Genomic DNA, 67,748 nt, shown 5'->3' on the forward strand with positions numbered 1-67,748 from the left:
TTTCTGTCATGTTAGCCCATCTGAGAGGTATGAGGTGTTTTAATGTGCATTTCTCTAATTAAGAGAGATTTAGAGCATTTTTCATGTGACAGTTGATAACCGATTTCTTCTCAAAACTGCCTATTCATATCCTTTGACCATTTATCACTTGGAGAATGGCTCTTAATTTTTAACAAGTTTCACTCAGTTCCCTCTATATTTGAGATTTTCCACCATCTCTTTAGGGAAAATATTATTCTATTTCATTCATGCACCATAATTTATTCAGTCATTCTCCAGTTATTGGATAAAGCCTTACCTTCTATTCTATTTCTAATTTCTATTCTAGCACAATAAAAATTCTGCTGGAAATATTTTCATACATATAGGTCATTTCTTTTTCTCTTTGCGCTCTTTGGGATCTACTTTTGTTGTTGTTGTTGGATAATTTTTCAGTTGTTTCTAACTCTGTGTGACTCCTGTTGGAGTTTTCTTGGCAAAGACACTGGAGTTATTTACCATTTCCTTCTTCTGCTTATTTTACAGATGAAGAAATAAAGGCAAACAGGTTTAAATGACTTGCCCAGGGTCACAGAGCTAGTAATTGTCTGAGGTCAGGTTTGAAAAAGATATGAAAATTTTAAAAGAAGTATATTAGAAATAAAAAACAATATATTTCACATAATAACCTAGACTAAATCTTTGACAAAAACAAACATTTTTAAGAAGAAATTTACATGATAACTTTATTTTACATTTTTAAAGAATAGCAGGTTGTATATAATAGATTTGCAGTTTCATGTACAATAATGTTATTTTTCTATTCCACTATGCTATGGAAATGTTTATTTTATCTAAGTTTAGAATAAATTTTTTTTAATTTTTAAAAAGTAGTTTTTTTATGTAAAAATTTTGTAATATTTCATTTTTCCCCATTTTTTTCTGTTTTCATCTTTCCTTTTCTTTTCCCCTCAAATGAAGAAGGAATTGGAAACAAATTCCTATGGAAACAAATAAAAGCAACTATTCTTCTCTCAATCCCTCCCCTACAGAAATATTCCTAGAGGCTATTAGGAAATCATATACAACCTTGCAAGAAATGCCTCCTCATAATAAATCAGGGGGTCCTTTGTAAACTTTGGAAGTGTTTTGAAAGCAATTATATTAATCTTTCTATAATAATGATTTATAGTTGTGTACTATTTACCTCAGAATAACCCTGTGAGCTTGCTAATACCAGGGTCCTAAATTTTACATGAAGGAATCCAAGTTCCATAAAGTTTGTCACTTACTCATAATCACACAGCTAGTAAGTGGCAGGATGGAGCTGAAACATGAACCCAGGTCTTCAGACTGTAGTACCAGGGTCTGTCTTTTTTACTACACAACCCTACCTTTGTGGTACAAGGTAGTATGTTATATCCCCTTTCATCCCACCCTTGAAAAGGGCAGAATGGCCTGTGAAATGGTCAAGCGGGTAATCAGATCTCTTGCTGCTTGTTCAAGGAGGACCAACGCCCACTTGAAAATGGGGGTTTGCAACCTGCTGAGATTAGATGGAACTTTATAGATGAAACAACAGCTAAATTGCCAGGATGTGTCCAAGGAGTGGCCAGATGTGATTTTAAAGATGACTACTGCACCCTATTGTTGCCTATCCTTCATTCTCTAAGAGGAGGATCATGACATGACCATGACATGATAAGAGAGATTGAGCAAGGATTAAGAAGGACCTCCTTGGGGCGGCTAGGTGGCACAGTGAATAGGCACTTAATATGTACTAGCCATGTGACCTTGGGCAAGTCACTTAACCCCAATTGCTGTGCCTTCCTCTCTCCAAAAAAGAGAGAGAGACACAGAGAGACAGAGAGAGACAGAGAGAAGGACCTCCTTTACTGACAGAGGAAACTGATGAGCTTTGCAGTTTCCACTGGGCTATTTTTTTTTATTTTGGTAGCACTTGAAATACTCTTGACCGTTAAATGGTAAGTTGTAACTTTAGTCTGTAAAAAGTACACTGGGGCTTGAGAATTTGTAGTAAGGGAGAAGACAGGAAGAGAGAAAGGGAGCTGCTAGAGGATGTGAAAATATGAGGGTCATATGACAAGGCAGCTAAGTCTGAGGAGCAAAGTAGATAGGATCTTGGGCCAGGGTATAATAATTGCATATTTAAAAGATACCTACATATCTGAGATAAATGAGGTCCTTTTTAAAAAAAATCTATTTACCTTTCTTTGCCCCAGCATTTGTGAATGTCAGAAAGCCCTGGTGTGTATATGTGTGCATGTGTATGTGTGTGTTTGTATGTGTTTGTGTGTGTGTGTTATTCTTCTCCCTTGTCTTTTTTTACATTTTTTTTCTGAATTACATGTGAACAAAAATTTTTAACAATCTGGCTTTTTAAGTTCTGTATACCTCCTTTTACACCCTCCCTCCCTCACCTTTTCAAAAAATAGCTTCATTAGCCTTTATACTTGAGAAGTGTCCACATCTACTACAAATGGTGCAACATGTCACAAATCTCGTAGACAAGCAAAATTACCTGTTGTCATTTTTCATGATTGAAGTCTGACCTGGAAGAACTCAGTTGAATAATACGACCTCAAATTTGGCGAAATTCCAGGAAATCTGCTTTCATACCTGGGTTCATGAGTATATATAGTATTTTTGTCATAGCTAAAGCTCATGGATGAAATATCTGTCTTCATTCCTCATTATGAAGAGAAACTTATTTTAAACTAATCAAAACCTAGAAGTATAAGAAAAATTGATCCATTTGCTGAGTTTGGGACAAAATCTCAAATAAATGAAAACTATGTGTCTATTTGATATAGGATATATAGACAGAATGAGTGGTACAGTAGAGAAGTGCTCTGGGCTTATAGTCAGAAAAAGCTGGGCTCTAGTCCCTGTGATGCCACTACTACCTATGATCTTAAGTAAATCACTTTATTTTTCCAGACCTTGAGCTTGTCATCTGAAAAATCAGAAGTCTGTACTAGGTGATTGCTGGGGTTCTCTCCAGCCCTACATATATGAAAATGACTCATTGCTCATTTTACCAGTAATTCTAAACTAAAGGTAGGCTGATTCAATGGGGAGAATACTACAGAGAGAATTTGACATGCCATGAAAAGAAGCAGAATAGTACTTCCTGCAGTGATTCCATTCTATTCCAATGTTGCTAGAATAATGTCATTGGATCATATGTTCAAAGGCAAGAAGGAACGTAAAGACCACTGAGTGTAACCCACTCATTTTACAGATGAAGAAACTGAGGCATAGAGAGATTAAATGATTTTCTCAGTCACATATCTACTGTGTCTGAGATAGTATTTAAACCCAGATCCTCCTGACTCCAAGTCCACCAGTCCATACATTACTCCATGGTGATGATGATGATGATGATGATGATGATGATGATGATGATGATGATGATTGATGATGATTGATGATGATAATGATAATGATAGTAATTATTGGTGATGATAATGATTATGATGATAGTGATGATTAATGATAACAGTGATTTATGATGATAATGATAGTGATGATTGATGAGGATGATGACAATGATGATGATGATGGTTGATGAGGATGATGAAGATGAGGAGGAGGAGGAGGAGGATGTGGTTCAGATTTTTGTGGTGGATAACAGATTGGGTTTGTTATAATTGCCTCACAATTTCCAAAATATAATTCAAGTCAGTTTCCTTATTGTACATAATTCTGGGTCCAATCCATTAACCATCCCTAAGATAGAGATAGTCAGACTGTCTTGAAAATCTGTCAAAGCTGCAATCTGGACAAGGTGTATTTTTAAAATCTTTGTTTTCCAGTATGGGTCACCAGATCACTTTCTTCCACATTGATGTAGATCAGTTTGAGGAGGGTTTACAGGGTTTAGGAGCATGATTCAATATGGCACAGTGGTAGAGACCTGGCCTTAGAGTCATGAAGATCTGGTTTCAAGTCCTGCCTCTCATTCATACTAGTTATGTGACATGTGGCAAGTTAATTAACCTCTTTGTATTTATTTCTTACATATTTATGTAAGTATGTATGTATATATATAAAATACCTAAACATCTCATATAAAATAAATAAATATGGATAAATATATGAAATAAGTATAAGAAGTTTTTACATATAAATTTATTTAGTATATATATATTTGTGTATATACACACATATATGTATACACATACACACATGCATACACAAGATATCTCAAAAGTGTTAGTATAGTTGCAAGCTTTGAGAGCTTAAAACTGCACCAAGATTTTTGGGATATATGTGTGTGTGTGCATTGTATATGTATATATGTGTATATATAATCCCTAAATATATAAAAGTAACAAATATATAATATATTAAATAAGTATAAGAGAGTTTATACATATTTAGCATATACGTATATGTGTATGTGTATACATATACTTACTTGCATACACACAGGGTGTCCCAAAAGTCATAGTGCAGTCATAAGCTTTAAAAGTTTAAAACTGCACTAAGATTTTTATAATATCCTGTATATGTGTATGTATGTATGTATGTATGTACATATATCATGTGATTGCATGTGTGTACATGAATGTATCACTTGATAAATGTAGTATCATTGAGGACAGAAACTATTTCATTTTTATCTTTTTATTCCAGTGCTTGGCATAGAATAGAAGCTTAATAAATGTTTGTTGATTGATATCTAGTAAACATTCTTCACCTAATTGTTTCATTTTTTCCTTGTGGATTTTTAGGTTTATCTCTTTTATCACGTTCTGTACTATTCTCAAACTGGATGTAGTCAAACAAAAGTCGTCTCTAGAATGCTACCAGTGAGAAATAACATGTAAATTACAGTGGTAGAAAAGATATCACCTGGATACCATTTAGTTATCAAACTCAGATAGAAACACGGGCAATTAATTCACATGGAAGGATGTTTATAGGCTCCTATTGACTTAGTTTGGAAATGTCATGTTTTTCATGTTCCATAGTATTTTTTTTTATTTTGTTAAATATTTCCCAATTACATTTTAATCCACTTCCTGTGGTTTGCATGTGGCCAGCAAACTGTGTATTTAACACCTCTGCTCTAGGAAATGTTTGACTGGAAAAGGGATGGGGCTCTTCCCAAAGTGAGAATGAGGGATAACAAGAGAACAGGCTTATTGCTACATTAGTACCCACAGAATGTTGACATATTCAAAATAAAGCCTACATTGTAATGGGAAGATCCTTTCCACCAATGTAGGCCTTCTTCTGTTATCCATCATTCTCACTTAGGGATGGACCCACTTGGTTCTCATAGATTGAGGATAAATTTCTTGACTTAGATTATAGCAGAATGGAGCAAAGACTGTGTTGTTAAATGTTTACCAACAGGCTTTCCAAAAAAACAAGTGAGCACACTTTTTAACATTTGACCTGTATTAACATTTTCTTTTGACTTTCTTAAGTCTAGATAATAAATAAACAACAAATTAAGCCCTGATATATAATGTTTGCTGATTCCTGAAGTGCAAATGCTCACACTGAAAATTTAACAATCAGTTCTCTAGAGCCAGTATGTACAATTCTATACTCCTTTTTCATTATGTGTATAGGGATATGGTTTTAACTTTTGGAATTTTGTAACTTCCAGTGCTATTTTTCTTCCCTCTGAAATATGTAAATGAATTAAATTTTACTTGCTATAGAATACATGCATGCAGACACTTAATAAACCTCCTTCAGACTTAAGTCCTATTCGTGATTTTCTTCAATCCTCGTTGAGTTGCCACACCTAGCTTGCTACATAATTATTCATTTGAAGACACTTTCACAGTCAAATGAATGACCTAATCAAGTGTTTTCTTCATTTCAAAAAATTCTTTGAACTTAGAGACCCCTTTTTCTAATTACTACACTAAGAGACCCTAATTAAAGTCCTTCCTTTCCAACTGCCCATGGATATCCCTTCAGTATCTCAAACTCAATAAATCTAAAGCATAAATCATTATATTCCCCTTGCCCTCCTCTTGACTTCCTCCTTTTGGTTAATAGCACTACCTTTTGACCAATAGCTACCTAGTTCAAAACCTGGTAACCACCTTTGACTCCTCTCCTCACATCCTGTCACTAACCTCTATCCAGCTTATTTCTACAATGTATATCAAATCTATCCTTTAATTTCCATACTCTTAACAGTCCTAGATAAGGCCCTCATTAACTTCCTTTGTGTACTGTTGCCTTGGTAAATTATAAGAGGCAGATCACCAGAAGGTTTGCCACCAAAGATGGTCCCCTCCACCCATCCTTTTTTATATACAGCAGCACATAAAGACAGTCCATTAAGAAAAACTGGCTAATTAAAAACAACTAGAATTTCTAAAGCATTTTTAGGTTTGAAAAGTACTTTGAAAAGTCATTTGATCCTTACAACAACCCTGGGAGGTAGAAAGATGCTATTATTGCCCCATTGTACAGATGAGGCAAACAAGGATAGCAGTTAAGCAAACTGCCTAATGTGAACTCAGAGTATCCTGTCTCCAAGTCTAGGACACTACCCACTGTATCACCTAGCTGCCACGTTGATTTAGAATAATTGTGATCTGTATTAGTGGAGAGAATACCCACACCAATTTTGGTTTGAACCTATCATGAAATCATAAATTTTTCGAAGTATTGAAGAAATGCTATTTCTGATTCAACATTTGTACTTATCGTACTTTAGATAAAAGTTAATAGACTTTGACCCAATGACCTAGCCCTCAAGGAGGTCAAAGACAGATCAAAAGTCCCCTCATGTATCAAAGTAGTCTTTATTATCAGAGAAAAGAATAGAAACAAACCATTGATTGGTGAATGATTGAAGAAACTGCATTATACTAAAAAGATAGAATACTGGGGTGCAAATATAAAGAATTCAGAGAAACATTGGAAGATAGAAACACGTGCAGAGGGAAGTAAGCAGAAGCGGAAATCAAAATACATGATGACTGCTACAATGAACAAAATGGCTGCTTGCTGAAAGGAAGTCATATTTCCAGCAATTCTAATGACCAGTCTTGGTCCCAGAAAACAGATAATATAACACAGTGCCAGGGGCCTACCAGAGCCAGGTCCCAGGCTCACTAAGAGGCAACAGTTACATTTCCATTGCAAATATTTATACCTCAGAAATTGGCAAATGCTATAAATCAAAGTTTGATTTATAACTTTGTTGATTTTTTTAGACTTAAGAAAGCCATAGAGAAAATATTAATACAGGTCAAATGTAAAAGTGTGTCATTCATACATTGTTTATAAATTGATAGAAAAAAGTTAATAATTCAAATGAAACTTAAAAGTATGTCATGCTTTTTGGAAAGGTGTTTGTTAAATATTTTCCATCATACCCTTGCTATGCCTTCATCCTCTCAGGATAAATAGATGGGGGATTATGCATTTAGAATATTATATATATATATATATATATATAAAAATATATATATATATACTGTTTGATATAGAAACTGCACCTTTTTGTTTTTGTTTTTTTTCTTATGCAGAGGGGTGGTGTGTGGCATATATAGAAATGACTGTCATGGATGAATAAATGAGAAAGCATTTATTAAGGATTGACCATATTTAAAAACTATATTACTTCTCTAAGAGCTGGGGATGCAAATAGAAAAATAAGTCAGTCCCTGTTCTCAAGGAGCTCACATTCTAACAGGGAGAGAACATATGCAGGAGATTTCAGCTGTAAATTGGATAGAAAGGCCCTATGGTCTTTAGGGTATAGCAGCAAAGCAGATGGTAATGAATCTTTTTTAATGTCATTTCCATTAATAAAATGATATCAGTGTCTAATGTTGAACCATTTGACAGTGCCAAGGACTTTGTTGGTGAGAACAGAAGGCATTAATAAAAAATATTGGGGTGGGGGAATTAAGGAAAATAGTACATCTGTAAATCATACAATTATTCCTCTGCCTCCAAAACTGGAATGTATTAAAAATTCTCACAGAAAAAGTCATAAGCTATACACATTCTAACTAGTGATAATGTAACATTGAACATAGTTGATCAATAAATGTGTTAATTGAAAATATGCCTCATAATAATCATGTTTTAATTTTTTCTAGACCTTAGGCCAGTGTTAAGTGTTGTTGTTGTTGTGTGTGTTTTTTAATGTGGGAATGATTATATGTGACAATTTGATATAGAGGATAGAGCTAGTCTTTAATTCAGAAAGATCTGAGTTCTAGTCCTGCCTCCTACATATACTGGCTGATGGTGCTGGACTGGTCACTCTCTTAGTACTCTAGGCAAGTCTTAAGTTGCAAAGAAGGTGTTGATCTAAATTGGTAAAGGGAGCTTCTTCACCAGAGAATTATATATGCCAGTGAAATCTCAGCTCCAGTCCCTGGTAAGTCAAATCAATGAGTATTTGTTAAATTCCTATCATGTGTCAGACATTGTCCCCTGTTATCATGTAAATATATTTAATCATTTCATGATGAAAATTTGCCACTATCTCCTCTTCCTGTCACATTTCTTTACTTTAAAAAGTTAACATTTGTAATAAAAAAAATTCCAGAGATGGGGATTGTTTTGTCACTATGTAAAATTATCTCTTTCTAGTAAACCTTCCCTTGTGCAGAGAAAGGAGGGAAACAAGCATTTATTAAGTACCTAATATGTGTCAGGCTCTGTGCTAAGCACATCACGGTCACATGTAATCCACAAAACAACTGTGAGAAGGAAAAAGATGTTGTTATTATTATCCACATTTTACAGCTGAAAAAGCTGACACAGACTTTAAGTGACTTGCCTAGAGTTGACATAGCCAATAACCATCTGAGGCTGTATTGAACTGAAGTCTTCCTAATACAAGTCCAGGGTTCTACCCAACATACTACTTCACTGCCTCTGCCATATAAGATACACACAGTTCTCAGTCTCATCCCCCATATTCTAAGAAACACTTACAAAGAGGAAATTGCATTGTTTGTTTTACACTCTAAAGTGTGTTGTCTTTTATTTCTATGTCCTTAAGGCTACCACGCCATCATACTTTCTACTAAACCCAAGGTTACAGATTCTAAAAATAATGCCAGGGATAGCTAGATAGACAATCTGAATTTCCTCCTTCCAGCTTGAATATTGACCAAGTATATTGACTTTGGTCAGGTCAAGTCAGTTTTTCAAAGACCCAAACTGGATCTTTCCCCCCATCTGTTTGTATAATCCTTATTTCTCCAATATTCAGAGAAGGTGCTACAGAAGAGCAAGTATTACTATTGATCCAGTATTGCATTTACAGGAGGACTCCAGCAAAAGTCACTGAACCTATTAGCCTTGCTTTGTCAGGCATTCATTGCTGGTGATTACCAGAAGTATTTGGTTTGGGTTAGTTATCCTTTTTTTAACTTTTTTTGAAAATTTATTTGCTATTAGTTTACAACATTCAGTTACACAAGTTTTCTAATTCCAAATTTTTCCCCCTCTTCCCCCATGACAGCATGCAATCTGATATAGTTTCTACATATACCTTCACATTAAACTGTAGTCAAGTTGCAAAGAAGAGTAATAACCAATGAGATGAATAACGAGAAAGGAGAAACAAAACAAAACAATATGAAAAAGAGAGAAAGTAAGTAGTTTGCTTCAATCTGCATTCAGACTCCATAGTTCTTTCTCTGAATGTGGATAGTCTTGTCCATCATGAGTCCTTTGGAGTTGTCTTATAACTTTGCATTGCTGAGGAGTTAGTTATTCGTTGAGGGATATAATGACCTAAAAAATATACCCAGAATAGTTGAGTGTCGCATCACAAAAGGAAATCATTCTCTTTTGTTGGATCAATCTTTGATGTAGACAAAGATTGCACTATAAATGGGAATTTAGTTTGTTCCTGTAAGCCAGATTAGGATTTTAAAAGAAGTCCTGACAATGTAAATAACTTTTACGACAACATTTGAAACTAGGCTGAAATCTTATTGGGGTGATAAGCTTACAAACTCCCACTTGTATGATTTCATGATAGTGAAGTCTTTTGAATTACTGCTGTCTCCCTTTGTTTTTGATTACTTGTGAGGAGAAATAGTAGATGAACTCAGCTCTATGGGTTAGAATCCAATGTAAGTCATTTCTATCTCCTGGTAGCCTAACTGGTAGGCAGATTCAAAGCGAACATGAATTTCTAGGGATATATTATAATATATATTATGTGATTAAGTTCCACTAGCTCACCTGCAATGGATTTGTGCTCTCTCTTTCTGATAGAGACCCATGCTTTTTTCCTATAGTAATCTTCCCAAAAGGAGGTTCTGTACATTGGGCACTTAGGCTCTTTTAAAAATGAATGCAAATCTCACTTACACAGCCATCAAATACCACAAACATGATTGCAAAGAGAACAAAACAGAATAAAAATATTGTATTTTCATCCCTCATCAACAGAAAGCTTATATGTAATATACCAGTTTATTAGAGTTTGGTGTGTATTCATTTGGTTGAAAAAAAACATTGTTTTATTTTGTATAGAAAATTGCAGCAATAAAATGAAAGTAAGTCAGCATCTAAATTATGAATAACAGGTCCTCCCTTCCTTTTTTGCTCCTACCATAATATTTTTACATTTTCTAAATAAACTTTTGGACAAGCTAATTAAAATATACTATTAGCTTTGTTCCTAACAGACTATACCTAGTTTCCAAGACCCAGTCTTCCTAAATTAAGAAAGGTTAATCACAAGTAGCTAGCTGGCAACTTGTTGATGAATTACTTGGCCATGATAGACCAAGAGAATACAAAATGGCCCTCAGTCTTACATGTTTTCCTTCTTCTGAAGTGATGTTGGCACAGTAGTAGAAAAGGGGACAGAGGAGGCTAAGAATAACATAGATTTTAGAACATCTATAAACAAATTTAGCTGTTGGTATTCTAAATGTGGGTGACCAGGTGGCATAGCGGATAGGGTGCCAGGCCTGGAGCCAGAAAGACTCATCTTCCTGAATTCAAATCCAGCCTCAGATACTTACTAGCTCTGTGACCTTGGGCAAGTCACTTAATGCTGTTGGCCTCAATTTCCTAATCCATAAAATGAGCTAGAGAAGAAAATGATAAACCACTCCAGTATCTTTGCCAAGAAGACCTCAAATAAAGTTACAAAGAGTAGGACACAATTGAAAAAAGACTGAACAACACTCTGAATGTGAAATTCTTGTCCAGTGAACAACAACTAGTTGAAAATGTTACTAGAGGAACTTAATCTTCTCAATTTTGACATGATTACTATAAATGAAATGAGAGGACCCAAGGTAGTCACAACTAAATAGAATGATGGTTCTCCTTGTAGAGGAAAATTAAGGAGTAGTCAGAGTTTATTTTATCATCACTCATCCAAGGATAACCAAAAAAATATCATTTCAAGGGATACCACTATGACCACATTGGTCATAGGATCATAGGATGGAACCATGAGGTTATCTTGTCCAGTCTCATCATTTTGCAGATAAGCATATTTGAAACCCAGATTGACTTGTGCACAAGTCTGTAAGTGGCAGAGCCAAAATTTGAAATCGGGATCTTCTACTCCAAATTTTAGGCTGTAGTATATAAATGATGAAAAATCTTGGTTTTTTTAGATGAAGAAAAAAGGAATGAATAAAGGAAATTTTTGAAGTTTATTGTCAAAAAAAAAAAAAAAGAGCAAATGGGCAGTTATATAGTGAGAACAAATTATGAGGAAGTTGATTCATTGAAGACCCCCTACTCTCTTCCAATCAGTATCAATCAATTTGATATAATTATAAGCTCTGTATATTTGGTCCCAAAGCTATGAGCTGCAGATAGTATAAGATCACTTGAGTAATCATGGGACGCCGGCTGGAGGCCCTCCATCCTTGCTTTTCCTTGTCTTGGTTATGAAGTCCAAAGTGGCAGAGGAGACTCAACTACATGGAAAATCCCACCAAATTACTTTTGTACCTCTGGACCATTCTCTCTTGCCTAACATGATCAGGTGCTCATCTTGTGACCATATTATGACCACCTAGTCAGTGAAGATATCCCTTGTTTTGCCCAACTTGTGGCCCTGCTGATATATTGTTTTGCTTATTTTAGCCTATATGTCATATGTCAACCAGTTGAATTATTCTGTATCTTATAAATGCTCTGAATGTTTATACATTGGACCCTATAAAATAGAGCCCTGGAAGGAGGAGGCATCTCACATCGTGAAGAGGAAGATCTGAGGTCCACTTCATTGGAGGGGACCATGAGCCCTTTAAGAAAGTGCCATTGGCTCAGAGCTCTGCTTCAATTTCTCTTATTGGAGGTTGGATAATTTTTATCCCAACAATTACAACTGATGAACAGCTCATGTGCTCCTTTGTTATCCATGTAATCATAAAAAGATTGAGAGGAAGCTGCTCATTATGTTAGGTAGATTTGGGAGAGGATATGGTCTAAATTCTCACAGGATAAGAAGGCATTGGTGGCTTGTGACATGCACCATTAGAAGGAGTACTTAAATTAATGAAATTAACAAGTACAGTAAAGTGAGTGATAAGTACTTAGTTTTTTAAATTATTTGTGAAAAATCCTGTCATATTTCTTTAATAGAAATTCTAGCTAGCAGAAGCTGAATAGGATTCTCTCCAACTTTGCCAACTACACCCAACCCCAAATTGAAATCTGTCCACTTTCATGGTTATTGTAATTCAATGCCTTCTTGTCAATAAAGACAAAGAAGATAACAATATGAACCAAGGCAATAGTGTAAATGAAAAGAATAACAATCACAAAACCATTGAAAAGAAATATTACTAAACTACAAAACATAAACCTTGACCCCACAGATGAACTATAAGAAGACACCTCCTCCCACCCATTTACAGGCTGTAGGGTCTACAAGGATATACCATTGTATACATTTTCAGATATTTTTCTTTTTATTTTAAAAATGTATTTAGTCCATGAGATAGCTCCCTGAGAGGAGGAGGAAGAGAGGAAGAAATATAAGAGGATATCTAAGTGTTGGTTTTTTTTTTAAGTTGTCAAAAATTTTTTGTTGCTGTATGTTGCTATTGTTTTGACTAAATTTCATTATCTTGCACGGGATGGAAATGCAAAAACTATTCATGGACCTAAAGTCATTAATTGAGAGCTTTTACTTGGTCTGTTTCTAACCTGGGCCAGTCTGGCCCTCCTTAGGCAACCTGGTGGCTTCCTACTTTTGTGACTCACCCTAATAATACTAATTCAGTTTGAACACCTTATCAGCATAGCCTAATGCAGCTCAGAATTTCCAAACTCAAAAGTCCCACTAGCCTCAGTGTCTCCGGTAGTTAGGATTACAAGTATACATAATAATGTCCGGCGGTAAAAAATGTTTTTTAGAAAAAGGTCTAAAAAGCAATAAATCAGATCATATAAGACTCAAATCACAGATCTATTTGGTTACTGCAATGAATCCAAGTCATATTTCTGGTGCTGTTTGACATATGTGTGTATGTAAATATGACATGTCACATTATTATATAATGAAGATTATATAACTACGCAATATATATGTACATGTATTATCTATGCAATTAGTAAACCCATTCTCTATACAAAATATTATATATATATATATATGTATATATATATATATATATATATGTTTAAGAGGCTGCATAATGTCTTGAATGGATAAATATCCTTGGATTCAAGACCTGGTTTCTAACCTAATTTCTAGCACATACTGAGTCTGTGACCCTGAATGAGTAACTTAACTTTTTAGTGCCCCAGGCTACTTCGCAAGGCTCTAAGTTGTAGAATAGTTGCCAAACATCATTGGTAGAAGTTTCTTTCCTGGGGGTTCTCTGTAGTGATGAAAACATGGTTCTGGACAAAAACAAAAGTATACATAAATATATGTATATGAGGGTATTCGCATTTATTTGCTGTATTACCCCCCATAGCAGTTAAACATAAGTATATAGAGACAAGAGTGTTCTTACTCCCATACACACACACACACACACACACATATACATTGGTAATTGACTTAAGAGATTGCCTTTACAAATGTGTACACATGCATATGTGTGTATGTGTGTGTATATATATATATGTATATATATATGTATATTTGTATTAATGCCAGTGCCATCTTCCCTTTCTACTGTCCTAGAAAGCTGGAACAGATCTGAAGCTTCACTGGCTAACTATGAAGTAGAGGTGGCAGTACAAAGTTTATTTTCTCAGCTCGATGTCACAATTATTTAGTGTGCTGAGCACCATTTTCAATATGCCCTTTAATTTCCTCTAATCCCTACCCCTTGCATGATGTGGAATTCCATTTATTCTATTTGTTCTATTTTAAAAGGGATGAAGTCATTCATGCTGGAAACTATGACCTGATTGAGAGTACTGAAATGCTGCAATGTCTCAGATTCAGCGCTGGCACACGGAGAGGTATAAATTAAACTCTTCTGCAGACATTTGATCTCTTGCTATGAAAAGGGATATTGTGCTTCCTCTGTTTAACAGTATTCTCTGTCCACTGTGAAAAGAAGCCTGTTTGCTTAAATAAGTGTTGCATTTTTTTCCACCCTGAGTGGCATTGCAAATGAAATCACAGCACACACTGCATATAGAACCAAGAGTCTATATTAAATTAATGTGTGTATAGACGTAGATATATATGTGTGTATGTATATCTCAAGAGAAACTACTGTTGAAATAATATATGTTCACTTAATTATGATATGCTGTGAATGATTTCATAATATAAATACTCCAATTACAGCCACCTCTCTAGTTCACCAAATTATTCATTCTACTGAGACAGAGAGATCGTTGGCACAATTGTGAAAATGTGTTGTGTGTGCCCTCCTGCCAATCATCTAGTGGTAATCCATGAACCACCTATACACACAAATATAACATCAACTTTGGTGGCCATCTTTTTGCATATACACAATTTCTGAATTGGGAAAAATCTCTTCTCTATTACAATTGCCCCCACATCTGGAGTCCTTTATTAAGACCATGGTAATTTCCTGAAATCTCTCTTTTAGTAAAAATGTGTAAATATTTTTAAAGGCACTCTCTAAATAATTGGGCCAACCAAGATTATCAATCCTAGGGGAAGAATTGTAAAGGATGATGTTTTTCTTATACCAGGACTTCTTTTTTCTTAATGGGATGTGGAAGGTTTTTTAGTCTACTATGAAATGGAGAAGCCCACATGACAAGAAACACAGACCTTAAGAGATGGGATCAGTTTCTGGTAGTTGGCAAATACATGGTTCCTTTATCCTGAAAGAATATTTTAAAGGAATAAAGAAGCCACTTTCATGGACTAAAAACAAAAAAAAATATTTCTATTCAACAAGTTACCACATTGAACAGCTTAGTTTATTCAGGTAATAGGACAAAAAGACATTTGTTGGGCAAGGTTATTTTTATTACAAACAATAATACAAACATCAAGCAAAAAAGATTGGCTCATTCCCCCTTTTCACATTACCTTCATTCACTTTGTTAAAGGGGGTCTGTGGAATTCCTGGAAATTTTGCCCCAACTCTTTTCCAAGTAATCCCACCCTCAGAAAGGTCCCAGATTGCAGTGATCCATTTGTGGCTAATGTGTTGAGAATATTGTGCCATTCATTTTACTTAATCCTTGGTGAGAGAGAGGTGGTGTGCCACCTGACTGAGGTGAAAACTCAGGCAGTCTCACTAGAAGATTTAGCCCTTCTACATTGAATTAATGATCCAACCCTGGAACTTAGACGGGAACCTTGGGAAATGTGTGGAGCTGCAATGCCAACCTAATAGGTTAGCCAAAGTGTTCATTTTGAAGTCAAGAAGTTAAATAATCCACTCTTGAATTACATACAAGATAGGTCCAAAAAACGTGCTTTTCCAGCATGTAGTAGATATTTCAACACTTGGTGCATCCAGATATTCCCTTCCTTTGGTTGATTTATCCAGAAGCAATATTGCCAGAATGGTGGCTTGTTCATTCAATTGAGACCAAAAGAAAAAAAAAAGCAAAGTTTTCACTGAATTTTAAAGCATATTCAACATTGCTTCAAATGCCTAATACCCACCCTATTATTGACATGCTCTATGCCTGCCCCATTCACACATTCACACATACACACACACACACACACACACACACACACACAGTAGAGAGCCACAGTCAGAGATCCACCTTTTCCTTTACTCAGCCTCAAGGTTACCTTCTCTCAAATACTACAAAGGGGAAAAAAATCAAGTATTTCAATTTTTAAAAATCCTGTAGTAATGTGATTATGTCAAAGCTCTGCCTGAGTGAACATTCACACAATCAAGTTTGCTTTTAGGTCATTCTGCCAACTCTGGTAAATTGAAGCCGCATAGACAACTAACCTGGGAAATTCAAGCTCGTAAAGTCCATGTTGCAAGTGAGAAGAGATTTACTTTGAGACCCGAAGTATATTACTGACAGTATATATATTACTAATATATACATAGGGGCTTGAATTGTCCAGGCTGGTTGTCTACACAGACTGAATTCTGCCACTTTAATAAATCCTGGAAATATTTATGAGCAGTTAAAATGATGAGGCCAGATTATTCATGCCTATATTACTTTGTTGTTAGATGTTTTCCCAAACTGACCACAATGATCTTTGAGCCATCGTGTTGAAAGGAGGCCAACAGTACAAAGATCCTTATTCATTTATGATGGAATATATTTGTTTGGTAAGCAATAAGATTCCTTCTCTGCCTATTACATGTACATTGAAAAAAAAATTAGTTGCACCTTTTTCTCTTAGAGGAACTTAGTAACTATGTTGTTCTGAGATACAAAGGGCCATAGAGCATTGCCCACTGCCTTGTGAATGGGGCCTTTGTTTTCAATGCTGTTTTGGTAGGAAATAGTTGCTATTTAGGTCTCCAAGAGGGAATATAAAACTATGCTCACCTAATCAAACAGACCAGTAAATACAGCAGTTAATCTGACAATTTCAAATTCCTGAGTTGCATTCTGAGAAACAATTGTGCACAAACAATCATTTAAAGTCAGCCGAGTTACTGATCTGGTTTTTGGTTTTGGTTTTGTTTTTTTTTTTTTTTAATTCTTGCAAACTCCCACTTCCAAGTCACATTTCAGCATAGAGTTTTCCTGTTGAACAGAAAACAAAACCAAAAAAAAAAAAATACCACGATGGGAGGAAAAAAAAAGTAACACTATGGCTCAATATACATAATGTCAAAGAACACAAAAAAGGATGGGTGAATCTGTGAAAAAGAAAGATGACCCTATCATAGTTGTATTATATAAAAATGAATTGATCCCAAAGGGTAGCATAGCCACGTGCAGGTCTACAGGGCCTAATGAGCTAGACTGCCAATTGTTCCCTTCTCTTCGTGCTGTTACTTCAAACTAATCTGCTCCGTGGCCAGCCGTGGAGTAAAAAGCAGTGCCTGTTTGTTCAAGTTATTACCAGTTTGACAATGAATGCCTTCAGCAAGTTACCTTGAACGGGTTTAGTCACCACTCAAAGAACAAAGACAAGGGGGCTTGGGGGAGGGAGAGAAGGGAAGTGCCCAGAAAAAAAAAAATCTCCAAGTAGTTCTTAAAGGCAATGTAGACAGATACTTCTAGCCTTAAAGAAACAAAACAAAAAAACAAAAACCCTTTCTTTGAGCTACGGGCTAGAAATTTCACTTTTGTGCTCTATGCATTTCCTACCAATTACAATAGCCCTTAAAACGGTGTCCTTGCAATATATCAGAGGACAGGGCCCGCAGTTTGGATTAAAAGTGCTATCCAAACTATTCTTTTCTTTCTGAAAAAAAAAAAATTCTAATGTTTCTGGTTTTTAAAAGACCCATTGTCACTTCGAGCTGGATGTTTATTTTACTGTCTGCTGCATGGCAGAGGGCATTCCACCTATAAAGAATGATTATATAGCACTGGGAAAATTTGACTACTCTAATCAATGCTAGTTAAAGTGGGGATAAATAAACTTTTATGTACTAGGGCCCCTACGCTTCATGGAAATTATTGTTAATTTATTGAATCAATGATCTTAAAACAATAAATTATAATGTCCTTTGTTTTACTAAGCCCGTCTCACAGTGTATTAAAAAGAAAGGGCTTTAGAAATATTGCAACAAGCAGGGAGGAGGTGACTAACCAAGGCTTTTTTGTGCCCGTTATGCAAGAGATTAGATTGTAAAAGTTAAAAGGGGGAAAAAAAACATCATGAACACGAGTAGACACTAAGAAAAATAATCCTGAATTACTCAAACTGGTTGGGCATAACGGTTGCTCTGTTTCTTTAACTCTGTCACTGCCAGATTTCTTTGGTTTTCCTCCTTCTAGTTGCTTAAACTTTATAGCTTATTGTGATCCTAGAAGTTGCTGATTTTAGCACAGAGGCTGTTGAGACTAGAAAATGACTGCCCAATATGACCTGGATAGTTTTTTTTTTCTCTGAACCTTCAGAAACCACACACCTCCCAGGCACATGTTGAATTTGGGCTGCTGCTGAAATCTGGAATTTCCCTTGAAATTCATCTCAATACCCATATGCACTCTACAGACTCAGGGACCCTTATCTTTGAAACCTTAATTGTTTTTCTCACTTCATCCAATATATTTCATTGATATCAAAGTATCTTTGGGTGCCTATTCATCTTTTTACACAACTGTGCCCAAATGCAAACTCTATAGTTTAAAAAAAATAGAAGAGAAAAAGTACCCATTTGGGATAATATCTGCAGATGAAACATCACAGTAGAAGCAGTGTCCCAGAAGTGCCTAATATCCAAAGCTTTCTATATAGATTAAGCTCGTCTAATGGCTCTGCAGCTACTATATACAATTATCTACTCACTAACAGCTTCCCTTAAAACAGACATAAGGGATCTTTGGAGCCAAGCTCTGCATACCTTAATTATGGCACCAATTTGGGACACTATTTGTTCCAATATTTTTTTTTAAAAAAACCTCCTGGTTTATAAGAACACATCTAATTCTGTATTATTTTTCATGCTTTGTGGATAGAGTTGCATGCAGGCGGTTCAAATGACTCCTTGGTGTGCCGGTGTTGCTACCATATTTTGTTGAGAGTTTTACAGTTTTTGTCGCAAAACTGACCCAGCCCTAGAACAATTACTCTCCAGAGCTAGGCTAATAACAAAAGTCCCCCTTTTATTCACCTCTGTATATGGGGCAATAACAATCGAGCATCGACAAAGGGCTCCTGAAATTCACATTGGAGAAGCTATAGCCTTCAGGAATGTTGTTTCCATTAACTAGCCCTACAAAGTAGTGGGAAATTCTTAGCCTACTATGTCACACTCCAGGACATCTTCCTAGGTTTCTGATTGGCCCAAATTAATCACACTCAAAGCAAGCTAGGTTCTGCCCAGGGCTTCCCTAGCCACAAGCACATCAGAAATTCACTGAAGACCCCAAGCATATTCATTTTAACAGTCTTGGTTCCAGAATAATTTCTAAAAAAGGCTAGGAGTGATTTCAGTTCTACTGTACTCCATTACACCCATACCCTAGACCTCGACTCCCTTTAGAAGTTGCCTAGTTCATAGGCATCAGAGAGAAAAATAGAAAACCCTTTGCTTTATCAAGGTCCTTAAAAAATAATAAGCATCTTTCCTTATTAGTATGTGCATCAGACAAGACCCACAAAATGCTATCATTCTATGGAGCTTAAAAAAAGAGAGAGATTAGGATGGCTAGGTGGCACAGTGAATAGAGCACCGACCCTGGAGTCAGGAGGACCTGAGTTCAAATCCAGCCTCAGACACTTAACACTTACTAGCCATGTGACCTTGGGCAAGTCACTTAACCCCAACTGCCCTGCCCTCCCCCCCCCCAAAAAAAAAAAAAAAAAAAAAGAGAGAGAGAGAGAGATTATCATAGTGCTCTTAAAAAAAACCCATTTTGTTAGTCTGATGCATATCTTCAGGGACTTGACAACCTTCTGGAGGCTCTCTTGTACTTAATTTAAAAGGCATCCAGGGCAGCTAGGTGGCACAGTGAATAGAGCACCAGCCCTGGAGTCAGGAAGACCTGAGTTCAAATCTGACCTCAGACACTTAACAAGAAAACTAGCCATGTGACCTTGGGCAAGTCACTTAACCCCATTTGCCCTCCCAAAAAAAAGCAAAAAAAATGCATCCAACCATTTCAGAAAAACCTGGAAAGACTTACATGAATTGATGCTGAGTGAAGTGAACAGAACCAGGAGAACATTACACACAGTAACAGTAACAGTAACATTAGAGGATTATCAATTATGATTGATTTAGCTCTTGTCAACGATACAATGATTCCAGATAATTCCAAAAGACCCATGATGGAAAATGCTATCCACCTCCAGAGAAAGAGCTATGGAGTCTGAATGGAATGTAGATCACAGCATATTATTTTCACTTTTTTGTTTTTGTGTGTGTGGCTTTTCCCTTTTATTCTGTTTCTTTTGCAAAGCGACTAAAGTGGAAATGTGTTTCCATGATTGCACATGCATAATCTCTATCAGATTACTTACCATTTGGGGAAGAGGGGAGGGAAGGATGGAAAGGAGACTGATTTAGAACTCAGAATCTTATAAAAATGAATGTTGAAAACCATCTTTACATGTAATTGGAAAAAATAAAATATTATTTACAAAAAAAAAATGCATCTAGCCCTTTCCCTTGTCCACAATCTGCATTCCTTAATCCTCACATAAAAAGACATTCAATAGCTATTCTAAGGATATATGACCCATAGATTTAAGTGAATTAGCTCATAAATAGAAAGATGTTCTATTGATTTAGGTCTATTAGCTCTATTAATATTAAGGTTAATTATGTCAATTCTATTCTTTAAGTACTGGCCCTTTAATCTTTGTTATTAACTAATTCTATATGATAGGGGAAAAAATTCTTCCTCTCATGAACCAAAATCCAACAGCAAATCAACTATACAATCAAGCATATACTCCTATCGAAGAAAATAGAGATAAAAAGGTCCTGGTAATTTAAATATCCAGCTAACTCTCCAAAATAATTTTATCTATTACATTAAATCCTCCTCCATATCTTGGTACCTAATCTTTTAAAAAAAAGAAATCAAGATACATTGAGCTGAGTTTCACCTCTTTTGTTCAACCTCTGTTAGAAGTATTAATAGGCATTGAAAAGGGCAGGCAGAGAGATGGAGAGAAAGAGAAGAAGCAGTGTCCAGAATAATCCTCAAACTTAATAAAAAGCTGCTGAATAATTTGAAATGGTCTGTATTTGGCATAGCTACAATTTTAATGAAATCAACCTTCACATAGCCCTTCTAAATTCATCAAAGTGATGAAATAAATGCATCACAAATAAGGAAGCCAAGGATCAGAGTGGTTAAATGACTTACCGAGGGTCACTCAGGTCATAAGTGACTGAGAAGAGAATTAAACTTATATCATCTTGACCCCAAGGCAAATGCCTTCCCCTATGCACACTGTCTCTCAAAGGACATGTACAGTGGATAGAGCTCTAGGCCTGGAGTCAGGAAGACCTTAGTTAAAATTTGGCCTTAGACACATAATAACTGTGTGACCCTGGGCAAGTCATTTAACCCTGTTTGCATCAGTTTCCTCACCTGTTAAGTAACTGAAGGAGGAAACGGCAAACCACTGTAGTATCTTTGCCAAGAAAACCCCGAATGGGGTGACAAAGAGTCAGACATGACTGAAACAACTGAACACAAAAACCACAAACATACAGTAAATATGCAGTCTAATTGAATTTAAAGATCTTCTTTGTTCAATATACTAGCTAAGGGCTGGATTCTTTAATGAAGATTTATTCATAATAACATGTCAGAGGATAAAACAAAATATAATTTAGTTCTGTCCCAGGTCATGGATGAGCAAGGTCAAACTGGGCTAGAATAGTTGGTGAAGGCATCAGGGAAAGAACCGGGACTTCCCATTCTGATGCTGCCTTTTCTCCATCTCGGGTCACTGGATAGCCAGTGCACCTTACCTTGCCCAGGGAACTCATTCCTGGGCTGCTGCTTCTGCATTCCACTTGGTTTCAGGACTATGATGACACTTTACAAATCACCTGGTGGAGGGTGGTGGTTTCATTTTATATATCACCACCTCCATTAGCATGAATTTTCCAATGAGAAAAGTAAATATATATGCTTATCATAGTTCTGGCACATAGTAGGTTGCTCATAAAATACTTGCTCCGTTTTCCCACTGCTGTTGTTTAGTCAAGTCAGGCATGTTCTATATTTTGTGACCCCTTTGGAGGGTTTTCTTGGCAAAGATACCACAGTGGCTTGCCATTTCCCTCTCCAGCTCTTTTTATAGATGAAGAAACTGAGGCAAAAAAAGAGTTCAGTGACTTGCCAAGGGTCATTCAGTTAGTAAATGTCTGAGGCTAGATTGAATTCGGGTCTTCCTGACTCCAGGCCTGGCCCTCCTAGGCACTGTGCCTCCTAGCTGTCCCATATCAAAAAGTGACCAGCTGAAAGTACCTTCCAGCTTCTGAAATCTCTATAGTTTAAAGGTGGAACTTTACTGGTATTTGTGCGTCAGTCAATTATGAAGGCAAAACCATTTCCAATTATAAATAATAAGGGACTGGCTAAGGCTATATGCAGTCACACACAAAAAACAAACTAATTGAAAAGTTAATTCAATAACCTCTTAAATTATGACTGTGCAGTACTCATCATCTTCAAATTATGTCTGTTAATCTCTTTTTGAGAAATTATACTATTTCATTTCCCATAGCTTGCCAAAGTTATATATAACCACCAACATATTGCCCCCGTGCCTTCATGGGTTTCTAGTACTAAAAAACAATGGTCATTTAGCAGATATTAAGATGTTTAGTGAGATGTAATGCCAAATAACATTTTTCCCAAAGATGTACTAATAAATCTATCTAATAGATTTATTTGTCCTTCTACCCAAAGGATCACTTCTTCTCTGGAAATGCTATCTGACAAAACTTATTGCTTCTGTTAGAAGGTGAAATCGAAGGAAGGCAAATAATGAAAAAAAAAGTCATTTTTTTCATTGATGCCATTTTGATGGCTATGCAACAAAGCATTCCTAGAAAATCCATGTCCTATACATTAGCAAATTGTACTTTTCATTATCTTTCCATTAAACACGTATCCATGATTTAAGAGCTTCTGGATGTTTGTGATAAAGAAAAAAATGTAGTCTTTAACATGGAAAAACATGTATCTTTTATGCAGTTCAAGTCTGAGAAAAACTTATTTGTCCTGGACTTCTAGCTCCATTCTCAGTCCTTTGTTTTAGCATGGAAACAAATAAACAAAATGGTTTATCAAAAGCAATGAGGAAGTCACAGTTTATAGAATATTATTTTGTAGAAACAACATTCTCATCTTTATACCTTATTTGGTCAGCACTGGATTCATCCTTGTATCCTCTGAAGCACCAAACTGACTTCTGGGAGAACCAGTGGTAAAAGCAACACAGATTCACAGTTAGCCCTACCCTGATGCTGAATTCAGCAAACAAACCATATAGAATAAGCCATTTCCCTAACAAAATTTGTCAACTTTGTGAGTTTATTGATTTGCATTTTTTATTTTCATTTCTACTACTCCACTATTCAGTAATTTTTAAAAATCTCAACAAAAATTTGGAGCCAAATACTGTAATTTAACAATAGAGATAACCTTTATGCCTCCTTTTTGTAAAAACTTCATGCTAATCAGAAGCACCTAAAATTCACAGAATTTTAGAGCTTGGAGAGATCAGTGGTCCAACCCTCTAAATTTATAGATGCAAAAACTGAGGTCATCAAAGGTAAAATAAAGTCCAAAATAAAGTTTCACCTTTGCTTTTAGCAATGCAGGAACTGGAACTAAGGTCTCCTTATTCTCAGTCTTTTCCATTATACCTCACTTTCTTCACTATCCTAACCCTGTTCAAAGTTGTGGTAAGCCTAAATGCTGGGAAATGGAACAGAGAAAAACTAATGCCATTGAATCACAGTCAAATGATCTATCATATGATTGGAAGGCAGGTGGACCCTTTTCTACTTGTGACTTTGCCTGGACTGGAAGAAATACACAATTGTTCTTGGCTTTGCTTTTCCCTGAATATTACTGGGGAGGGGGGTAGAAGAAAGGGGTAGTGAAAGGGAGGAGGTGGTAGAGTGTGACTTGGTATTCCTTTGAGGATGTGGTATTTATATGGGTGAAGTCCTACAAACAAAGGCACTGTTATTTCATTTCTATGCCAAAAACTTTTCTTTGTCGTGGATTTTGCTGTCAATCAAATGAAAAATGTCCAGAGATTTGAACTGGTCTGTTGGTTGTACTTACCCTTATGGGAGCTTCTGCTCTCAACTTTACATTTGCCCATTTATAAGAGTGCTGAGATGTGCCACTGGACTCCCTTGTGACAAGGTGTAGATTTGTACAGTATTCAGAATGAAATGTGTTCATTAGTCAGTCCACTGGAGTAATTGTCAAACTGCCGTTTACATTGGCCTGATGCCTTGCAAAGCAAACTTAATTTCTCTCTGTTCAACTCCATTTGGCCTACCTCGAAGCCTTATGGGTAAATTTAGGAGGCACCAAACAGAAGTACCACCCCGTATCACATTCAATACAAGAAAAATAAAGGAGAAAGATAGGGAAATGACCCATTTTTGTTCATTCCTATGCTTTGTTGGCATTATGGTCAGAGCTAAATTATCAAACAATCAATAATCACTTATTAAGAACCTACTTGAGGGAACTCTCAAATCAATGGGATTATCAAACTATTTGAGTATCTGAAAGAAAAGAGCTAATACCCTGTGCACCAGGAGAGTGCTGTGTTCTGGGTATGCAAAGACACAAGTTAGATAGTTTTTCTCTTCTGAGAGCTTATGCTTTGGCAATAGAATTCAGAAGTCATTGATTTAGAGCTGGAAAGAAACTCAGAGGCCATATAGTCCAACTCCTTTACTTGACAGATGTGGAAACAAAGGCAAAGGGAAAATCAACTTCCAAAAGAAATGTTAGAACAAGTCAAGTTTTTACACTGAAAAGTTATTCTAATTTTCACATAGGAAGCACTAACAAGGTTGGAGCATGGGCTCTTTTTTTTTCTTTTTGGAGGGGGAAGGCAGGGCAATTGGGGTCAAGTGACTTGCCCAAGGTCACATGGCTACTAAGTGTTAAGTGTCTGAGGCCTGATTTGTGTTATTTTCCTGTTAGTGTTTCAGAAGTAGGAAAAGATAGCATTTCTACAAAGGAAAAGAAATCAGAGAGATTAATTGTACAATACTTAGAAACACAAACTTTTTTTCTTCTTTTACAAGTCAATAGCCACAAGTCAGTCTCAATTAATGGGATATAGAAAGGGTGGGGGGGACATTATTTACATTCTTCCAAGAGATATTTCTTATATTATTACATTTTCAACTACTAATAGCTAAAGCAGTCAATCCTGAGCATGTCCAAGAGCACTGAACATTAAGTCATAAGACCTGAGTTTAAGTCCCACATCTGATACTCTTTGGTGCATTTAACTTCTCTGAGCCTCAGTTTCCTCAATTGTAAAACCCATAGAATAGTGGGGAAAGCAGTACACATGGAGTCAGAAATACCAGATTTCAATTCTGGCTCTGTTTTATGACCAAAGCTAAGTACTAACATTCAGGGCCTCAGTTTCTCCTTCCATAAAACAAGAGGGTAGGACTAAATTATCTCTAAGATTTCTTCCAGCTGGTGACATCCTATGATTCTATGACAATGATGCTTGTACTACCTACCTCCTAGGATTATTTCAGAGAATGTGGTGACATAGTTACATAAGCTATTATGACTATGCTTAACATCTAAAAAAGATCTCCATTGGAAAAAGAACCTTTTGTTGGACTCTATGATGAGCCTAAAGTCTAGTGATTGGAATATCTAATTCTCCTCTTCTGGAGAACAGATTTTATTTTAAAGAATTTAACATATTTTATTTAAAAGAATTTAAAATTTCATTGAATTAGGTGAGGATCAGGGAAGTTCAAAAATGTCTCAAGTTTGGTTCAGTAGGGTCAGAAACAGTTATTTCTCTGTGACTTGTGTGCAGACCAATAGTTATCCTACAAACATAGTCACTGTTACTTTATTTTCCAAAAACTTTTCTTTGTCTCTGATTTTGCTATTGATCAAATCAAAAACGTTCAGGTATTTGAATTGGTGTGAGAGTTACCCTTGTGAGAGCTTATGCTCTCTACTTTACATTTATCCATTTATAAAAGGGCTGAAATGTGCTACTGGATTCTTTGTGACTGGATGTAGACTTATATAATATTCAAAATAAAGTGTGTTCATTAGTCAGTCCACGGGAGAAATTGTGGACTTCCAATTGCACTTCCTTGCTCTAAACAAGCATCAAAACCAAAAGCCATTGAAAGACTGTTAGAAAAGAAAAACACTTACATTTGTAAGTGGAATAGAGCTCTGGGGGGGGTTCCTAGTATAATTATTCGATAGTATAATAATTCAATGTTTATTAAAAGATGTAATTTGTTCCAACTCTCTCATGTTGGTCACAATGATTAATACATACAGTTTATGCATTTATGATGTTTAGCACATCAAATAAGAATTTTCTCTAAGGAAAGAAATCAAAGAATAGCAAAACTGTTAGGGAATTGTGCCAAAATGCTTAGGTTAAGTTAAAGTCAATTATTGTTGAATAGTAGAAGTGACTAGACAATGTGACAACATTTCAACAGTTTTTTTTAATTCATTTTGTTCTGTTTGTTATTTGCTAATAAAAGTCTACTTGTTATAAAGAAATCACATATAATTTGAGTGTATTCCAGTGAAACCATCATAATATTGTATATGTATATATGTGTGTGTGTGCGTGTGTGTATATAATATGTATATATATGTTTGTGTGTGTATATGTTCTTTTCCTTTTAACAACCGCCAAAATTTCTAGTTTACTGTGTCCTCATCTCCCATTTTGCTTTTTTCTTTACTCTTTCTCAGTGTCTTATATGCTGCCTGACTCTTTTCAAAAGTTTCTTACTCCTCATTATTTGTTGGGGGGGGGGGTGTGATCTTCAGTCGCAGCCTTGTTTCCTCTTACCCCTCTGACCCCTCATAATCCTCATGTATCCTTTCCCCCCAAAAGAAATCAATCTCAAGAGACCCCCTAGATCTACAAGTTATGAAACCTGATTTCTGTTCCTGGGGTGCTCACTGGCTTCTTAGTAAACATATTTTCTAACTCTGTAGTATGTGGATTATCCCAGTTAGAAGTTCCTAGAATGCAAGAACCATGGCTTACTCATTTTATTTTCAAATCTTGCAACTCCCAGTATATAACAGAATGCCTTGTGCATAGTAGTAAACTTTTAAGAAATATTTGTTGAAATCACTGAATTAGATAATAGCTGTTAATGTTTTTCAACATTGGGAATATTTTGAAGAAACTATATATTTGAGCTAAGTCTATACAGCATGGAATGAAATAACTATAATCCAATTTATCAGGTCAATTTTTAAAAGTCAGAGTGGATCATTTGGGGGGGGGGGAATTTGCCCAAAGGGTTCTCTGAAAGAGGTAATATAGTATATCTAACAGAGAACTAATTTCCTAGAGTTAGCAAGTTCTGGGTTCAAGTTTATGTCTGTATGACCCTAAGTAAATCACAACCTCTCCATGCCCCAGGCATGAATAGTTGCTATACTGCATTCGTAGAGGGAGCTCCCAGGGAGAATCAATGAAATCATAGGTCCAGACCAAAAAAGAAAAAATGTCCTCTATCTTAATTACATTCTAAGTGTACCTCTCCCCTTTATCAGCTTTGATATTGTTGTGCCTTGATATATCAATTTCATACAGCATAAAGCAATGTAACAAATATTAAGTGCCTGCTCTATAGTGTGCACTATACTCTCATCTGTGAGAGATACTAAGTTTAAATAAATGGTTCTTCCTAGCATCATAGAGCATACCATCTACTATAGTTGGTATCTCCATCAACCCAGATAATGCTCAATATTATGTGAACGATAACTTTGAGAATTACAGAACAAAATTAAGGATGATCAGAGAAGATTTCATGGAGCTGGTGGTATGTAAGTCAGGATTTAAGGAACCAGTAGGAAAGGAATTCAACTGCTAAAAGGGGAGGGGGGGAAGAGAATCATCCCAAATGTAGGAAATAGCTTGAGCAAAGGAACACAGAGTAATATGATCTTAAAATCACAGATCCAAAGCTGGAAAAGACCTTCCCATTCATTTCAATCCCCTCATATTACAGAAAAGAAACTTGATTCCTAAAGAAGTAGAGTGATAATCCACTCAGCTGTCAAAATGATTTTTTTCTAACACATATGTCTAACCATGTCACTACCCTTCTCACTGAATTCCAGTGATTCCTTATTATCTACAGAATAAAATATATATATATATATATATATATAAAGTCTTCTGTTCGGCATTTAAAGGTCTTCATAACCTGGCCCCTTTGAAGTATAAGACCTTTACCATTTTCTTATACTTTACTCCCCTCTACATATTCTATGATCCAACAAAGCTAGAGTTCTTACAGTTCTTTAAATACTATACTCCAGCCTGCATTTCCATACCTTTTCACTGGATGTCCCCCCATGTCTGAAATGTTCTGTCCTTTCACCTCTGCCACTCAAATTTTCTGGCATCAGGGCAGCTAGGTGTAGCAGTGAATAGAGCACTGGCCCTGAATTCAGGAGGACCTGAGTTCAAATCTGACCTCAGACACTTAATGCTTACTAGCTGTGTGACCTTGGGCAAGTCACTTAACCCCAATTTCCCTACCTTCCCTTCCCCCCCCCAAAAAAAAAGGACAAAATTTCTGGCTTCCCTCAAGTTTGAGTTGAAGTCTCATCTTCCACAGCAGGTTCTCCACCCCCACCCCCCACTGCTTAATGCCTTTCCCCTGTTATCTCCTTATGTCTCTTCTGTATGTACTTGTATGTACCTAGTTATTTACATGTTGGCTCCTTCATTAGATTGTGAGTACTTTTAGGACACAAACTGTTTTTGCCCTTCTTTGAATCCCCTGTGCTTTGCATAGTACCTGGTACATAGTAAGTGCCTAATAAATGCTTGTTAACTAGCTGATATTGACCAAGGAAAATTGGGTAGTAAATAACCAGATAGAAAAAGCCAGGATCCAGACTCAAGTCTGGTGACTCCAAGTTTAGCCTTCTGTCCATAGCACTCCCCAGGACAACATACTTCATGTTTCAGGAAACAGAAAGTAGTTGTTTTCTTGGATGTTTGAATGCGTAAAGGGACATCATTTGAGCTAAGGATGGAAGGGTGAGGTGGTACAGGAATATGAAGGGACCTGAGTGATGGGACAGAGGAGCTTGAGCTGCAGGCCAACATGCACATGTCACAGGGACACACACACACAACTGGAGAGGCTGCTTTTCATTTTCTTAATTTCTGAAAAAAAATAGCAATAAAAAAATCACTGTCAAGGATCATCTAAGCCATGCTGCTTACTTTGCAGATGAAGATACTGAGGCCCGCGAGATTAAGCAACTTCTCAAGAATATACAAGAGTAAGAGGAAGGATTCTGAGCCTGACACAAAAATAAATGGAATTGCTATAGGCAATAATAAGTTGGCAATCCTGCATTAGTAGAGGGAGTTATCTCAATGGGAGCTCCCTTTACCACTGTAATCATAGCTCCAGACCAAAAAAAAAAAAAAAAAAAAGAGAAGGGGCGGGTGGTGTGGAAGCAACAACCATCTTTATAGCTCTTCAAGACTTGAAAAACACTTTACAAATTCACCTTATTTTATCCTAACAACCCTGGGACATAGCTGCTATAACTACCCTCCCCCCTTTTTTAACAGATGATGAAACTAAGACTCAGAAAGGTTAAGCAACGACTTGCCCATGGTCACATTTTAATTAAGGTCTTTTTGCCTCCAGGTCCAGCTTGAATCTATTGCTTCTTGAATGGAAGTACTTATACATTCTTGATCAGAAAGAGTTTACTGTCTCATGATGGGATCATCTAGGTTTCTTGTTTGAATTTTTTCCTATTAGGAGTTATTTGTGGCCACTTGGTGGCACAGTGGATAGAACACTGGGGCTGTTATCAGGAAGACCTGAGTTGAAATCTGGCCTCAGACACACTTAGCTGTGTGACCCTGGACATGTCACTTAACTTGTGTCTGTCTCATTTTCCTCATCTATTAAATGAGATTAAAAATACCACCTGCCTTAATAAGGTTTTTACAAAGATAAAATGAGATATTATAAAAATGCTTTACAAGCCTTAATGTACTATATAAAGACTGTTTTATTATTATTATCATTCATTATGTTATCTCTGCTGAAAATGACCATGGCTAATAACAGGATAGTCAAATATTAAAAATTTCTGATTTCCTTGCCTTTCTTGTAGTGTAATCTCACTGGCAAGCTATGTGTGTGTATATATACATAAATATGCATATATACATGTATATTATTGTGATCTGAACTAAATGTAAAATTATGTGCTTCAAGTTTAGCCTCATCTTAATTGAGGGGAAAAAACATTATTGTTAACATACTTTTCAAGAACTTTGTAAATAGTGTTTGGGGTTTTTAAAAAAATAGGATTATTCATTTTAAATTTGGTTTACCAATACTGGAAGCATCCCTATTTTCTGGTTTCTTTAATCCTTCTTATGTTTGTCTTCCTTAATGCACACACTGAGTTTCTTTCAACACCATATGAAACTTTACTACTTAAAAAACCCTACAGGTTTTAAATATCACCATTTTTTGTCCATATACTGTATACCCTGTTAAAAAAAAAAGTCACAGAACATTGCTATTTTCCCCTAAAATTTCAACCCACAGAAATCCCTTTATTAAAAATGAGACTTAATGAGAAGAAAAGTAGAGCTACTGTTTATAAGACTGCAAAGATCACTGTGGAAATATTTCATGTTTACATTTTGCTGAACTATTTATAGTGTGGACACACACTACAGTAAAGGCCCTCTTTTCCCCATATAATAGAAATCCTTGTGTCTAAATTCTATATACTTAGTATGGTTTACATTTTTTATCCAGTTTTACCACATTTTATTCCACACTACTTTGTCCCCAAACAGAGTTATGTTATAGCAACACCTTCTGGCAAAAAAGAGATATTGGAACTATGGTCATTTCAAATGGCATATGCTCATCAGTTTTGTTTATTGTTAGCAGGGAAATCATACTGGACCCAACTGTTAAACAAACATTTAAAAGTGGCTAGGGGGAAGATTTTAGCCTAACCTATTACTGTAATTCAGTAATTTTCCAGTATTTTAAAATTTTTCTACTTTCATTATTTCTGGTGATTGTTGATGAATGAACTGTCTTTTTTTTATTTTGTTTTTGTACCTCTGGCAAGTAGCATACTGTCTTGTATGTAGCACTGTCAAGTCAATAAGCATTTATTAAGTTCCTTCTGTGTGCCAGGAATTATGCTAAGAATTGATGATGCAAAGAAAGGCAGGAAACAGTCCCTGCTCTCAAGAAACTCACAGTCTAATGGGAGGTGTTGACCAACTGGTTGAAGTCACACAACTGGTAGCTATTAGAGGCAACACTTGAACTCAGATCTTCAGGACCTCAAGGTTAGCTCTCTGTCTCCTACAATGCACTGGTTCTTCTTGTATATAACTAATATTTAATGCTTGCTTGATTGGATCAGATCAGTCTTTTTTAATGGTCATTGGAGAGACTAATTACTCATATGTCTCTCCTCTTCCCCTCCCCTCTTCTTTCCTCATTTACAATGGTTAACAACACTTGGTGTTGCTTTTCTCACACCCATACTTTCCCTACACTTCACTAATATGTGACTTTATGATGAGAAATTTAAATACAAACAAACTCTCACCCAGGACTATCATTCTGCACATTTCTTTGCTATTTTTTTATACTTAGGAGACAATGTGAGGGAAAGTCTTTAAGAAGAAGCTTTTGAGTCATTGAGAAAGAAGGCTGTCATTTCCAGGAAGGTTTGTAATTGTGCTCAGAGGAGGTTAAGAAGTTATTCACTTGAAAGAAAGTGACATGTCTCCTTGACATTATAAGTTGTCCCCTTGACATTTCTTCTGTTATCAATGTTTCCAGTGCTGATAGTCTCTAAATCTCAGAATGTTCTGTATTCACCAGTTTCTAGTTGCTTTCTGAGAGTAAATGTGCTCTTATCAAACATCACCTGCTTTCTCTCTTCTCTAAGTTGAAGAATGTTTATCATGCAGAATGAGCTACTCATGTGTATGTTTTAGAAAATGAGTACATTGAATTCCCTGAATATAGAAGGAAAGAAATGAGAGTCCCAACAGAGATTAAGGTTGAGATTTTCAAACACTCCTGAATGTTTCCTCAAACATTTCTCCCTAAGACCTTAGGACACCTCATCCTCCCCTCTTAATAAATCCCTGCAGCTCTTAAGAGATCACACTGCAACATTATATTATATTCCGTTAAGCAGAGGATTGAAAAAGATCAGCTATCTTTATACAACTATCTTTATATAAATTGAGCTGATTAGACTTGAATATAAAACTAGAAATGGAATCAGCTGCTGTATTATCACTGCACAGCATCTGAAATCATCAGTATCATCAAATATCAAGAATGCACATGCCCTCGAGGCTATAAAGCTAAATCAAACAGATGTGGACCTGCTCTCTGAGAGCTGATGATCCAGTATTTTACTAAATGTTAGTTTGATATTAGAGAGAATTCGTGCAACATTTGTGCAAGGAATTTGTGAAAGATTTCACTAGCTTCTGCAGATTTTCTTCAGTTTCCAAAGACTCATTCAATTCTACATACTGTTTGATTTCAATGTGTGTTTGGTGGCTTTAAGCAGGTTTGGGGAAGGCTAGAATTCTGGTATTTTCCAAGAATATAGCTATTGCAATCTAGCCAAGAGACAAATCTTCTTCCTTATTTGGCAGATTTTTAATAGACACTTACCTCTTAACTGAATTACAGCAACCAACCTGAACCCTTTAATGTCCTGTTTCTGGCAGCCATAGAAATAAAGTGGGAAAGAAACCATCTCTCTAATTCAACTGATGTAGGTTTTTCTGACTCTGCAGCTACATGATTTGTAGACTTTCATGAATAACTCTTTCAACTGCTGTCATATGGTTCCAATTATTTAAAATCAGGATGTCTAGCTGACAGCCCTAGAAACATGGGTGCTTAGCACCACCTATTGTTCAAGAACAAAACAACTGTGTGGCAAATAAGGGAAGAGGACACTAGGGACTGAGGATTTTTTGTGGGAGTCCCAGACAGGGAATATTCAAATCTGTCAAATCCACTTAAATCTTTCTAATTCTGCCCTGTCACTTTCAAAGCGTCCATTATGATAGAAGCATTACTTTTCCATTTGGTTACTTGCACTGAAAGAGAAAAGCTCCATTCTAACGTGTCACCCATGCAACTTGGAGGGTTCTTTGTTTATTTGTTGATACAGTGAGATTATTGTTTTTGAGACTTTCTCAGGTGTGTTTATTCAGTCTTTCCACAACTAGGTCTTAAATGTCTCTTTAAGGGAAGGGGCTGTTGCTCGATGCTTTCGAATTCCCCCATGGCCTGTGGTAAAGTGTTCTGTGATTACATTGGATGCAGAATAAATGTGGTTAACTGATTGATGATTAACATATTTTCTGCTTCAGGACTTCTGCTCCAAATTCCACAGTTAGAAAAGAGAAAACAGAAAGTGAGCCACCTCTAATGGTAGGTACCCAGCCTTTGGGTTTGTGCTTGCAACATCAATTCAGACATAAGAATCTCTTGACATGTCTGCAACATTCATGTCTGTAATGGAAAGAAAAGCTAGGAGAACAAAATGTTGGACTGGCAGGGTAGGAAGGGCATAGGAAGCATGCCAATACAAAATTGTACCAGTCAAGGGACATTTACTAAGCACTTACAACTATATGGCAAACATTGTGCTAAGTGATAGGGATACAATGAAAGGCAAATAGTCTTTGTCTTCAAGGAATTCACAATCTAATAGGGGAGACAAGATGTGAACTATGTACAAACAAGCTATTTACAGGATGAATAGGAAATTATCCAAAGAGGGAAGGCTCTGGAATTCAGAGAGATCTGGAAAAGCTTCCTATAGAAAGTAGGACTTTAGCCTGGGTTTGAAGGAAGACAAGGTAGAAATGAGGAGGAAGAGCATTCCAGGCATGAGGGACAGTCAGTGAAAATGCTCAGGCTTTTTCATGGAATAGCCCAGGAGGCCAGTGCCACTGGATCAAAGACTATATGCCGGGGCGGGGCGGGGGGGGGGGGGGGGCGGGAGGGGGAGAGAGGGGGGGGGGGGGGGGGGGGGCGGGGGGGGGAGGGGAAGCTATGAGAAGACTGGAAAAGTAGGAGGGGGATAGATTATGAAGGATTTTTAAGGCCAAACAGAGGTTTTATGTTTAATCCTGTAGGTGATAAGAGGCCGCTGGAGTTTATTGAGTCTGTCTTACTGAGGGTTATGTAGTTATACCTATGTATTAGGAAAATTTCTTTGGTGGCTGAGTAGATAATGGACTGGAGTTTAGAGAGACTTGTGGCAAACCAAATCAACCATCAGGCTATTATAATAGTCTAGCCATGAGGAAAAGAAGACCTACCCTAGGGAAGTGGCAGTATCAAAGAAAAAGGTGAAATCAACAGACTTTGGAAACAGATTCAAAATGAGAAGAGATAATGAGGAGTCAAGAATGACGCCTAGTTTGTGAACTAGTTTGTGTACTACTACCTTGAGATACTATGGGCACCCAACAGTGAGAAGCAGCTATTGACTAGTGACATCACCAAACTGAGGGAGGGCATTTCCAAAATGATTGATAGCCTGTAGCCATACCTTAAGTAGGTCCAAACCCAATAATTAAGTGAATATCAAAAGAATAAGTACATCCTGGTAAATTCCACTTAAAATCTGGTGGGCAGGGGTGAGGTGGAGATTTGCTCTCGTGTAAATCTTGACTTTAAGAGTTTAAAGTTAAGACAGCCATTACAAGTTGGTATTTTTACATCTGGAAGAAGAAATGGGCATTTGAAGGCAAAAGACAGGAAAAGAAGACCAGATTGAAGCAGTTGCTGGTTTCTGGGCACTGCCTATTGACATTTAAAGGGAGTACACTCATGGAAGTGACAATGCATAAAAACCTTAGAGTTAGAGGGGGCCTTGGAGATGAGCCATCATTTTTTCATTCTACAAATGAGAAAATTGTAAAATAATAAATTATAAATATAAATTTACTATGTATAATGTAATCTCTTCCCCTCCCCTTTTAGTGCAAGACCTGGGAGACAGTTAACTGAAAAGAGACTTGGAAGATAGGTGCACATCTACTGCAGAACTTGGGGATGAGTTAGGGAGATGGCTACAGTCAGGATAAGAGGTGAGTCATGGGTAAGGTCTCTTCATCCTGGGCCCATCTTCACATCAAATAGACAGGGACAGAGAGGGGAGAAGGTGGTATGGAAAGTGGCAGAGAAAGAGAGAGGACTCAGTTGAAGTGAAATTACTTGTCAATAATTAAGATTCATAGAGTGTTAATGGCTTTCTCCAAGTCACATAGCTTGTAAACACTGATGATAGGATGCAAATTCAGTCCTCTTTCCATGGTACCTCACTGTCACATTGAAATGATAATGTTGATATAGGCTTTGAGCTGTTTTTCTAGTTATAGAAACAATAACTGCTGTATTGTCATAGCTACTGTGAGCATGAGAGAAAAGCTAACCAACTAGCGACAACAACAGTGATGACAGCTAGCATTTATATAGCAAATTAAGGTCTGCAAAGCATTTACAATTATCTCATTTGATCCTCAGCGAAACCACGGGAGGTAGGTGCTATTATTGCCCCTATTGTACAGGTGAGGAAACTGAGGCAAACCAAGGTTAAAGTGACTGATCCAAATTCATACAGCTACCTTCAGAATATATATCAGAGGTTGGTTTTGAACATAGATTTTTGTCTCCAGATACAGTGCCACCTTGCTACCTGAAGGATTTTTTATGGTTATGTTTTGCTTTGTTGTTTTGTTTTTGTTGTTGTTGTTTACTTTTTGGAGGAGACAGACAGTTAAAGAGAACACTTAAGAATATGTTTCAGGTCTGTCCTAGGAAGGAATGTGCCAGTTTATAATTGTGTCCTTTAGGTACAGATGACTCTGGGTGTCATAAAAGCAGAGTTCCTCAGTATCTTCAAATAATTTGTGACGTTTTTGAAATATAGGGAAACAATTCTGTATTTCCTTCACTGTTGCATAACATGAAGTTTATGTTGCTGTTTGAGAATGAATGGAAACCATTGAGAAATTGCTAGGTTTATTATTTTGCAATCCTCTTTATTAGGGGAGTTAAAATAATACAGGAGCTATTTATCTATTGGTTCTTTTTAAAGCTGAAATGGAAAAATCTTGTTTGGCCATAGACCAAATGACTGTTTACCTGCCCTCCTGAAGATGTAAGTATAAATGGTTGCTATGACAGCCCCTTCTCATTTCCCACTCTTAATTCAAATATTACAACTGCCGCATAAATCTGGTCTTTTAAAAACTTGTAAAATACCCGAATGGGAGATGGCATGGGTCATGTCTGTAGTTGTGAAATGAACTGTTGGCAATGTGACTAATCCTTTCATTCCGGTGTGAACCATCAGTATAGATTGCCTCAAGCTTGATATGGTAGTAGTGATCAGTATTGGCTGCCTAAGTATATATGTCGGCCAAGTCACACTGTAAATCATTCACCACATACACATAACCTCAGACCAGTCTCATAGAGAGGATCAACAATATTTAAAGCTGTCAAAAAGTTCTCTAGCCCTTTTGAAACTTCTAAATGTTATCCTTTCTCACTTTCTCTTATACGTCTCCTATTTCACTCATCTCCTACATCCAGAGAACGGTTTGTTCCAACAGCCATGAAGGTAGTTGAAGCAGGCACTATGGAGCATTTAGAGCTTGGTCAGCCCACTGCATCGTGGGCTATCTCCAATCATCTTGACTTTTGTCTTGTCACTAGACTTTTAATGACTATAAGAATGAGGCTGATGATTTTGTACAACCCTGCCTCACTTAAATCCAATTCATAAGCAAATCAAGACATCATCCTGTGGTGTCACTGGCCCTCTTCAAAAATGAAGGATGAACATCTACTACAACACTGTCATCTGACTACTTCCAAAGAATTTCAATTTACCTGCCACAAACAGACAAAAAGGTAGTAGAAGGAATAGAGTTAGCTTCTTAAATTTCATCATGGTTCAGTGCCTCATTTTTATGAAGACCATCCTGACTTATTTTAGAGGATATACCGATGCATGCTAATTTTCTTAGCTTACCAATGCTGTGTTAGTTTATCACTTTCTGAAAAGAAGAAATTCTTTGCGAGAAAATGTAATGCTGAGTGTCTTGGGCCACTTGAAATATTTAAAAGAGGATGATTCTATTACTGTGTATAATTGGTAGAAACTTGGTTCTCTCCAGATCACAAAACTAACAAAAAGCAGTTATTCCTATATGTCTGGAGGACAGAATTCAATTAGTAGAGTTATTTTCCCTAAAAATCTTTGAATGATCTTAGATCCCATGCTACCCTTACATGAATATGTCGAAAGGAAAAATGGACTTGATAATAGATGGAACCCAGTTTACCGCTGGAATGGAGTAATGGTATAGGTATGTAGCAATAAGCACACTGTATCGATAATAGGCTACATTCAGAACCTGAACAAAATGTCTGGTGGAAAACAAATTTCCTAATTAAGTCGTTAGAAAAATGAGTTTTGCAGAGAATTGTGGAGGTAAGGATGTGAACCATCAAAGCAGGCATCTCCATATTTCAAAGGTTTGGGATGTCATTATGATTCAATGTACAAAATGTACTGATAAAAGAATTCTAGGGTGTATTTTTTTTAAAACTTCATAAAGAATTTTTTAAAAAAAGGTAACATTGATTGAGTCATGTGCACCAACCACTTTAAAGAAAATAAACCACAGTACCATGTGAGCTATTTCAGACCTCCACATTTAATTAAAAGGAGTAAATCACTGTTTTAAGATATCTTAAAATGTGAATTATGAAAATAATCAAAGGGAAATCACTTCTCTTGACAACCAGTTATTATAAAGATGGATTCAATGGGTGTAATTCTTATGTTGAAATGAAAAATGGACTTGACATTAGATGGAACCCAGTGTACCTCTGGAATGGAATGAAGGTGTATGTATGGCACTATGGGCACTGGACAGAGTATATCAATTCCCTAATTGTTCAACCCTTTAAAAGGAGAAAAGCTGTAGCATACCCTCAATGGGCTGATCTCTGAGGTGTTAGTAGTACTTCACTATTATATTTGCTATTACACTGTTGCCTACTTTCTCAGGATTGAATGACAATTGATACCTAGTAAGGTTATTTTAAAAGTTTTGCACCAAATGGCATTTTCTCTAATCAAGTTATCCTGATTTCAGTCTCTTGACTGTGCACATTCTAGAGCTATTTAGGTAACACTATGACAATTCTGTTCAGAAATACATTATTTAAATTAGTTCGGGCTGATTCTCAAGTTATAGGCATACTCCAAAATGATGGCTTACTAAGACTAAATTGAATAGGTTTGTTAAGTTTGATACAGAAGGCCTATCCATACATACATGAATTTGGGCAATGAATGTTACAATAAAAACTAACATTAATCTTTCATTCTTGATTATCAAAGAGATTGTGCTTTGAATTAATCCTAGTACAAGAAATTACTGTCTCATTTTGTACGACAGTATACAGAGTAAATCTCAATATTAAGTGAATACCTATTCATAACCCAAAGTAAATAAAAATAACACCTTCATCTAATCTATGCCCTGCCTTCTTCTAATCAGTCTCTTATCGCATAACTTCCTACATCTTTATTTATTCTCTTTAATCCAATAAAATATTGTTTTACTTGGCTTTTCATTTCTTTTTCTCACTCTTGTGTACACAAGAAAGTCCATTAAACTTGAAATCAGAAGAAAAGGCTGCAGATTCATCTTCTGACACTTGCTAGCCATGTAACTTTACACAGGCTCTTAATATCTCAGAGTTTCAGTTTCTTCATCTGTAAAGTGAGACTAATATTTACCCTGCCTATCCCACAGAGGTAAACGTTGCTAATATATTCTTTGTCATGATATTCTTGTCATAACACCTTCTATGCTGGACCTCAATTTGCCACCGAGAATTTCATGAGGAACAAAAGATGTTTGTTTTTCAGGTATTTGGTCTCATCTTTGTCTGCATGTCTTCTCATTCTAACAGAGAAGGAAAGTAAATTGTCCTGACATGATTTCTTATTCACAAGATCATGTCTGAAGCATGAATCCTCTTAATGACTTTATATGTCTTTCTTCTCTTTAGCTTCCCAAGTGAAAATGTGATTTCAAAAATATTAATGAATCACATTGGACATATACCATTTCCCCATAGTACATGAAATGTAAGCACAAAAAGGGTCACTCACTCTCCCCATATCAGAGATAAGGAACTTAAGCAAACAAATGAGGATCAAAATTCTACCAAAAGCTGTAAGGGAGCCAATCTTCTCTATGCAATCTTTCAATTTCTCCTACATCCCAAGATGTTGAAAGAATGGGCAGGTGTGTTTTCTGAACCACTCTCCATGATATTTGAAAGACTGTCGAGAATGGTAGAAGCATTATAGACTAAAGAGGAGAAAACGTCCTGATTTAAAAGAGAGAGAGAATGGGATCTACAAATGACAGACCAGTGAACTTGACTTTGATTCCTGAACAAAATTTCTTAAATGTAGTTTTACATTTTACATATTTAAATGTAAAATTAAAGAGATCGAAGCATACTTATAGAAAAGACAACAGCAGTCATGAAGAAATAGAGTTTCATAAAGTTATGAAGCTTATGCCAGATGAAGCTCATTTCCCTTTCTACGAATACACAAATGGTAGATCAGAGAAATTCTATCAATACAAATAATCTAAATATCAACAAAGCATCTGACAAAGTCCCTCCTACTAGTCATGGGGGGAAATGGAGTGGTGGACACTAGCACTGGTGGTGCTTCATTTAGAGTCCTAATGACAAACTCAGAAGCAGAGGAATGGCCAAATACCCAAAGTAATCATTCTTGGTTTGATGCTAGAAAGAGACTTTGAGTTCCCTCAAGTTCCATCCTTTGCCCCATGTACCTCAGTATTTTTGTCATTCACTTAGGTGGAGGCATCAGTGACATGCTTAACAAATTTGTGCATTGCAGAACCTGGGAGAGAGAGCTGGGATACAGAATAGATGACAGAATAGGCATCCAAAGGTATTTACAGCCTAGAATGGTGAGCCCAATCTAATAACTGAACATTTAAAAGGGATATCTTATGTGTTGATACTGAGTTCAAAATCAGCTTCATAATTACAAAATAGGGGGGTTGTGACTAAAGAGTGACTGATCCAGAGGTTTTAGTAGGTTGTAATATCATTATGAGTCACCAGTGAAGCATGACAGCCAGAAAAGCTAATGCAATATCAGGCTGCACTAGGAGACACAGAGTACCAAGGACTACTAAGGTGATAGTTCTCTTGTACTATGCTACCATCGGAAGGATGGAGCTCAGGTGTCACATTAGAGGAAGGACATTGATGAGCTGGAGAAGGTCCTTAGCAGGACAACCAGGGTGGGGAAAGGACCTGAGGACCTTGCCATGTGAGGACCAGTTCAGTCAACTGAGGAAGCCTGGCAAAGATTTAAGGGGTACATGAAAGGTGTTGTCAGGTATTTAAAGGGCTGTCATATGGAAGAGAGAGATGACATTTGGTTTTGGTTTTTTGGCACCAGAGGTCATAACAAGAAAAATTAAGTAGGAGAAAACTTCTCAGAAGGTAGTTCCATCTAAAATATGGCATTTTGGATAGACAGCTGACCTAAGAGGCAAAAAGACTTGGGTTTAAGTTTAAGTTCATGCATACAGGCACCGCATCTTGCATTGAGCAAGTTATCAACTCCTCAATTCACTGGGCAAGTCTATTGCAGAGAAGGTAATGACATCTTTTAGTAGAGGGAGTCTCCTCACCAGGGGGCTGCCTATATTACTGAAAACATTGGCCTGGTGTCTATCCCCAAAATTAGACTCGATGGTTTCAAATTCTTGCAACTCTTAGGATCTGAGACAATTTCAATTAGATTCCAGCTGCTACTCTGTTTTATATAAACATAGAATATAAAGGGAAGAAATTATCTAGGTTACCTCTCATTTTATGAATGAGGAAACAGAGCTGAAGGAGGAGAAGCATGGTAGTGGGAATAATATCAGATTAGGAGGATGAAGACCTGGTTTTTAGCCCTGGATCTGCTACTAACTTGCTGTATTACTTTTGTTAGCTTACATAATGCCTCTGGGACTCATTTGTAAAATGAGGGGAGTGAGACTGGATGAAAGGTAGCTTTAAAAGCAGTGACTTACTCTAGGTCACATATAATAATAGCAAAGCTCAGAATAAAACCCCCAAATTCCTAATTTCTTTTCTATTACCTTTTCCAAAATGCTACATATCTTCTTTTCCACACATACAAAACAACTCAGATTAATTCCATTCACTCTCTCATTCTGTCCCTACTTATACTATTCCTGTCTCCTTTCTACTTCAGTGAAGTTATCCCTCCTATTTCTGACCTCTAATGTGCTCCCTCCCACAAAAGGGCTCCAGCTTTGGGCTCACACAAACTGGATTCAGGTCCGGGGAGCCTGATCCTGAAGAGGCAATTTAATGCTTTTTTCCCTTTCTATTTTCTGGCTACTTATGCCTCTACCCCAGGGATTCAAGAAGTTATGGGGAAAATCTCTACAACAATGCTTGTATATGGCTCATTTTTAGGGTCTTTCCTAAAAGCAATTAACAAAGTCCCTTCTAGAAAAGATACTCAGTATATGAAGTAGATATGTATAAAACAGCTATTTCTTTTCTCCAACACACACACACACACACACACACAATGTTTAAAATATGTGTACTTTAAGAATATTTAAAACATAAAACAATACGTTATTGCATCTGTTATACTTTCCTGAGAGGGAAAGTCTACTTTGTCTTGTGGAAGAGAAAAAAGATAATTTCACTTCAAACCTGATTCCCTGTTATAAGTTCCTTCTGGCCTTCCAGGACAAACATGGTTTGTGCTTTCTCAGGTCTTCCAGATGCAGCATCATCCTAATGGTGCCATTCTTCTCTCCTGTGAAGCCCTGTATTAATGGAAGTAGGATGCACCAAATTAGCAGTCCAGGAATTCTCAAACTCCATAGGTAACCATCAAGATAGGAAAGGTTCATCCCTCAGAATTACTATTTGACCATCTTGCATTATGCCCAAGGAACCAAGACCCAGAGAGGGAAAGTGACCTGCTGAATTTCTCAAAGGTCACATATGGAAGAGCACAAACTACAGGCTTTTGATTCCAGACTCAGCGTCCTTTCTACTACCCCATGTTAACTCTCCCTGTCTCGGAACATTGAGCAAAAGGATAAATTGGATCTTGGAAATAGACTTAAGGTAGGAACAAAGTCTTGGATGACTTCTCTGAGGGTAAGAAAGTATTTTGTAGAACTTAAAAAAGAAAACCTACCAAAAGTGTGATGTGAAAAATAACCCAGAGCAATCCTGGCAACCAAAATGAAAGCCAGCTTCTCTGATCACTGGAGACAAGATGCATTTAAAATGTTAACTAAAAGGATTAAAAGTTAGGAACTACATTTTTCTAGGGAATGTATGTTCCAACTGCTAAAGCATTGAAAATCGTATTATTCTAGAAAAGCCAAAATAAGGACAAGATACAAAAATCATAGTAATAGGGGATGATGGGAAGACTGCAGGTTTGGATATGCCAATGTTTACAGTTAATGTGTATTTCTTAAAAATGCTTATCTTTTTTATTCACATTAGACACCTGAGCCTCTATACTAATGGAAAATATGAAACCTTGTTTGTTAGAATCAATTTAGAACTGGAATTGAGAAGCCCCTGTGTCTTGTCTTTTCTATGTAAGAGACTTGTGAACTGGTATGTGATAAAAGTAAATGGACAGTCCTTGCACACGAGGAGCTCACTCTAACACTTAATAGAATCTGTAATCACATCAATATTTACATTCCCTCCACTGATACAGATTTCAACCAATCAATGTCTGACCATTCGGTCAGATGTCTTCACATAAATTAACCACATGATGTCCAACCATGGACCTATGCCCCTTCTTTGTTTTCTTGCTTACATAATGAAGATTGCATGGAGCACATGTGCTGTCTCATAACTGGTTTTGGTTTTTGCTCTTATAACATAACCAGTCTATCTTTTTGATTATACATTGCTTGATGATATGCTTGACTCTGGCTCATCTCCATAGTTTCTTGCTGATTATGGGCTACAGCCTGTTTGCACCCATCACGTGCCTAATTCATTGAGTAATATTCAATTTTAATTCTCCAGTGCATGTAGCATTACATATGATAGAGAATATAGGAAAGTAGTGAAGTACAATGCATCCAGCATCAAAGGAATTTAAATCTTGTTTCTGTAACTTATTTCATGTCTACTCATGGGTGAGGTACATAATGTCTCTGTACTTCAGTTTCCTCATCTCTGCAATGAGGGGGTTGGACCTCTTAGGTTTCTTCCAAGACTAACTGTATGGTCTTATTAACAGTATCAACAGAATATTTGTCTTTTTTAATGGGGTCTTTAAAAGAGGATTACAGTTTCCCATAGGCAAGATAATGTGCCGTTCTTACTTGATTAAACCATGGGCTCAATTTCTCCATTTTTAGCATCAGCATAAGACACACAAACTATCCTTAATCACTCTGGGAAGGGCTAATGAACCTGGTGTTAAACATTCAGGGATCAGTTCTCTATAGGTTGTCTATATAACAGTATGTCATAAATGGACACTAGGCATTCTTAATCTATTTGGTTTTTCCTGTATGGATAGTTAGGCCAGACTCATCCGAGTGGTTATTGTTCTCATCCAGGAAACTCTACAGTGTTCTGGGCCTTAACACAACTAGCATAGCATTCATAAACAGCAGATCTATGGAATCCTGTAACCCAAAGGAAATCCCCCTTCAGTTTGGATTCTGTATTATATCACCTTGACAATAGCAAACATTTTTGCCAACAAAGATCCCATCATTTTATGCCCCATCTTATTCTACTCATCAGAGGGTCACCAACAAGGCTATTCTATTATCATACCTAATGTGAAATCTTCCATAATACTGACACATGCCTGGAAGTTATCTTGTTAGAAAGAAGCCTTTAAAGATGTTTTTTTAAAGACATGTAAAGAAGCAAAAGCTTTTTTAAATAGTCAACGATAAGCACGATAAGTTCATATGTTATCTCTATATTTCAGGCAATGATGGGACAATAAATATGTGGTCTGTTGTAGAATATGATTTGCAAAAGCCTCCTTATTCCCTACTAACACTCTTATTAAGGATAACCTAAATATATGTTTATTCTATTCTTTTAACTATTTTATATAGATGGGAAAGTAGTCAAATGGATTGCTAGTTGTTGATGTTTTCTCAGTTGCCTTTTTAAAATTAATAAGTTTTGAGAATTGGTCATTTTTTTATATTTTCCATTTAAATAATAATAATGATGATGATAAATATCCAGTATTTATATAGGATTTTAGGGTTTGTAAAGTATTTTACCTATGTTATCTCATTTAATTTGAATTGAATTTCCCTAACCCTTCATTTTCTTCAGCAGATGATGATGGGTAAGGCTCCAATTTTCATGGTGGTCTTTTTGCAAATATAGCTAGTTTTAATTGGTGAGAATAATGAGTCCCACAAAGTGATCCCATGTATTTAAATTCACACTGTTTAAAATTATAATTATGCAAAAATGATAGCTGGTTCCAATGGAAATGTGCAGTGTGAATTTGAATAATGGGACTATTCAGGGAATTTGTTATTTGTACTTATTGGGACCTGGCTGTAGAAAAAACCAAATGTCCAATAAAATGGTGTTTCTTACTGGGTTTTCTTTTTATGTATGCCAAAACCAACTGATTTATTTGCTTCTTCAAGGAGAACCTGTTAGCTATCCTTCCATTTAAGTAGATGAGGACTATACAGAACTGAGGGCCATCTTGCATTTTCCCTTGTTGCATGAGTTGTCATAACTGAAGAATCCATCACTAAGTGACCAGTCAACTAATAGCAATCCTCTCCAGTTTTAGGAAGCAGACTCACTCTGTTTCTTGGAATTTACTCAAACCCTTTCCAATATAATAGAACCTGAAAAGTTTCCACTCCACTAACATAGCCTCCGATCATGTTAATTGATATTTTATGGGAGAGGATCTTAGCTCCTTCCATGCTATGGTTTTCAAAGTACTGAGGATATCAATCGTTACTTTTTCTTTCTTTGGATCTGTGTGTATATATATTCTACCATTTCTTTTTTTTTAATTGGTCTTTATTAATTTGTTTGTTTACTTTTAGTTTACAAGATTCAGTTCCACAATTCCTTGAGTTTCAAATTGTCTCCCCCTCTCTCCCCTCCCCACCCCATGGTGGCATACAATCAGGTATAAGATCTGCAAATACTTTCACATTAGACATTAGTCAGATTATAAAGAAGGATTGTATCAGATGGAATGAACAATGGGAAAGAGGAAACAAAACCAAACAAGAAAAAGAAAAACAGCAGGTTATTCTACCATTTCTTGCCTCTCCAGATTATGAATTTTAAGTGTTGTGTTTATTGTTGTTTTTTGTTTTAGAGTCAGAAGTGAGATTAGAAATCATCTGATCCAACTTTCTCATTTTATAGATAATTATGAGGTTAAATGACTTGCCAAAATGTATACAGGTAGTAAATGTCAGAGAAAGGATTAAAACCCTTCTCTCTGTTTCTATGTAGTGGAAATAGAATTGGACTTAAAAGATCTGAGTTCAATATCTGACTCCACCACTTAGTATGTGTGTGGCCTTGGGAAAGACACATAATCTCTCTGAGCCTCAGTTTTCTCATCTGAAAAATGGGAATTAAATTATTTGTAATTTATACCTTACAAAGTTATAATGAAGGTCAAATGAAAGTAATATATTTAAAACTCTTAGTAACCATAAAGTGCTATCCAAGATAGATTCTATCTTAACTCAAATGGTCTAGAAAGTGGTGAACATATCCTTTTTGAATCATCCAGTTCACAAGGGCTCCTCTAGCCCAGAGGTGTATGTGTGGGATCAGGGGGAGAGACCAAGGTGCTTGCTTCAACCTCCCCAAGACTCCTCAAGGTCTTGTCCGCATCTTCTACCACTAAGCTCTTGGCTACTCAAATATCAGATTCCAACTAGCTTAGCGTGTTTATATGAGCCCTATATAATGTGATCAAATTTCTCAAGCGGATTTCCTGTACCATGCATTTCTCTTATGAGTGATGTCTAAGTCATGTTCATCACACCCAATTCATGCCTCTGATGGGAATGATTGCATATTCTCCACTGAATAACACATCAGGACCCAGCATTTGTCACTTACATACTTTCATTGGGGGTTGGGGTAGTTTGGTCAACTTACCCATTTGTTCTCCATTTTTATAATAGTTTCTACAAGTTTTCTCATTAGTAATAATAAAGGAGCTACTCATTTGAATTGAAGAAATGAGGAGATAAATATTTCACATTCACTTATTCTAGGAAATGGAATGCTTTTTGTTTTTTCTTGCCTTTTGTAAGATAAGGATTATTAGACATTTAAATATGGTATCAAAGCTATATATTGACTCTACTCAATGCCAACTACAATGATAGAGGGATGATAAACTCAAGATGAATAATGAAACAGATTTTTTTATATGTCCCATGTAGAAGCATTTTATTGACTATGTACATATATTTATATATACATACATATTGTTATAGGAATGGGAATTTAAGATCTTCCCTGCCCCTAGGCCCTTTGATAGGCTTAAGTGCACCTGGAGCCTGTGGAGGGAGGCTTGTTTTTCAGGAATGCCCACACCTTAGTGCTTTGTGATTGGGCAGTGGGTCAAAGGGGTTGTGACGTTCTCTGAGCCAGGAGAAGGCTATATAATCCCTGATGTGAGACTTTGTTTTGGAGCTCACTTTGAGAAGCATTGTGCGATTTGACCAGACAAGACTCTGGGTAGCCTTAGATCCCCCCGGCTTTGAAAACCTAGATGTTGTTGCTTCCCTCTCTGGTAACTGACTAGGTATGGATTTAATGGTCAGACAGTTGGAGGTCTGTCTACTTGATCTATTTCTCTGTCTGCTTGTAACTTCTGCTTGTAACTTGTTTATATTCTCTGAAGTTCAGGGTGCTGACCTTTTTCCCCTGAACTAGGTAAATGATATGTTTGATTGATTAAAGCAAGATTGGTAATCCACTTTGAGTTGTTTTCCTTTAGAAAAGCAGACTTAAGAACCTGTATTTGTAGCCACCCTGGGGATGCTGGGGTGCTTGCTGCAACACACACACATGTGTGCATGTTTGAATATATATATATATATATGTATGTATATATGTTTGTTAAAAGGTTTTATTCTTTCCTTTTTTTAATAGTGGAGAGTCAGGTAGGACAGAAAATAAATAATTATTATTGGGGGGAAAGGAATATCTAAATAAATATACACATACACACACACACATATATATAAAGGCATGTCAAATATAGATTATCACTGCACTAAGACTTCTGGGACATTATATATATGTGTACACACATAAATATGTAGGTATGTGAATACATATACACACATATATATATATTCATATACTGTCTTATAGATCTTCAAGCATGTCTGAGATGATTTTTACTATAATCCCATATGGGAAGAAGAAACAAAAAGATTTGAAATGTTGTGATAACATAAAGATATAAATTTGGTAGGTTGACAGTCTCCTTTCTACAAATACATTCACTATAAGTCAAGTCAATTCAACAAGCACTTAATACGCACCTACTATGCAGCAAACATTATGCTAAAAGCAGGAGATAAAAAAATAGAAGGGAGCAAAAGTGGCTCCTGCCCTCAAAGATCTCCTGATCTAATGAATGTGAGGTGGAGGAAAAAGACAACATGCAAATAACCATGTATGAATGAGATGTATATAGATATATCTATATGTACATGTTAATATCCTTTGTATTGATATAATTTTCTATATATTTCTTTATATATTATATATGACAAATTGAAGATAAACATAGATGGAAGACATTAATATTAAGAATGACTGGGGAAGACTTTATACACATGTTAAGTACTCAAAAAATGTTTATTGACTGATTGACCAAAAGGCTTCTCAGAGAACATAGGACTTTATCTGAAATTTGAAAGAAACCAGGACAGTTAAGATGCTGAAGAGTAGAAGGAAAGCATTCCAGGCATGGAGGGCATGTTGCCAGTGGAAATGCAGAGTCTGAAACAAGTAAAGAAAAAAGAACAGAACTTAACTTAGAATTCTTGGGTCTTCTTGCTAGGGAATTCAATGGAAATAAATAGTCTTTACAAAAATAATCTACTCCTGTGACTGGTGTTATTAAACTTTTTATGTCATGGAGCCCTTTAGCAATCTGCTGAAGCCCCTGAACGCTTTCTCAGAATGGTGTTTTTAAATGCACCTAACAAAATACATAGAATTACAAAAGAAATCAGCTATATTGAAATAGTTATAAAATACATTTTTTAAGTTCATGGAACCCAAATTAAGAAAATTTGTTCTAGGAAAAAAAAATTAAATCTAGTGAAATCTAAGCCAAGTAAGATATTCCAAGATAGGAATTATCACTAGCATTATGAAAACCATCATTATTATTAACATACTCAGTGTATCCTAAAGTATAGTGTATCCTAGGAATTCACAGACTGACCATGAGTTGTTTGCAGAATTTTACAGTTGAAAGAGAAAGACAAGGATCAGATGAGTCTAACTAAGCCTGTCATTTTACAAACTAAGACCCAGAAAAAATTAAATGGCCTACTAGGAATCAAATAACTAGTACTGGATGAGGGAGTGTTATTCCAAATCCAACAGGGTTAACACATATCAAATTCACTAGTTTAACCTATGTGAGACAGAATTTTCATGATTATGAAATGAAGAACTAACTTAGAAATGTCTTTCAAGTTGTCCTAGAAATGAACACTATTAATGAAAGGACATCATAGAAAGATCAATTGAGACTTCCACTAAGAACAATCTCCCAATAATTAGAGCTATCCAAAAATAAAACAGACTGCTTCAGGTGACAATGGGCCTTCAAATGAAAGATGAACATGCTGGATAAATTTGAAGGCCAGATTTCTACTCTAGTCCAGGTAGCATGTGATTATGTCTGAGGTCCTTTCTATCTCTGAAATTCTGTGATTCCAAATGTTGAATATATGAATAAAACCACTATTGAGAGAATTTCAATTCAAAGGATTAGAGCTACTTTTCCATAATTTCCCTATTGTGTTTAATTTATAAAACAATTTAATGGCTTCATTCATTGCTATTGCAGGAGGTTATATCTTACCAGAAAAAAATATCCATTTTCAAAACACATTCATCATTCAGCATAAAGGATTTATTCAGAAATATATTATGAAAAATGGAGATGGCCAAACATGTAGTGACAGTAAGTAATATATTCCATACCATACAATAGCACATGTGCTCCACTGAGATCCACGTGATGTCAAAAGAGCTAACAGAGGGTGCCCATAAAACAGCAACAAACCTTGCACAGGACAGAAAGGTCAGGTTACAGTCTGCAGCATTATAAAGAGAACCCACATCAATTAAATCACAGGGTGATTGAACTATCAATGTCAATCAACTGTTATTGAAGTGTAGTATCATTCTCAATAATCAACATTTATCTCTATGAGCATTCAAAAGTGTATAGCATTTTAGAAGTCCTTTTCTACCTCCAAATAGCAATTTTGTTAGAAATCTATAAAGGTTTTCAATAAGGGACAATATTGACCAGGGTTTGAAAAATTCAACCACCATAACTGAATACTTGACAAAACTAAATTACCTTTCCTCTTCCAACTGAGAAAAAATTACATAGGAAACATTCAGTACTGTTTACATGGGAAAGAGCCTTTCATAAAACTGATAAGTCAATCGATCAAAAGCCTTACAAACAAAACATCTTTTGTAGAAGTTCACTGCTTCTTCATTTAACATCTAAGTTACAAATTATCCTTGGGAAAACTCAAGGTTAGAAAATATGTAAGCACATGTATGTGTGTGTACGTGTGTGTACCTGTGTACGTGCATGCGTGTGTGTATGTGTGTGTATCGTGGTATATTCAGCAAAAAATCCCCAACAGAAGATCATTCTCAGTATTTGACCTCAAAATACCTTGAATAAATTAGTTTTACACAGCAGTTCCAGGAATACCACAAGCATGTTCTTGTTGGCAACATTTCTGTCAGAAACTATCAAGGAGAGACGAGCCAGGTCGACAGAAGCTCTCTAGAGGAAAACTGCTTAAGTTAATACGAATCTTTACGCCCAAGCTAGAAACAGCAGTGCTTTAGATAAAAGCTCCCAGTAATATAAATATCTTGAGTCAGTTAGATGCCCAAGAAAAACCTTTCATAAATCAAAGTCTTCAAGTGGAGACCCTCACTATTTGTGAGAACCAGAAGTTTGGACAATATGAACAAGAAAAAGCTCCCAAAGATGTAGTAGCAGTTTATGTGGGTAAAACATTCCTCACCAGAATATTTTAACTCAAAGGTAGGATGTGTGAGACAAACAGGGCAATCACTGTATTTAGCAACAATCATGCATTCATCTTTTTTTTTTCCCCAGAAATTGATGTGTGTGATTTGCATTCAAAGAAATCTGAATCCACAGTAGATTCCTTGGTCACTTTTTTTCCCTAGCTATAAAGTTCCATATTGGGCAAAGATTTCCATTTTATAACTGACTGAATAATCCTTATTCAAGAAAATCACATTTCTGCATTTGGCCTATATAGTTGATATCATTTTGTTGTTGTTGCTGTTCAGTCATTTCTCACTCTTCACGACCCCATGGACCATTGCACTATCCCCCTTTATCCTCCACTATCTCTTGAAGTCTGTAGAAGTTCATCTTCATTGTTTTCATGACCCATCCATATCATCCTCTGACTTCCCCTTCTCCTTTTGCCTTCAATTTTTCCCAGCATCAGAGTGATCTTTTAGAATGAGTCCTGTCTTCTCATCATACAAATTATTTAAGCTTCAGTCTCAGTATTTGACCTTTCAGTGAATAGCCTGAATTAATTTCTTTCAATATTGACTAATTTGCTTGCTGTCCGGGGACTCTCAAAAGTCTTCTCCGATACCACAATTCAAAAGCATCGATTCTGTGGTCCTCAGCCTTGCTTAGAATGCAACCCTTACAGACAAACATTGCTACTAGAAAAACAATGGTTTTGACTTTACAGACCTTTGTCAGCAATATGATATCTCTATTTTTAAAATGCTGTTGATATTTGCTATAGCCTTCCTTCCAAAGAACAAGTATCTTTTAATTTCATGGCTGCAGTTGCTGTCTGAAGTGATCTTTGAGCCCAAGAATATAAAATCTGACACTTATTCCATTTCTTCTCCCTCTGCTTGCCAGGAACTGATGGAACAAGTTACCGAGATCTTATTTTTTTGTTAAGCTTCAAGCCAGCTTTTACACTCTCCTCTTTTACCCTCATCAAGAGGCTTCTTCACTTTCTGCCATTAGAGTGGTATCAATCTGCATATCTGAGATTGTTGACATTTCTCCCAGCAACCTTAATTCTGTTTTTTAATTCATCCAGCCTGGCACTTCACATAATATATTCTACATATAAGTTAAATAAATAAGGTGACAATATACAACCTTGTTGTACTCCTTTTTCAATCTTGAACCAATCAGTTCTTCCATGTTTGGTTCTTACTTCTGCTTCTTGATCTGAATACAGGTTCCTCAGAAGACAAGTAAGATGATCTGGTACTCCCATCTTTTTGAGGACTTGCTTCATATTGTTGTCTAAGGCTTTAGTGTAGTCAATGAAGCAAAAGTAGATGCTTTTCTGGAACTCCCTTGTTTTCTCCATAATCCAATGAATGTTGGCAATTTGGTCTCTAGTTCCTTTGCCTCTTCAAAAATCAGCCTGCTCTTCTGATAATTCTCAGTTCACATATTGCTAAAGTCTAGCTTTCAGAATTGTAAGCATAACCCTGCTAGAATGTGAAATGAGCAGAATCATTCAGTAATTTTAATATTTCTTGACAATATCCTTCTTTAGGATTGAGACATAAACTGATCTTTTCCAATCCAATGACCACTGGAGAGTTTTCCAAATTTGTCAGTATACTGAGTACAGCACTTTATAGCATCATCTTTTAGGATTTTAAATAGATCATCCAGAATTCCATCATCTTCACTAGCCTTACTCTTTGTAATGCTTCCTAAGGCCCAGTTGACTTCATTCCCCAAGATGTCTGGCTCTAGATCAGTAACCACACCATTGGCGTGATTTTAAGACCTTGGTGATTTTAAGATCTTTCTTCTATACTTCGTTTTTGTATTCTTGCCACCTCTTCTTAATCTCTTCTACTTCTGTTAAATCCCTACCATTTTTGTCTTTTGTTATGACCATTTTTACATGATATGTTCCCTTGATATCTATAATTTTCTTAAAGGGATATCTTATCTTTCCTATTCTATTATTTTCTTCTATTTTTATGTTACTCATTTAAGAAAACCTTTTTTCTCTCCTTGCTATTCTCTGGAATTCTGAATTCAGGTGGATATATCTTTACCTTTCTCCTTTACTTTTAGCTTTTCTTCTTTCTTCAGCTATTTATAAAACCTCATCAGAAAGCCATTTTGCTATCTTGATCTTCTTTTTATTTGGAATGTTTTTGTTGCTGCCTCCTGTACAATATTGTGAACCCCTACCCATAGTTCTTCAGGCACTCTATCTACCAGATCTAATCCCTTAGATCTATTAAACACTTACACTTCATATTCATAAGGGATACTAATTAGGTCATACCTTTATAGTCTGATGATTTCCCCTACTTTCTTCAATTTAAGTCTAAATTTTGCAATAAGAAGCTCATGATCTGAGGCACAGTCATTTCCAGGTCTTGTTTTAGCTGTCTAGAGCTTCTCCACTTTTGCTGCACAGCATGTAATCTCTGACTCCTGTATTAACCATCTGATGATGTCCACGTGTACAGTCACTTTTTGGGTAGGTGAAAAAAGAGTGTTTGCTATGACCAGTGAGTTATCTTGAGAAAACTCTCTTCAAATGTTTGTTTGTGTTTTTTTGAGTTTATACTGGTTGGTATCTTTTAGTGGACTTATAATGGCTTACCTCCTAGATTATGGAAGCATTAAAATAGCTCTGCTGGCCATGGATAAGGCCTATTAGAATTATCCCTCTAAACTGAGAGGAAAATGAGATTGTCTCCTAATTTGAGTTGTATGTCCCTGCAGGAATAAGTACAGTCTGTGGGAATTTAATCACTAAACTATTTTGAAAACAGAAGTTGAGTGATAGTGGTAGAAAAGCTTTATGCCATTTGAAACTACAATTTCAAAATACTCATGAAAATAATTTTTGTTAGCCTATCCCTAATTGTTTGGAGCACTTGAGTCTTAAGACATTCCAAACTCTTAATGCCTTGGTATTTGTATCTCAGTTAATGGCCTTGAGTTGGCCTCAATGTCAGGGAAACAGTAAAGAAAATCCAGGTGCATTGGCTGATACATTCCTATCTTTACTTCTTTTTTCTTCTATAATCTCTACTACTTGTTAATTCTTCATGTAATAAACACCTTTCTCCCCCACCTCACCCCCCAGAAACATAGAAGAGATTCAGCATAAAGTTTTTATGGTATTCAACCATCTGAGGCTTTGACAAATGAAGGTTTTTGCTTACTATAGTGCCAACAGGAAACCAAATAAAGAAAGAGTTGTTTTAAGAATAAAATTTCAACCTCTGTTCTTCAAGTCAGAGAGAAAACTGAAGCTCAAGTTACAAAATCTCTTTTGCATATTGTTTTTACCAACCCCAAAAGGAAATTTTTATTAACTACTGTTAACTATTTTCATTCTGTCACAAAAGTTCACCAAAGGAGTATTACACTGAGCTCTTACCCTAAGCAGAAATTATTGTTTCCAGTAGAAATAATATTAGACACGTAGGTGTCATGGAAAAGAATATATAAACTTTAGATGGGATGGGAAATCTTATGCCTCTTTTTAAAGTATTATATAATTGGAGACTTCATGAAAATTATCAATGGACTACCCCTCTATGGAATAGATTCTTTTTACAAACATACAGTGCTTTTAGGCAGATTGTAGCACTACACATAGTCATATAAAATCAGAGAGACAAATTAATTTTAGCAGCTATTTTGGGATGGATCACTGAACTTGTAGGCTTCCTCCCCCACCCCAATTCACAATCCAATATTAACTCATAATCTCTTTCATGTGCTTTGGTAATTGTAGTCTTTGAAGACAATCTATGAATATGCATTTGGCCTTTAGGCACTTTAATTGCCATTTCATCCAATTAACAGATAATTAAAAATGCTTCATGTAAGTACCTTTTTTCCCTTCCTTTTATCACCAAAGAATACATAGTGCCAGTAATGATGGAGTGTAGGAAGCATTTCACATCAATAGCAGATCTAACAACATATCAAAAGCAAGCACAATCAATCTCTCTTATTTTCGCTGTTTCTGAGTTGGTTTATTCCTCTTTTTCTTGGATTTAGACTTTATTGTCTGGTGATCTCTTTTCACAATCCATGTTCATAGTATTCAGTAAATACTTCCAAAAGTTTCCTATGTTGCTAAAAAAGAATTTTCTTGTGCTTTGGATTGTTTTTAACAAAACTAAAAACTAAATCACCCATATGGCTAGGTTTTTTTTTTCTTTAATCACCCAACCACACATTCTATTATCATCACTTTCCACACTTACCCTTCCCTCAGCACTGAGCCATAGGGAGCATATTCAACCTGAAAACATGTAGTATACCTGGCTAAAACAGAAGGTTCATATTTTATATATTTTCTTTTAGAATGTTCATTTGCCTCTCATTTCTTACAGATTTTGGAAATGAAAGTCCACACTGCATATTAACCTGTACTACTGAAAAGTAAAACACCAGGCAAATGGCAAAGGAAGTCACATGGCTCTCAATCGATCCACAAACATTTGTTAAATGCCTACTATGTTCTTAGTACTGTGCTAGGTGGTAAGGATACAAATTCAATGAATGAAACAATCATTACTCACAAGGAGCTTACTACACAACTATGGTTCAGTAAAGAATGAACATTCATAAACAAAAGTAACATGGCTCAAACTCTCACCTGATAACCTAAAGAACTGGTATTAGAGATTCCTTTACTAGATATAGAGGAGGTGATGATTGATATTAGCCCAACTTATTTCTTTTTAAATGGTTTCCATAGATAAATGCATTTATTCCTCTAGGCTCTATTCTGGCAGGTGAAACTAAACAGGAGTGAAGTTAAAAGATTATGGCTTGAACTTGGTGTAATCTACCATCAAAACAGAAAATAACTATTAATGTATGAATGATACCCAGATGTGACTCTGTATCATAACTGCCAGGGCCAGCCTCACACAAGGATGGAGTAGGTGGTGACTGACAGAAGGAATATGATTTATGGGCGCTGGAGAAGGCCCCCAGGCCTCCAACTCTTTCTACCCCATTGGGAATCGGCAAGTTAGAGCTTGAAAAGACCTTAGAGATGATATTTTCTAATACCTTCATTTTAAGGTGAGGCAAACAGAAGTGAAGCAATTATGCAGAGCTAGTTATGGTAGAATACATCCCTGTCAAGTGTTTTTGCTTGATGATTTCCACAAAGGAGGTGCACATACCACCAACGGGATAAACAACATTAGTGAGATATTAATTGATCTACTTCACTGTCCTCAGTTCTGGTTCTGAGGTGAATGAGTATGAATAATAAGTCCAGGGCAGTTTAGTGGCAGCTAAAGAGAAGGGACTGTAGTCAGGAGGACCTGAAATCAAAGCCAGCCACGGATACCAGTTGTGTAAACCTGGGCAAGTCACTTAACCCTGTTTGCCTCAGTTTCTTCATCTATAAAAAGAGCTGGAGAAAGAAATGGCAAAGCACACCAGTATCTTTGCCAAGGAAAACCCCAAATGGGGTCACAGAGTTGAACATGAGGGAAATTGCTGAAAAATAATAGTCCTAGGAAATCAACTAAGTTAATTTCTGATTCTTAGAGGCAAGGAGGTGACCAAGTAGATTGATGTTAGATTTGGAGGTGACCAAGTAGAGTGATAGATTTGGAATCAGGAAGATCTGAGTTTGAATTCCTCCTCAGACCCTTAACTTGGCTGTGAGACTCTAGAAAAGTTACTTTATGTCTTTCAGTCTCAATTTCTTTATCTTTTAAATGGAGATTATAATAGCACCTATCTTAGAGAGCTGTTGTAAAGATCAAATGAGGTGATATCTTTAGCATGCTGTGCAAAACTTCAAATGCTATATAAGTGCTAGATATTATTATTAATCCTGGCCAGTATTGAAGGCTAGTTTGAAGTGGGCCATGACTGGTGTTGAGCATAATATTATTTTATACCAAAGTAAAAGGACCAGGAGTCCTTTACAAATGTACCATTCTAAGATAAACAGACTCTTAGCAACTTTTAATACATCATAAGTAAGCTCAAGAAGTTTGAACATAAAAGTCAGTAAGATGTTGTTGATATTAGTTAATGCACTTAATAGAGTCTTTAATTTTTTTTCCCTACAGTTAAGAATAGGGTTCAAATATAATACCTGGGAGAGGTAAGACCAAAAAAATTTATCCTAATGCTAGAAAAAATGACATGAGATTCTTTTCTGGTAGTATATCTTGACACAATAGGAAGCATGTTTACATTGTAAACTTGCAAAGGGGATTAGTGAGAGGAACATTGCCCTGGTGGAAAAAGGGACTCAGAAAGAATAGACTGGAACAGAGAGAATTCACTTATCTCACTTGAAAAGATTGCCTGGGGCAAACTTTTCAGAGTTGTGGGGTCCTATCCATAATGTGAGATTTACAGTATCTTGATCTTGGGAACCTGAAATTTTAAACAATATTTATTTTGATAACTATATAAATATAATTGGTTTCCTCTGTAATCCTATATACTTTGGTGCATTTAAAAATATTCTGAGACTGAGTCCATAGGCTTCACCAGACTACAAAATCATAAAGTCAGTCAGACAATAAATATTTATTAAGCATCTACTACATACCAGGCACTATGCAAAAGACTAGAGATACAAAAAGAATTTAAGGACAATCCTTGCCTTCAAAGATCTTGAAATATATCGGGGAAGACAAAAAGCAAATAAATTTGTACAAACAAGCCATACAGTGGCTAAACAGAAGTTAAATAATAAAGGTAATGCACTAGAATTAAGAGGATTTGGGAAGGGCTTCCTGTAGAAGACAGAAATCTGTTTGGGATTAGAGGAAGCCAGTAGGCAAAGATGAAAAGGAAGAGCATTTCAGGCAAGGGGGATAGTCAGAGAAAATTCCCAGCTCTGAGATGGAATGTCTTGTTCATGAAGCAGTAAGAAGGCCAGTGTTACTAGATCTAAGGCTACGTGGTAAGGAACAAGGTATAAGAAAACTGTAAAGGTAGAAGAGGACTAGGTTATAAAGGACTTTGGAAGTCAAGCTGAGGATTTTGTATTTGATGTTGGAGGTGATAGGTAATCACTGGAGTTTTTTGAGTGGGAATGAAGGAGGAGTGGACCTAGACTTTAGGAAAATCACTTTGAAGTCTGAATAGAAGATAGATTCAAATGGGGAGAGATTTGAGGCAGGCAGATCCACCAGCAGACTATTTCAGTAGTCCAGGAATCAAATTATGAAAACCTCCATAAGAGTGTTGACAGAGTTAGGAGAGAGAAGAAGGCATATTCAAGAGATAGTGCAAAAGTAGAATCAATAGGCCTTGCAATAGATATGGAATACAAGAGGTAAGAGATAGTAAGGAGTCAAAGATAATACCTAGATTGTGAGCTTAATGTACTGGGAGAATGGTGTTACCTTCTACACTAATAAGGAAGTTATAAGGTAAACAATGAGCTCATTATTGGATATGTTGAATTTTAGATGTCTATTAGACATCCTGTTCTAGATGTCTGAAAGATGAAAGTAGTCAAGATGAAAAAATTTATAGCCCCTGTGAGTCTAGACAGAGTGTTCAGTTTATTGTTTCACTACTAATCTGCAACACCTTTCTTTATTATGACCATCAAGCTGGAGGCTAAAATTAGATTCCAAATATCCTTGGCAGATTAATCTTAAACAGAGAAAATGAAGTCTAATAGAGGGGGGAAGCCATTAAGGAAACAAACAGTTTAAATGTGATTCAATTCAACAGCTATTTATTGAGTAGCTTATAGATCCATGGTGATGATATTACTAAAACATCATCATCAAGTCTCAGACTACAGAACTTGAGTAAAAGGTTAAGAGGAGAGGTACTAAGAAGATTCAAGAAAAAGAAATAGAGAGTAGTTAAAAGAGTTAGACTCTTTTACCCAGAGACAAAAAAACAGGGCTAAGTGGAAAGTGACCAAAGAGGTTAACAGAGAGAGACTGAAAGACAGAGAGAGAGAGACAGAGACAGAGAAACAGAGAAAGAGAAAAAGAGAGAGATGGAGGAAAGAGCTCTGGCTTTGGATTGAGAAGAAACTGGTTTTAAGTGTTGGTTCCACTGCAGTTCTCTGATTTGGGGCAAGCAAGCAATCTCAGTGTTAGTTTTCTCATCTTTAAAATATGGTTAATATCACCTGTACTTTCTACTTCACAGGGTTATTGTAAGGATCAAATGAGGTAATGTATATAAAGTACTCTGTAAAGTAAAATGCATGTATATGTATGTACACGTGTGTGGAAATTGCTTCTAAAATGTTATTTAAGTTTTGCCAGAAAGTTTTCCTGAGAGTCTTGGGAATGGTTTAATAAGAATTTCAATAACATCTTCTCTGAAGGCTATCAAAATATGAGAGTTTCATCTCCTGTGGGATGGGTCTAATTTGAAAATTCTACCCAATGATGACCCCTGAATTAAAGAACCATGGTTTTGGTGGTAGATGAGCCCAGGAAGTAACACACAGTCAACTAGTTCTCCCTCTACGTGCCAATTTGAGGAATAAGGTGGCCAATAACATTGGCAAGTGAATTGTACAACCCAGTGAAGTCACTTAGGGCTAGTATGGCATCTGTTATATGTGTCCTCACAAAAGAACATATTCAACAATGAAAGGAAGAGCTTGCCAAGTTTAGTATTCCAAGAACTGCCAAAGTAACTCTGATTCAGTTGGTAATCTTGTTTATGCTTTTAAATTGTATAAATACACCCAGAGGCTCTATAGAAAGTTCCAGATCTTATAAATTGAGGGAAAAATGAATAGCAAGCTGGTAAGCAGTGATTAAGAGACTCTTGTTATTCAAGCATGCTAATTTTTAAGAGAGAACACTATGATCATAAAATTCTGTGAGAATTAGATCACATATAAACAAAAAGGAAGTATTAGGAGAATATTCAAGTTCAGACATTAGTTTATTTTTTATATTTTAATATTGAACCTGTATATATCTGCTCTGTGGCAGATTCAGCAAACATCTATAAATCACTTTACAAAACTTAATAATCTACAGATACTATAGGTGCTACTATTATTCATAGTAAGAAGTTACATGTAGTTCAATAACACAAAGACCTACTTACTATTGGAAGAGATTCCTCAGGTTCAGAAAGTCCATCCAGGTCTTGCAAATAAGGACCATTTCTAAGACTTTCTTTTTTTTTTTTATTAAGCAATCGGGATTAAGTAAATTGCTCAAGGTTACATGGTCAGTTATTTCTGGGTGTGGTGCTGAGTATCTGAGCCCGGATTTGATCCAGGTCATCCCGACACTGGAGCTGGTGCTCTTACTCGCTGTGCTACCTGGACTCCCCATAAGACTTTCTTAACTTCAGAAAAAGTTTCTCAATTACTCTTTCATTTGGAAGTTATCTGCTAGCCTTCTGCCAAACCAAGAATGCTACTGTTCTTGTCATTTGCCCTGCAGCTCTCTTGAAGCTTTATAGAACTCATTTAAAGCACCTAGCCTTTCCAATGAGAAGATAAGGAAAGAGAGCTATAAAGAAATTTAAGTAGTTCTCCCTTAGGCATAGTCAGGACTAAAATTAGCTGTCTGATCAAAAGAAGAATCCTTGAATTGAAGTCTTAGAAGTGGTTTCTCCCACTACAAGATGTTATCATTAAATTTGGAAATGGACTATCTTATAAAGAAAATTCAGATAGAATAAACATGGTAAAAATGATGATAAAAGCAAAGACAAGGAAAAATATATTCTTTAAGCCCTTAGAAAGATGTGATGTCCTCATTATTATAATGCATCCTCTGGGTAGGTTCTGGACGTGTATAGATTTCTGGGATTTGGAGATTTTGCTCATGTCCTTAGGCAAGGAAATATCACATGGTTTGGATTGAGACAAGACTAAAAAGACAGATCACATTCAAGAAGGGGAAAGATCATTTGGAAAGGAATAAAGTAGCAGGACAGCCCCCCTCATCAAGCAGCAGCATGGCCAGTGACATATGCAATTCCCCATCTCTCATTGATACCTCCAGGGAGACCAAAGATGTGAGAACTAAAGCAGCAAACAATGAGGCATAAAATTATATATGTGAGTGTATATCTACACATACATGTTTTAATCATGGGTGCTTCTCATATGGCTTTTATTCTGTTAAGGACTGCATCTGACTCATCTAATCTTATTTCTCATGAATATCTGCCAAACTCTCCCTCTACCAAAATCACTCAGGAATCTCTCTCCCTTCAGGTTCATTTAGTCCATCTTCATCAACCAGTCAAGATTCTGATAGCTGTTATCTACTAACCCCAAAGACACTCTTCTACCTTTCTCAGTGAGTTCTGTGCCTGGCTTTCAGTCTTTCTTTTTCACCTGATTCCTGCCCTTATACATCAAAATACATAATGGTACACCCTTAAATACTGTCACTTCCCTGTTTCTCTATATATTTATTTTCTATGACCTTCTCCTTTACACCACCTCAGCTACACACAAAGATGTTCATCCTCAGCTTCACTCTCACCTCTCTTCATTACTAATCTGTTAGTAGGCCTGCTGATCTCAACTTTTCAGTATCTCTCATATTCACCCCCTTCCTACCTTTGTTTGACACAGCCACTGCCCTGGTAGAGGACATCATCACCTCATGCTTGGACTATTGCAATAATTTTCTGATTGCTCTCCCTTCTCCAAGCCATCAAAGTGATTGTCTTAAAGCATGCATCTGGCCATGTTAACTCCTACTCAGTGAACTACAGTGACTTTCTATTAATTCCAGAATCAAATAGAAAATCCCCTATTTGTTTTTTAAAGTCCTTCATAACCTACCCCATTTCTTTCTTTTCAGTCTTCTTATATTTTAATCCTCTCCACAAATTCTACAATCCAATGACACTGGCCTTTTTGCTGTTTCTTTCATAGGACATTCCATCTCCCTACTCTGTCTATTTTCACTGATCATACTCCATGTCTCAAATGCTCTCCCTCCTCATTTCTGCTTCTTTGTTTTCCTGGCTTCCTTCAAGTCAGTTAGTCAGTCGGTAGAAATTTATTAAGCATCTACCATGTGCTAGGTACATGGGGATACAAAAAAAAAAAGGCAAAATACAGTCCCTGTGTTCAAGGAACCAACAACATAATGGGAGAAAACAACAGATAAAGAGAAATTGAAAAGGTGGGGGGAATGGTAGGGGTACTGAAGGTCCTACAGTCAAGTGGGAAATTATAAGGTGTCTGCCCTAGGTCCCTTCTTTAAATAGAGGATCTGAGAGCTCCTGACATTCTCTCCAATCAAAGGGAGAGTAGGACCAAAGGGGGTTGGGAATACAGAGGATGTGTGAGTTTCACAATTAATTTGGGAGTCCCAGATAAAATTCTGTCTTCTGCAGGTGGCTTTTCTAGTCCCTTCCCCCAACCCTCTTAATGATAGTGCCCTCCCTGAGATTGCCTCCAATTTACCCTTTGTATATGATGTATGTCTGTTTACATGTTTTCTTTTCCATTAAAATATGAGTTCCCTGAGGACAGGAACTGTTTCTTCCTTTCTCCAAGACTAAGAAGAGTGCCTTCTATATAGTAAGTACTTAACTGTAAGTACTTAATAGTAAGTACTAGTTGGCTCACCAACAGTTAATAGCGTTAGTATATTAGAAGGATTTTTGTTTTGTTTTGTTTTTTGGCTCTAAACTTCCAATTACATTGGATTAGGAAGTCCCTGTAAGGAAATTCTCATGAAGTTTTTTTTTTTTTTTTTGCAACTTATAAATTTATCTTGAAGAGTTGCTTGGAGGCCCTGAGGTGTTAAGTGATTCACCTATATCCCATAGCCAGAAGGTATCAGGGCAGGAATTGAATTCAAAACTTCCTAACTCCAAGGCCAGCCTTCTCTTTCAAATATATCATACTGCCTTTGGGGATATAACATAAAGGCACAAAATATTTTTTCATTTCCATATTATACTAACAAAACTGGGGGAAATGATAAGAGAATATTCAAATAGATACAAAATTCATGAAATATATGACATATAAGACATATAATATAATATATTATATATAATATAATATGACATAATATATGACATATAAGACATACAGGATACAATTAAAAATATTCTACTTAAATAAGGGAGACATAATTAAATAGAAGGCTGCTTACTGTTCATGATTGGGCAGTGTGCATATAATAAAATGACAATGTTGCCTCTTAGTTTTAGCACTCTGCCAATCAAATTACCAAAAAGAAAATATTTTAAAATTCATTCTAAGAAACAAGTCTGTAATCACAGTGGAAATAATGAAAAAATGTGAGAATAAAGAGGAATAGTATCACTAATCCTCAAACTATATTGTAAATTAGTAATATTCAAAATTACTTGAAATCATTTTTTAAAAAAACAGAAAAAGAAAACACTAGAATAAAACTGCAAGGATGAATAAAAAACAACTGAAAACAATAGCCCAGTGTTTTATAAACCTATGAACGTTTCTTACTGGAGAAAAGATTACCTTTACAAGAATACTAGAAAACTAGAAAGCAATTGGACAGAAATTGGATTTATATCAGTATCTTGTGCCATATACTATCATAAGTTCATAACTTAAATATGAAAAGTCACAGGCTTTTTTAAGCTTAGTGAAGAATAGGAAGAGATATGTTTCCTTTTTGTAATTCTTTATTTTTAAAATAAGCAATAGATATACACATATATACACATATGTATATAGATATATGTGCACATGTGTGTATATATATTCTATCTATCTATCTATCATCTATCTATCTATCTATCTATCTATCTATCTATCTATCTATCTATCTATCTATCTATCTATCTCCCTCTCTCCTCTCCTCTCTTCATTAGCTTCCATGAATTTATTATTTCACCAAGGAAGTTAAAATTCTCTGTTAATAGTTCTTTACTAATCTTCCCCATCTTGTTTTTAGTTCTTCCCTTTTTTGTTGTTCAAGGAAGAACATACTTTTCAGCACTACTTAAGACAGGCTGGCAGAAACTGAAAAACTGATATACAGTGCATATGCATATATGCAATGTGAATAAATCATGCAGTTTTTCTTCCCCATCAAAAGTATTTCACTTAACTAATGCATTGTCAGTGGAATTGTGAACTGATCCAACTATTCTGGAAAACAATGTGAAAGTATCCTGAAGGGCAATAAAACTGTACATACTCTTTAATCCAGCAGTACCACTATTAGATCTGCATCCCGAAGAGATTTTTTTTAATAGAAAAGGACCCACATGTACAAAAATATTTATAGCAGCTCTTTTTATGGTGACCAAAAATTAGAAATTAAGGGGATGCTCATTAATTGGGGAATGGATAAACAAGTTGTGGTATATGAATGTAATGGAATTCTATTGTTCCATAAGAAATGGTAAACAGGTGGATTTCAGAAAAAACTGGAAAGACTTGCTTGAATTGATGTTAAGTGAAGTGAGCAGAACCAGGAAAAGCAACACTGTGCAATGAACAACTTTGTTAGACTTAGCTCTTCTGAATAATGCAATGATCTAAGAAAATTCCTAAAGATTTAGGATGAAAAATGCTATCCAGGTACAGAGAAAGAACTATGGAGTCTGAATGCAAATCAAAGCATACCATTTTCTCTTTTTTTGTAGTTTTTGTTTTTTCTTTCTCATGATGTTTCCCTTTTGTTCTGATTCTTCTTGCACAACCCAACTAATGTGGAAATAGGTTTAATATGATCAGACATGTATAGCATCTATCAGACTGCATGCTGTTTTGAATGGGGAGGTGGAGGTAGGGGTGAAAAACTCAGAACTCAAAATCTTATAAAAGCAAATATTGAAAACTAAAGATAAACAAAGGGTTACACTTAAAGATTTCACCAACAAATCAATCTTAGTTAAATAGGTAGAAGTTTATGGTGTTCTTTATCAGCATAATTCTTATGATGGCTTACTAAATGCTAAAAATCTTGGGTGTCTTATAACTTTGTACAGTCTCTAGTAAAGATATTTCCTTCAAAAGAGTGATTATTTCTTTTTGCACTAAACTTGACATTTAAAAAGACTAAGCAAAATAAAACAAGGTTTTTAATCAATTCTCTAAATTGATTTTTTTTAAAAAGCAATTGGGGTTAAGTAACTTGCTCAAGGTTACATGGCCAGTTTTTTTGTGTGGGTGTTAAGTATGTGAGGCCAGAACCGATCTGGGTCCTCCCAACTCCGGGGCCACTGTGCCACCTAGCCACCTCTTCTGAAGTGATTTCAACACAGAGTTACAATCCTTTCAGCCAAGGAATATTCCTCAGTCAAAAAACAAATGCCAGTGGTGTAGAAAGAAATCCTACAGTGATTACATAGCTGGTTGTTGCTCATAATTTGAGCCTGAACATTCAAGATTAGTCCAGCAGGCTTACACAAATGAATACTATATCCAGGAACTGCACTTATGACCAAGGGTGAGGCAGGAGAAATCTGTCACAGGGGAAAATAGGAGGGTGAAAGGGAAGGTGATGATGTCCCCTTACTGAATTGAAAGACTACACCCCTAGTTTGTAATGGCTTTGCAACAAATTAATTTTTTGCAAGTTTTTCCATGGCACCAGGAAATTATATTTGTTAGTGGGAAAGAGAAGAATGATCATCACTTCCCTGGAATGGTATAAGAAAGTGAAAAATACAGAAATATCTGATCCTTGAGGAATAAAGTGCAATATGAGAAGGGACAGCAACAACTTCCCTACCACTGAAGAGACCTCACTACAATGCTTGATGCCCCTATGTGCAACCCTACTGCAAGAATCTCTGTTCACTTTCTCTAAATAAGCAGAAATTGCCTAGCAACTGCCTCATCAGTGATGATTCATCATCGTTAAAGATATGAATCAATTGATCCAACTGTTCTTCAAAACAATTTATAATTATGTTAGGAAAGGAACTAAATTATTTGTGTCCATCAATCCTATAATTCTACCATTCAATTTCTACCTCAAAGTGGTCAGTGAGAAGTAAAGGACACATGTATGTTTGTTTTGGCACTATTCCTAATAAAAATAATAAAAAGCTAGAAATGAACTATATAACAATAGGTAGAGAATGGTTAAACATATGGTGGTATATAAACATAAAATTGTAATTGTAGTGTAATCATGAAAAATTTGGAGAAATAGGGTAGAACTTATATTAACTGATGCAGAACATAGAAAGCAGAATCAAAAGAATATGTAATTTCTACAACAATATGAATTTTAAAAACACTAAAAGACCACAGAAAATGTCAAATATAGAGACTAATGTTAATAAATCATGGAAATGAAAAATGAAAATGTACTATCGGATTGCTTGTGGGGGGAGGGGGTATGAGAAGGTACTATGTAAGGGAAGGTATTGGTTAGAAAGTGGATGATCTGTCAAAACAAAAAGTATCAATGTTTTTAAAAGGCTCATCAGTAGTAGAGGCAAAGCCTTCCATGTACAAAGGAGAATGGGAAGGAGAACCAAAATCAAGATAGCTGCAGGGAAGAGTAAGCTGAACAACTGGAAAAAATAGATAATGATACCTACTTCCCTCCCATATCCCACAGGGAAGTGTGCTTGTGAAGGGGAGTCAAAAATAGAAAGTCTGGATGGACGAAGGAAAGAGAGTTTTGCTTCATCTTTGCTGACTTGATGTCTAAGGAGTCTACTACCACTATCCCACTGGAAGCTGAGTATATTAATAGTTTTTGTGTTTTAGAGTGTATGGTTGAGTTCTTCCTGCATTTGTATAAATACCTGATGTGCCAACCTACTCTTTAAATATGTAAGGACTAATACATTAGGAGTGAAGTTAGTTAAGAACTTACTATTCCTTTTACTAACAAGTTGTTTAAAAAACCATTTGGGGGAAAAATTATCAAGCTCCAGACTGTTATCATGTGTGGCAGGTGGGGAATCTGACATCTTAAGAAAGAAAAGAAAAGCCTCCACAGTTATTATTTCAATTTTAGTCAGAGATCCTGTGTTTTTGGCACTTAAAGTTTATAAAATTTCATGTTAACAAAGGTTTAGCTACTCATCCTCTTAAACTTGGACACTAAAGATGATGTTTCAGCTCAAGAATTAAAGTGATGGTGTTTGAAGGCTATATGGAATTGGTAAATGTGTATATAAGGATATGTTTGTTTCTGAAAATAATTTCTTTTCGCACAGGGAACCAAGGGACATTTCAATTGTTTCCTTTTTTTTAATTTTCTGCTTACCTGTACTGAATTTTTGTTACATTAAAATTCCTTCAGATGAAAGGATAGTTTTGACAATAATCATGCTTTCAAAATGTCTCCATATACAAAATTTCTACTTGCATTTTATTCTATCAATGAGGATTCTGCATGGGAATAATCTTATTCACTACATTGTGGTGAACTATAAATTATAATGGATAGAAATGGAGTTGGGGGCTATGTCATCAATGTTAGGAATTCAAATTCATCATCAGTGACATATTGAATGGTTATTGATTTTTTTTTTAAATAGCATTTCACTTCGCCAGAGGGGGTATGAGGTAAGTTTTATGTGTTTCTCTGTTGTAATTTTCTGGATGCTTCTAGAAGCTGGTAAATTAAGGAATTATTAAATTGACTGGGGACTGAATAATTTGAGTAATTTGAGTATTCCAGAGCTACCTGCTCCCAAACTACAAATACTGAAAATGTGATAGGGAAAGTTCTCTCTTGCTGTGTAATTCTGTCTCCTTTCCCTCTCTTCTCTCCTCTCCTCTCCCTCTCCATCTACATTTTTCTCTTCTCTCTCTCCTCTTCCTTCCTCTCATGTCTCTCATGTCTCTCTTCTTCTTCCTTCTTCTTCTTCCTCTTCCTCTTCTCTCTGTCTCTCATTCCCTTCCTCTCTCTCTCTCTCTCTCTCTCTCTCTCTCTCTCTCTCTCTCTCTCTCTCTCTCTCTCTCTCTCTCTCTCTCTCTCTCTCTCTCTCTCTCTCTCTCTCTCTCTCTCTCTCTCTCTCTCTCTCTCTCT

General features: G+C 36.1%; 1 long non-coding RNA gene across 1 annotated transcript; it reads right to left on the reverse strand.

Moving 5' to 3' along the window:
- Positions 1-15,342: 15,342 nt before the first annotated feature.
- LOC138175729 (uncharacterized) lies at positions 15,343-60,088 on the reverse strand. The gene is made up of 3 exons (XR_011172071.1): positions 59,872-60,088; positions 42,165-42,280; positions 15,343-15,964 (listed from the first exon to the last, which is right to left on the reverse strand). It is a non-coding gene; the product is annotated as an uncharacterized lncRNA (long non-coding RNA).
- Between the last annotated feature and the right edge of the window lie 7,660 nt (positions 60,089-67,748).

Source organism: Petaurus breviceps, unplaced genomic scaffold (genome assembly GCF_028583685.1).
Source record: "Petaurus breviceps papuanus isolate PSGF00001 unplaced genomic scaffold, PetGlider_PUasm1.0 79, whole genome shotgun sequence".
NCBI lineage: Eukaryota > Metazoa > Chordata > Mammalia > Diprotodontia > Petauridae > Petaurus > Petaurus breviceps.